General features: G+C 39.9%; 2 protein-coding genes across 5 annotated transcripts; both read left to right on the forward strand.

Annotated features, from left to right (window-relative positions):
* Positions 1 to 3775: 3775 nt before the first annotated feature.
* On the forward strand, positions 3776 to 32269 carry LOC131222760 (protein ROOT HAIR DEFECTIVE 3-like). Its single transcript, XM_058217946.1, has 23 exons — positions 3776 to 3910; positions 5240 to 5386; positions 10293 to 10359; positions 10468 to 10570; positions 13161 to 13231; positions 13367 to 13430; positions 13524 to 13589; positions 13707 to 13754; positions 13852 to 13914; positions 14004 to 14060; positions 14646 to 14804; positions 14916 to 14984; positions 15077 to 15168; positions 15904 to 15982; positions 25476 to 25641; positions 26500 to 26624; positions 27225 to 27487; positions 27569 to 27665; positions 28122 to 28283; positions 30169 to 30273; positions 30552 to 30646; positions 30733 to 30829; positions 31702 to 32269. The coding sequence occupies exons 1-23, from the start codon at positions 3817 to 3819 to the stop codon at positions 31954 to 31956; spliced, it is 2544 nt and encodes an 847-aa protein (XP_058073929.1). The 5' UTR covers positions 3776 to 3816; the 3' UTR covers positions 31957 to 32269.
* Positions 32270 to 34259: 1990 nt separating this feature from the next.
* On the forward strand, positions 34260 to 50525 carry LOC131222762 (transmembrane 9 superfamily member 7-like). 4 transcript variants are annotated; one of them, XM_058217947.1, is made up of 7 exons: positions 34260 to 34714; positions 38873 to 39037; positions 39214 to 39323; positions 46653 to 46761; positions 46845 to 46957; positions 48833 to 48983; positions 49059 to 50525. In XM_058217947.1, the coding sequence occupies exons 1-7, from the start codon at positions 34604 to 34606 to the stop codon at positions 50214 to 50216; spliced, it is 1917 nt and encodes a 638-aa protein (XP_058073930.1). In that variant the 5' UTR covers positions 34260 to 34603; the 3' UTR covers positions 50217 to 50525. The 4 variants fall into 4 exon arrangements, with proteins under 4 accessions (XP_058073930.1, XP_058073931.1, XP_058073933.1 ...); XM_058217950.1 differs by lacking the exon at positions 34260 to 34714 and adding an exon at positions 34924 to 36490 and having other exon boundaries at positions 38873 to 39114; XM_058217949.1 differs by lacking the exon at positions 34260 to 34714 and adding an exon at positions 34926 to 36490.
* Positions 50526 to 50744: the final 219 nt, after the last annotated feature.

Here is a 50744-nt window from a genome sequence, read left to right on the forward strand (position 1 = left end):
ACTTTCAGACCAATAGAAAATACAACACTGGCATGATGCATCTACTCTCGCCAGTCTTTTTAAATGCACTCCATTTTTCTGAACTTTTGGTGTTAGAATAATACCAAACAAAGTTAAAGAGCAAAAGGAAAGGGTGCTGGCATAAACAGTAGGGGTGTAAATATCAGTTACCTGGGAAAAAAGGAATTCTAAGTATATTCGCTCGCGTGATATGTAGCAGGACTCATGTGCCAATGTCTTACATGTACGAAAGATCGGGACCGTTCATTAGGTAGGAGGTATTGCGAGCATTCACTAGATTGAACTAAAAGGGTCTGTTCATTAGACATTCGATAATCCCATCAGAAGAATGGATGGTTAGAAAATGACCAAGGGTCTTTTATATACTCAGCATAAACTTGCGGCCTACGCATGAATGGTTTGATCTTGGATGCTTACCAAGTGTTACCAACTGGATGAACGGCCTGGATACAAAACATCCAATTTGGAAGATCGTTTTAGTAGTCTGCGAGACACACCACTATTGCTATCCCCACTTCTATCGTGGCCGTATTATAGATGGTCAGCAGTGCAAAACTTTCGTCAATCGGATCATCCTGAGCGTCCAATGGAATATAGTTATCCGTTTCTTATCATGGTTCCTCGTTATAACAAATCCGTAGGTTGTCGCACGTAGGCTATCCATGGCAAGTGTTAGATGGATGGACGGTCGTGATAAACTTGGTTTTGCGGATTACAATTTCCAATATGCATTTGAGTCATACCAAAAAGCGAGAAGAAAGACGAAAAAAATATGGGGACAAGGGCAGATGGTCGGTTGGTGGGTCCCGCTAGTCGGTTCAGTGTGGGCACGTCTCTCAAAGAGGCTTTATTGCTCTGGCGGAGTATGACAATCCATGTACACGCAGGTACACAGCCATTCTGGCAGGAGTCCGATCGTTGGATTGCACCTGAGGATCTTTGTAACTGCTCGACTGGGGTCCACAAATGACGGTTAAGATGGGAAATTTAAAATCCAAGTTCAAGAAAAGAATGTACGAGATTTGTAGAGCTGACACGCGCGTACGAGTACCATCGACACTACACCACACGTGCCAGTTCTGCGATAAATGCTGTATCCGCTGTCCTCAGGTGGGCCAGCCATATAGATGTTCTCAGTCAAAAATAGGCCGGTGTAGTCGTTGGATGAGAAACATACGACGCAGATGTACGGCTTACAAACTTTCCTACTCGGATTCGGAGGGACCCCTTCGGTACCCTGTCGCTGTCGGTGTGGTCCGTGCTGTAAAAGCTTCGAGGGCCCTAAGAATGCATGTGTTTTATCTACGCCGTTCATTTTAGGGCATGAGCATACAAATAAGGAAGATCGAAATCTTAAATGGACCACACCATAAGGAAAGAATGGTAATTGAACGCTCACCATGAAAACCTTATTGAGCCACGTGAAGTTAATATTGTGTTTTAATGGTTCACGTTTAATCAATTCTGTTTCTTATTATGTGGTCCACCTGAGAATTGAATCTGACTAATTTTTTAGGTTCACGCTCTAAAATAAGCTGAAAAAATGGATGGACGGTGTGGATAAAACAAATACATAATAGTGAGGCCTAAAAAGTTTTTTCAACACCAACGTGGTACCGGAGTGATTACTACCGAATTCAAGTACCAAAATTTCTGCCTAGATACTTCCGTCGCACTTCACTTTGTTAACCAGCGCCCACCTGATTTGGGACGCGGTTTGGCCGGTGACGCTGCCTCCAGTCAGGTGGACAGCAGTCAATGTTCTGTGAGCCCCACCATGATGTATGTGTTTCATCCACGCTGTTCATCTATTTTTTTAATTTATTTTAAGCTAATTATAGAAAAATAAGGCAAATCTAAATCTCAAGTGAACCACACCATTGGAAAACAGTGGGACTTGAATGTCCACCGTCAAAATCTTCCTAAGGCCCACTGTAATGTTAATTTGACATCTAACCTGTTGATTAGGTTATACAGAAATGCATGAAGGGAAAAAATCAGCTTGATTCAAAACTTATGTGACCCCTAAAAAGTTTCTAACGGTGAACCTTCAATCCATACTATTTCCTGTGATGTGGTCCACTTGAGACTTGTATCTACATCATCTTTGGGTTTATATTATAAAATGATATGAAAAAAATGGACAGACAGCAGGGATAAAACCCATACATCATGGTAGGCTCACAGAACACCGACGGCTAGCGGGGTTCACTAGCCAATCCTCGTCCCCTGATTTGCCAAGCGATCTGATATTGGGCGAGAAAATGAAAGTAGTGGGACCCACCTGATGGAATGCCTTAGATCTCGTACCTGTATGTGGCGGCGTGTACATTGCCTGCTTTATACACGCGTGTGGACATAGCAAAGCTCACAGCATACGGAAGGTAAGATACTACCGGTCAAACGCATGAGGCCCACCTAAGTGGACCCCAGCATCGGATGTTCTTGGCCGTGGGATACGTGTGCCACTCGAAACGAGGCAGTATGCATCTGTGCACATGGAAGCTCATACTCTGCCAGAGTATCAAATCTCCTCATCTCTTTGTTCTTTTTATGAATTCATCCGAGGAATGTAAAGTGCACTCGCTCGCGTGGGATGTACGGGGCTGGCCGATGTGGAACAAGCGTCCAATATCTGAGCCATTCATCAGGTAGGATGTACTTCATGCAATCGCTGGCTTACGTCCACATCACAGGCAGTCGCCATGCACGTACACGAAAACCTTAACCGACGGAATAAAATATGACCAACGGTCAATATTCAGCATACTATATGGACGGCGGTCATGATTCAATCAGCGGCCTCTTGCGAGCGATATCATTTATATCAGAGAGTTGTAAGAGATCAGGGCCGTTGCCCAGGTAGTGCGCGCTACGAACATTCCAGTATTAAGAAAAAAAGGTTGAATTCTACCTTCTTCGGACCTTTTTCTCTCCAGCCGCCCATTTTTCTCATAAAAGTTTGACCCACCCTTTCGGCGGACCAGTATTAAATTTGGGCCATGGTATACTCGCAGAATAATCTACGTGGTGAATGGTCGGGATATATGACACGTGTGCCATTTCCTGGATATCTAACGCAGGTTCTACCCCCTTCTAATAAAAGGACCCCTAGCGCCGAATCATGACCCTCCGAATCCGACGGGTGGAAGACTTTTTCTTTTTTCCCGTTCCAGCCTATAATACCATGAACCCTTTACATGATAAATGGATCAGATCTCTCACATGTGTTCAATGTTATGACGTGTACCGTGATTCTCCCGTCCATTTCACTCGAGCGAATACACTCATTGCCCATCAAGTTCACCCAATCATCCACAACCCCGGCCGTAGAAGTATTCTCCAGAGAGGTTCGCTCGAATACATCCAATGTCTTAAAATACAACACATCGGGATTTTATCTTTTGAATCTGGGTTAACTTCCATTGATCCGAACCGTTTATATGATGAGTCTCACTGTATACGGTGGAAAGTTAAAATAAATTAAAGGTTCCAATTAAATTATTTTAAGCCCTTCATGACAAGAACAATCACCATAATCTTTTCATCATCAAAGATGAAACAACCCATCCCCAGATATCTTCTGATAATGGCCTATCCTTGCGGATCCCTATCAAATAAACGGTTTGGATGATCGAAAAAGGTCCATATTCTACGGCTAGATTTGTGACGTATCTTATGGTAATACGTCGGGATGCATTCGATTTCAGATATACGGAATTGCCTTTGAATACCGTATTTTTTCTTTCGACAGCGGAGTTTACTTTTTAAAAAGTTGAGAGAGAGAAATAGCAGATGGCAATGTTAGATCGACCGCGTTCTTCTCTCCTGCAATTCGATTCTCGCTGTCTTTCTCAATCTCACCTTCCAATCGGATCTTCTTTCATGGGTATTCTTCGATTTCCCTTTCCTTGATTCCGTTTCCTCTTCTTCTCTGTTCATTTTCTTCTTCTTGGTCTTGGAATTTACTGGTTTTGAGTTTGATTTGCTTTCTTTTGGGTGATTTTATGTTATGAGTTTTGATTATTGTTACTGATTGTATTGGGTTTTGGATTTTTTTTTTTACGTGGTGATTGAGATTTCGAATTTGAGTGTGATTTAGGTTTTCTTGGGAGCTTTTTTTGACTGGAAGAAGCAAGATTTTAGGTGGTGATGTGCTTGAAATCTGCTCTGCGTTTTGATGTTTTGGTCTAAGATTCTGATTTTTAGTTGTTGGGTTTGAGTGTAATCTGCCTTTTGTTATATGGGTTTTGATTGTTCTTACTTTTATATGGGTTTTTGTTCCTTTTCTTTCAGTTTCTGGGTGTTGATAGAACATATTCCTGAATTGGAATCTGCTTTGCTATGTTTTTTTTTTCCCCAATTTCTTTTCACCAAAATGATTTGTCAGATTCATTTAGTGTCGAGAAACCAGAATACTTTCATCCGTGGATGTCTTGCATGCTTGAGAAGCCTGCATATGTGATTGATTTGGCCGATCTTGATTGCAGTGGGCTCTTTGCTCGCATTTGACTATCTGGCTCTAGGATTTTGAACGCCGTAGGAATTTAGACAGTCCATTTAGGTTAATTTCATGCTTATGATTCTTAAAGCATCAGATTGTACACATCGTGTTGTATTGGGTGATAGGTATCTGTATTTCGGAGAAACGAATATGCTCAGTATCATATGCATTGCCAAAATGTGGCTAGTCAGAATTCTTACTGATATGGCTCGTATAAAGTGTGTAATGGTCGGTGCATACCCATTCATATCAGTTTTGGAATTGGCTGGTACATGTGATCCTTGATGCTCACCCATGACACAACCGCATTTGGTCTTTTGAATCATGATGTATGATATGTTTTCACCTTAACTCGTGTTTTTTGTTGTCATCATCATCAAGACCTTATCCCAACTAAATGGGGATGGCTACATGAATCCTGTTCCACTATTCAACTCGACTTGTGCCTTTCACGACTCTGAAAATTCGGTTGCTATGCCATCTGCCTTCGTGTTCCTTTGAACATCATATTGAAGTCCCTTCCAAACAAATCATCTGAAGAACTTCTTACTAGGACCTGACACAGACGATGGTGTGATGATGATGATAAGTTGCAAAATTTCTTACTTAGAAACATATCATTTGAAATTCCACTACCTATCTTAGAAACATATCGTTCAAAATTATGAAGCCTTGTCACTATTTATTAACACAATTGTTTATTTCTTTTCCTAGGAATGGACGAAAGCTGCTCTACCAACCTCATTGATGGAGATGGTGCTTTTAATGTCTCTGGCATTGAAAATTTTGTGAAGGCTGTGAAGCTTGGGGAATGTGGACTTTCCTATGCTGTGGTTTCTATCATGGGCCCACAAAGTAGTGGTATGAATGGCTAGCTCCCTCAATTTGTTGCCTTGTTATCTTATCTTGGTTAAGCATCTCTACTAGTTTAAGGTGATTTGGTACTTTTCCATGAGGAGCAGAATACTACTGAGAAGATTTTGCTATATTTTCTGGTATTTTGACAATATTCTGAGTTACTTGGAATAATTATATTGTTGTTTGCCACTAATTCTGAAAATCTTCCATCAGTTCCTTATAAGTTATCAAGGAATTGGTCAAAGCAATTGTTTCTTCTTCTGTTTTTTTTTTTTTTTTTTTTTCCTTTCAGTATTGTTTGCTTTGTGGTGTGGATGGATGTTATGGATGGGCATGACTACTTTCTGTGTTTTTGGGTAGTTTTTATTTTTTATTTTTTTATTTTAATATTGGTCACTTATCCACCATAGACGTGGCATAAATGCAAATGAATCTAGGCCATTTGAAATCATGGGCCCCAATGTTTTTTTGAAAGATGAACGAAAATTTCATTAAACGAAAGGAAACAGGAACAAAGAAGAACAAAAAACAGAAAAACAAGAAAAAACAGAGCCACTAAAAAAAATAATAAAAAAAACAGAAACAAAAACTGAGGATGAAAGATCCGCTGAGATAGCAGATCAGAACAAACTCAGATCACATCCCTAAAAACCGCAAATCTGCGTTCTTCAGCACATCAACCTGCGTGGCCCACTCTATCAGGGCCTTCTTTGACTTGGAGGCCACGAACTGAGCGGAATGGGCAACATCCCTGAAACGTCTATTGTTGCACTCCTCCCAGACGAACTACCAGATGGCAAGCACCGCCATTCTCCAGATCTTGGTTTTCTCTTTGCTGATATACACCCCGTGCCACGCTTGCAAAAGAGAATACACCTTCTCAGGGAAACAAAAGCTAATATTGAAACATCGTAAGAAATTGGCCCAGATCTGAGAGAGAAAAGAACAATGTTCTAGCAAGTGATCCACATATTCCTCCTGACGCATACAACACAAGCACATATTAGGAAGGGTCATCCCTCTTTTCTGGAGATTGTCGATGGTCAGGATCTTCCTATTCCCCGCCAACCAGCCAAAAACTGCAATTCCGGGCGGGACAACATATTTCCATAAAAATCCCTCCCCTCTGGCCTGATTTTGAGATCTGATAGAAGAGATGAGAGAGTAGAAAGAGGATACCGAGAAACAGCCCGACTTGCACAGCTTCCAAACCAGCTTGTCTGGGGTCGAAATGGAAGGAATGCAAACAGAGATGCACTCCAACAACTCGGCGTATTCCAAAACCTCCCAATCTTGTAAATTGTGCCTGCAAGCGATGCTCCACACGGTGTTGCTGCCAGCTATCTCATAGCAATCCATCACGGAAACTGATTTGGCTGGGGCGAGAGCGAAAATATGCGGGAATCTGTCTTTGAGAAGGCTGTCCCCCACCCAGTTATCTTCTCAAAACCGGATGTTCGCCCCATTACCTTGCTTAAAGCTAATGCGGCTGAGCACCTCCCTTTTGGATTTTAGAATATCCTTCCATATAGCAGACGCCCTATAATTGGAGGAGTCTTTAGTCCACCAACCCCCAATCGCCATCCCATATTTATGCTTAATGACTTCATTCCAAAAACTGCCCCTTTCCGCCCCCAATCTCTAGATCCATTTGCCTAATAAAGCCTAATTCATGGTCTTGAGGTCCCTTAATCCGGCCCCTCCATCTGCTGTACGCCTACATACATCCTTCCATTTCATCAAGTGAAATTTTTTGCTGATATCACCTAGCCCAATGTTGATGGAGCATATTTAAAAACCACATCAATTGGCCAATCCTAGCCGTCCAGTTGGTTGTCATCCAATGGATGGTTGAAGAGAAACTGTCACTGTCTAAATGGGTAGCTGTTATAAGATGGTTAAGATCATCTGATCAGTGTATTTTTGGGCTATGCGACATCCACATTGGGCCCCCTGATTTGGGGTGTCTGCATTGATGTATGTGTATGTGATGTAGAGCGGGTTGCGGACACTTTCATGTCTAAGATGGACCAGAGAAGGCCCGATCGGAGGTGGAAGTCATCACGACCGTCAAAACCTTAAAACATGCATATCTCGCAAATCGGAATGAGTTTCACGATGTACCATATATGATTTTGGGGTAGGAGAAGCTACTTTAGCCAACCAATCCGGCTATGCCGGGTTGCCCACACTGAATTTGCGAGATTCCATCAGATCGACGGTCGAAAATCCATTTTATTTCCGTTTTTACTATTTATAGTAAGTTTTAGTTTGATTATAACTCTTCATCCAATGAGCTTTAAGAGTTGTGCCCAACATGAAAAGTGTTTAGAAAAGTTAGGAGAATAACGTGGTTAAGCCACATAGGACACTTACTATAAACAGTAAATTTGCAATTTATAGTAAGTTACGAATTATATGGAGTTTTAGTTGTAGTTTAATTCCGAAACTTCTTCTAAGGCTTGGTATCCCTATTTAAAGGGTGTAGACTCGTTTATTTCAATCAATCAATCAATTTATAAATTTTCTAGAATATTATTTCTATTTTCTTGCTTTTTTCCTCGTGGATTCGAGAATTCTCTATGAGGAGTCCAGAGAAGCTTCATGGATTCGAAGTAGTTATTCTTGAGGAAGACGGTGATCGACCACCTCACGTCCTTCCCTGTGTCAATTGGTATTAAGGTGATGACTCCCCTCGGGACGATGTCAAACAACGAAGGTATGGACCAAAATCCTGTGGACGGTGATCCAGGGATTCGTTATCTTTTGGAAAGAATGGAAGCTTTCCATTGGGAGAGTCAGTTGACTATACAAGGGCTACAGGCAACCCTCGACCGTATTGCCATGCGCTAATTCTGCCCCAAGCCTAAGGTGATGCTTAATCGCCTGTGGTTGTTGTACAAAACAACCCTAATTTCTGCAGAGCACCAACCGATAATGGTGAATCGCACGCCACCACTGTGAACATGAGGAAGCCATTGTTCATGCCAAAGGTAAAGATAAAATTACAACGGCACAACATCTTTCGAACAAGGTGCACTGTATACCAAAAAGTCTGCCATGCGATCATCGATGTTAGGAGCGATGATAATTTCGTGTCGAAAAGAATGGTGGAAAAACTACAACTGAAAATAGAAAGGCACCCATCTCCGTACACGATTGGATGGATTAAGGAGGTCAACAAAACAGAGGTAATTGAACGATGTCGTATATCATTTTCCATTGGTAAATATTGTAAGGACGAAGTAATGTGACATAGTCGACATGGAAGTTTACCTCATGTTACTTGGTTGACCATAGCAATATAATATCGATGCTACGCATAGAGGTCGGGATACCATTTTTATATTTATTAAAGATGGTAAAAAGATTATCCTTGTCCCTACGAGAACGGAGAACCAACCTTAGACTTCTAAAGTGGAGGGACAATCTCTCATAAGCAAATATGATTTCGTTAAACAATATGAGGAGATGGGAGATGTAAATGCATTAGTTGAAAAGGAAAAATATATAGAGCTTGTGAACATTCCAGAGGATTTGAAACCAGTGTTGCAGAAGTTCAAGGCGATTGTGCTCAATGAACTTCCTAATAAATTGCCTCCCATATGAGATATATAAAACCACATTGATCTTGTCTCAGGGGCAAGTCTGCTTAATTGCCCACATTATCAGGAAGAACATGAGATTCTGCATTGGCAAGTGAAGAAACTGATCCATATTTGTTAGCTCAAGAGTCTAATGCCAAGTACAAGATAAGGGCTAATAAACATCGGCATCAGAAGTTATTTTAGAATCATGAGCCAAGTCCCTTGAGTAACTCGAGGACGAGTTCTTTTGAAGTGAAGGGGGTTGATATAGAGCGTGCTACGGACACTTTCATGTCTAAGATGGACTAGAGAAGGTCCGATCGGAGGTGGAAGTCATCAAGACCGTCAGAACCTTAAAAGTTAAAACATGCATATCTCGCAAACTGGAATGAGATACTCGAAGTACCATATATAATTTTGTGGTAGGAGAAGCTACTTTAGCCAACCAACCCGGCTGGGTTGCCCACCTCGAATTTGCGAGATTCCATCAGATTGATGGTCGAAAATCCATTTTATTTCCGTTTTTACTATTTATAATAAGTTTTAGTTTGATTATAACTCTTCATCCTTTGAGCTTTAGGAGTTGTGCCCAACATGAAAAGTGTTTAGAAAAATTAGGAGAATAACGTGGTTAAGCCACATTAGACACATACTATAAATAGTAAATTTACAATTTATAGTAAGTTACGAATTTTAGGGAGTTTTAGTGGTAGTTTAATTCCGAAACTTCTTCCAAGGCTTGGTATCCTTATTTAGAGGGTTGCAGACTCATTTATTTCAATCAATCAATCAATGTACGAATTTTCTAGAATATTATTTCTATTTTCTTGCTTTTTCCTCGTTGATTCGAGAAGTCTCTGTGAGGAGTCTAGAGAAGCATTTGAAGTAGTTATCCTTGAGGAAGACGGTGATCGACCTCATCATGTTCATCCATGCGTCAGTATGCCATGTGCGAAGTCGATGAATGGCTGGTATTAAGAAAGGTTGAAATTATACGTGGTAGCCTCACTAATCATTGGATTGTTAAAAAGATGTTGCTTTCCAGTGCTAAGTTGCTCTTTACCTATCCATTTTGTGCTCGGTGGAAGGAGATGTCATTGAAATGTTTGTGATGTCCATTCACCAAGTTAGTATTATGTCTGCTTTATGAGTAACCATAACTATGTTTGAAGTTCTTTATTACAGTTAGACTCTTTCTCAAAGCACCAAACTAGGGTGTCTTTCTTCATGCATAAATAAAAAAGCTGCAGTTTATTTTATAAATCAATCAGTGGTTGGTTACTGTAAAAGAGTTTCATGACATCTGTTATCATTTTGAGCAGGAAAGAGCACTCTCTTGAACCATCTATTTCGCACCAACTTCAGGGAGATGGATGCTTTTAAGGGGAGGTAAGTTTCATATTGCTTCCAAGTTTCTCTGTTCTTTGCTTTCTCTAGTTATGCTTGATTTGACCTTTCTGAATGTTCGAAAATGATGATATGCACCTTTATTTTCAGGTCTCAAACTACAAAAGGCATTTGGTTGGCAAAGTGTGTTGATATTGAACCATGTACGCTCGTCATGGATCTGGAGGGTACAGATGGGAGGGAGCGAGGAGAGGTGCTTTTCCAAAATTTTATACAACTGGACTTGATTCTCCTTTTTTATTATAAATGTCCTCGTGCTTTATTAATATTTCTAGATGGCTTTATGAAATCGCATTGTCACTTCTTAAGGCATTAGTGTTACATGTTGCCTGTTTTGCCTGAAATATATAGGGATTTACTAAATCTAAAGATCTCCTCAAAGCATGCTGACCTTGTAGAAGAACATGTAATGGATTTGATATGCATGATAAATCCTTGTATTCTTTTTGATAGTGTCAGACTGAAAACCACTCCGCATAAAGGATTAATGAAGAGTGATGCTATGATATGTGAAGTGCTGCTAGAGAAAAGCACAATGTTCAAAGCTACACGGATATTGCAATTTGGAAAGAGCTACATAATCATATTTTTGAGCAGCAGACAACATCTATGAGTGGAAATTGTTAACTGCATATTAATTTATTTTAGATTTTTTTTTTAAAGAGTAACATAATTTTATTAAAGGCCCACCGGCAAAAACCGGAGGGGAAAGAACACAAAGGGAAAAGCGGAAACAAAGAAAAAGACATGGGCGTTAACCCCGACTCTTAATAAGAGAGATCTAGTTAGAAATAAGTGCCGAGACGTTGTCTATCATTGTCTCAATTAAAGGGCTATGTTTTGGAAACATCGTCTATTCCTTTTTGCCCAAGTCGCCCATCAAATTGCTGGAAGAGAAATGTGCCAACAAGCTCCTTTGCATTGAAGCCTCCCTATGCCAAGCCTAAAGAAGATCCCTAACATCGTTTGGGATAATCCAAGATGGGTTGAGGGATGAGAGGACATGCAACCAAATCTTGGCTGTGAAGGGGCAGGAAATAAAAAGGTGGTCGATAGTCTCCTCATCTTGTTTGCGTAGGTAACGTTTGTTTGGATTAACCATCACCCGCTTTTGAAGATTGTCTATCATGAGGACTTTTTTCCTTCCCACAAGCCAAGTGAACACCACAACTTTAGGGGGAATGGGGACATCGGGTAGTGCCAAAAGTGAAAGGCATGCCCACTGCCCACCATCCCCTCCCACTATCTGGGGTCGAATCATGTTATAAAAGTATTTCACTGAAAACCGCCCGGAGCTATTCACAATCCAAATCATCTCGTCCTTATCACCTGTTGGCAAGACAAGGTGGAGCATGTCGAGAAGACCAAGGAATTCCTCCTTCTTGTGGTCTGGCAAATCCCTTTGACACGGGGGAGTCCAAATAACATTTGACCCATTCATGGAGAAACATTCCGCCACAGTAATGTTTGGTGAAGAAGCAATACGAGCCAAATTGGGGAAGAGTTGTTCTAGAGGAGCATCACCGCACCACATGTTGTTCCAAAATCTTACTCGAGTCCCGTATAGGGAGGATTCCTATAGGGGCATCCATATAGGGAGGATTCCTTGATTTTCCTCCCTATATAGATGCCTTATATGGGAGCATCACCGCACCATATAGGGCATCTAACACTTGAGAGACAAGATTGACCTCCAAGTGTTAGATGCCCTATATAGGGAGGATTCCTTGATTTTCCCATGCTCCCAATTGAAGCCCATATTTGGAAGCGATCACTTCTCTCCAAAAATGCCCTTCCTCTGTGCCGAATCTCCAAAGCCATTTACCAAGAAGCGCGTTGTTCATGCTACAGATATCCTTCAAACCAGCCCCTCTCTCATTCAACGGTTTGCACACTTCCTCCCACCTCAAGAGATGGAATTTGTTTGTCTTCGACGCATTTCCAAAGAAAATCTCTCCTAAGCTCGTCCAGTCTTATCCAAACTTGGGATGGGCATTTGAATAGGGACATGAAGTAAAGCGGCGTGTTAGAGAAAGCCGATTTGATGAGAGTTAACCTCCTTCCAAGGGAGAGGTGGCGATTCCTCCATTTAGATAGAATCCCTTTGATTCTCTCAATTGTGTGTGGAGGTAGTAAGAAAAGACTTGATGAGTGATGACCTATGGTCTAGCTGAAGTTATGGTCCTTGATAGGGTGGAATGGCGGAACAAGATTCATGTACCTGACCCCAATTAATTGGGATAAGGCTTAGATGATGATGTTGATGGTTGATGTTTGTAGTCCAAGTGGCAGGTTATTTTTTGAATGCATTCTCATTTGTTCAAAACCTCCAATAATAATCAGTTCACAATCTTTATCTTGCTCCTGTACTTCTCATTTTAGAATAAACCTATTTACAATGTATAGACAGTATGTGTTAGTGCTTACTATTAATTTTTGCTGAATTTAGAAGGATGGCAGTCTTTTCGAACATTGTGATCAACATTGCAGAGAAAACACGTTCATTATCATCATCATAATCATCTTAGTCTTTGCCAAGCATATTGGGGTTGACTTTTAAATCATTAGATTGGTGGAAGGTTGAAGTTTTATGATCGGCTGCCCACCAGACATCAACCATTCTTTTACCTTAACTCTTGGAATTGGCCATGGCTGTTGTCTTCCTATTTTCGCCCAAAAAATTACAAAGGATTTGATCTTTTTTTAGCACAGTTGCACTATTTTTTCTGAGAGTCGAACTAATGCTGCATTGACTGCTTTGATTTCTTTATCTTAATTTTCAGGATGATACTGCCTTCGAGAAACAGAGTGCTCTTTTTGCTCTTGCAGTTTCAGATATAGTGCTTATAAATATGTAAGCTTATTCATCTAACGATTCTTTCTTAGATTCTCACAAGTTAACCTTTATTTATTTATTTATTTATTTTTAAAATCAAGACGTTTCCAGTTTTTACATGTAATTTCTCTACAATGCACCTTTTCATTTTAGGTGGTGCCATGATATTGGCCGGGAACAGGCTGCAAACAAGCCTCTTCTTAAGACCGTTTTCCAGGTAATTTTCCGCGTATATTTGTGTAAGCTGTTATTACATTTGGAAATTCAAACATTCACATTTATGTGATTTTTTTCTTTCTTTTCACAACAGGTCATGTTGCGGTTGTTTAGTCCTCGTAAAACAACTTTGCTTTTTGTCATACGTGATAAATCCAAGGTGCAGTCCAACTCCTACACTTATTGAGAGGTGTAGTGGAGCTTTTTTTTTTCCCCCCCTTTATCAACAAATTCTGTTGTAATTCGTGCTTTTTTGTGTTTTCTTTTGTTTGCACAGACCCCATTAGAAAATTTGGAACCTATTCTGAGGGAAGATATCCAGAAGGTACTTGATGTAATTAATTAAATTTTTAAAAAAAATTTGTATCAATGGTCGCAGTGAGTTTCTAATGGTGTTTCTTTTTGTAATATTTATGTTTTAGATATGGAACAGTGTTCTCAAACCACAAGCTCACAAGGAAACTCCCCTCAGTGAATTTTTCAATGTAAGATATCAGCTGTCTTTTGCTTTTTGCGCAGAAATGCTACTGCAAGTACCATTTCTTAATTTTGTTATTACTGTTTAAATGTTCAGGTGGAAGTTGTGGCTCTTTCCAGCTATGAGGAGAAGGAAGAGCAATTTAAAGAGCAGGTAAGATATACAAGTAGGATATCGTCATTGCAAAGAAATCGAAGGCCACTTGTGATAGTAGCACCTTGAATCCTATTCTTCACAATTCACACATGCCAATGTGTGTGATATCTTGGCATTCTTTGGGTGAATCAGGTAGGCCACAAATGCATGGGGAAATGGACTAGAAAAAATGACCAACCGCATTTGACGTGCAAGTGTGCCCACAAGCGTGTGAGAAAATGGACTAGAAAAAAATGTTTTGCAGTCCACATTAGACACGCCAAATTTGCCTCACCTGCTGACAGGACCTAGCTGGTATTCAGGAGACAGCATGTACATGGTGGAGCCCACCTGATGGATGGACTGGATCCTGTATGCCTGTGAGGAGAGTAGGATTTGAAATCCAACTCTTGGCTGGCCTTAGTGTCTGTATATTTTCTCCGAACTTTTATTAGGCTTTGTTTTTCACCTTGGGAGATAATATCGCAGCCCCCCGTATTCATCATAGAAATAGTCTTCTATCAATTATTATTGTTTGTTGTCTAAATTACCTCTTTCGAGATGGACTCATCAGTTTCAACTCTACTTTGATAATCAATGAAGGTAGCAAGTTTAAGGCAGCGATTTTTTCATTCCATTGCTCCTGGTGGTCTTGCTGGAGATCGGCGAGCTGTTGTTCCTGCTTCAGGATTTTCTTTTAGTGCGCAACAAATCTGGAAGACAATCAAGGAAAACAAAGACCTTGACCTTCCTGCCCACAAGGTGACAATATAATCAATATCCCTGTTGGAAGCCACCATTAAAAGATGTGGGTTGTCTTGGTGTACTGACTTCAAAATTTATTTATTTATTTTCCATGCATTCTGTTTGTAGGTTATGGTTGCTACTGTACGTTGTGAAGAAATTGCTAATGAAAGGCATGCTAGTTTAACTTTGAATGAGGTACTCCACGTTCATCAACTATGGTTTATAACTTGTGATTATTTCACAACAAAATAGTTATTAACCATGAAATATGTTTGAGAATATTGCAGGAATGGCTTCAGGTGGAAGAAGCTGTACAATCTGGCCCAGTTCCAGGCTTTGGGAAGAAGCTCAGTGCAATCCTAACAACTTGTCTATCAGAGTGAGCATCTTCTTCTGTTGATAAAATAGAAATAAATATTCAGTTTCTATGATGCAGGTCTCGGTAGGAACTTTTGTTTACTGCGGCATGTCATAGCATGTAGTCTCTGCTTGCCAATTCATCATAACTTGTATAAGTTTGAATGAAATTCTTATTCCTTAAGTCAAATTCATGAGGGTCTAATAGACAATAAAAGAGCTTTTCTTGTTGCTTCAGGTTCATGAATGCCTACATCTGCATGTTCACTAGTTTTTCTTTTGTAAATCTGTTTATTTGGATTCCATCTCTGATCAGTCCTGGGTCTAATATCTTAGCCAGCCAAGAGCCTGTCTAGATGTACTCCAGAATGAGAATTGAAGAGACTGAGGCATGACCCATGTGGATTTTGTTGAGAGGAAGTTGTTTGGGGCATCTTACCAAATGAAGATAGCTGGATGCTCCAAATGCTCATATTGGCAAAGTCCTCCCCAAGATGAGAATGTAATAATAATGGGCTGGACTCAGTATCATTGCATTCGCATTCTTAGGATGGAAGCATGGGTCTGCCATCAGTTATAGGTACGCTCAAACTGGCTCTAGTGGTTTGTTTTAGATTACACTAGTCTCATACTATCTAAAGCTTCATTAAATTAATGGTCTCATTTTTAAGAAACTTTCTTACAGCGTAATTTTTTCCTTTGAATCTTGAATCAGTTGTTTTTCGATAACAAGTTGATTTTATTCTTCCTTTTGCAGGTATGACACAGAAGCTATCTATTTTGATGAAGGTGTTAGAACTGTGAAGCGGAAGCAGTTGGAATCAAGAATTCTACAGGTAGGAGTATATGCTTATAGAAATTTAGAATTTCGTCCTGTTGATTTTTATCATTACAAGAAACACATTACTGATTCTTGAAGGATTTACATCAATGTATTCAAAATCGGTTACGTATTGGCTGTAATGGCCGATATGTAATGGTAACGGTTGATATTGTCACCTGATACGGCCCTGAAACGGGACACCTCTATTTTTTGGGTTTGTAATGGCCGTTACGGTACCGTAATAAGTGTTACGGGCTATAACCCTAAAGAAAATGGAAAAAAACGAAAAACAAAAACATAGCTTTCTTCTTCTTCTTCTTTTTGGGCTGCGGTGTTGCTGCGGTTGCGGTGGCAGCAGCTGCTGCCCTTCTTCTTCTTTCTTTCCGTCTCTCTCTCTCTCTCTCTCTCTCTCTCTCTCTCTCTTTTCGGTCCCCTCTCTTCTTTCCCTCATTTCTTTTCAGTTTCCCTCTCTCTTGTCTATTCATTTTCCCTTTAGAAAAAATGAAATAGCCACGCACTTATTTTTTTATACTTTACAGTGCACGCAGCACAGTGCACACGCACTGTTTTGTTACGTGGGACCCACCTTGATTTATGTGTAGTGTATCCATGCCGTCCACAAATTTTCAGGTTCATTTTAAGGCACGATCCTTGAAATGACGGGATCCAAATCTCAATTGGACCACGCAGTTGGGATTGAATGCCCATTGTTGAAATCTTCTTAGGTCCCACTATAATGTTTATTTTCCATCGAACCTGTTGATGAGGTCACATAGACCTTGACCTTGATGAAGGGAAAACACAAATAACAGCTTGATCCCCCCAAAAAAAAAAAGTCTAAAGAAATTTTTAATGGTGGGAATTAAATCCTTATTTTGTGGTCCACCTAAGATTTGGATTAGCCTCATTTTTTGGACCATGCCCTGAAATAAGTTGGCAAAATGGATGGACCACATGGATATACAACAAATGCATTGAGGTGGGCCCCACTTTTAAAGGCATACTCACTAATGGTCCACCGAAGATTTAGATCTACCTTAATTTTTGGACCATGCCTTAAAAGGCAAAACGAGTTGACAGCATGGATATACCAATACATCGAGGTGGCCCACTTGGCCCACTAGTGGTCCACCTGAGATCTGGATTTACCTCATTTTTTTCCAATACCCTTAAATGAATTGTCAAAACGGATGGATGACATGTATATATAATACATACTTGAGTGGACCCCACGTACATGGCCCTAAAAATTTATACACGAGGAATATATCAACTCAAAATTAACCAATTAAATTTTGGGACCATTGTTGCTAAGTCACAATCCCAAAATTAAATTGTTTGAACAATTTTCACCATTAGTTTGCGGACACTTGTTTTTTGAAATAGGACCATTTGATATTTTTCATTTTTCACTGTCCAATATATGTCCACCAATCCATTAGTGGGATAAGTGCCAATAGATTGCATTAATTTGAGGCTAGTTTAGGGCATCAAATGGTCCCCTAATCAGCCCTGAGTTGACAACACGATTTACCCCAATTTAATTTTAATTTTTTAAAAGATCTATGGGGGAAAATGATATCAAATTGTTAAGTATATGAATTACCTAATAGGGTACAAAAGTTCCTAAACTCTATATATTGAAATGAAATGTATGTGATTCACGAAGTATGCAATGCACTAGCATTATAAATAAAAGGAAAACTTGAAAATATAAGATGTTTTGGTATTACATTCATTATAGTAAATTTATATAAATATTATATAGTTAGAAAACAAAATATAAAAGGTTTGCAGTTAATTCCAGGTTGTTAGGTTCATAAATCCATTAGACAGCCCGATATAACATTCTCACCAGAGATTGGACCGCTACACCACCATAAACATGTTCAAAATTATAAATGAATGTATATTTGGAATATTTAGAATATTCCGGATTTAATGGATATTTTTCAAGAATTTTTGAACAAAATTTTTTTTTTACAAATTTTTTTTTTTCTCGACCGTTATGACCTTGTATCATATCGGCCGTTACGGCCTAGTATTGGCCGATACGGGGCGTATCCGTATCGGTAACGGTGGAGACCGTTACGCCCACTATTACCGCAAGGGAACACCTGATTTACATATCACTTAAATATGTGCTTCCATTGTTAATAAACTTGTGTCCAGAAAATACAAATATCTTGATGAGCAAGAATACTCGTGTATGGAGATGAAAATGATCTAATGAACAAAAATAATGGTCGACATGGAGTGTTTCAATATTGAGGTCTTGGGTTTGAGCCCATATACATATAAAATCCTCCCCATTCATTGTACCTTATGTGATTAAAATGAATTCATCGGAAGTTGAAGCTGCCAATGCCTTTTTTGGCATACATGATAAGTGAAGAAATTTTTTTTGCCCACTTTCCGGCTCCTGGTTGTGGTGAAAAGTAAGCAAGGGTTCTTGCATCATTTTAGACGAGTGCGGGTAAAGAAGCTTGTCCAAGAGCATATGAATTCGTCTTACCATATGCAATATTGAAACTTTGATAGGTAAGAGTATGGAGTTGGTGGATACAATGAAACGAGCGAGATTAACATCTCTTGCCTACAAGAGACCAAGTTGAAAGGGGCAAAACTAAAGAAATTAATGGATATAAAATGATGCATATAGGAAAGGACAAAAATGGAAATGGGTTAGGGATAGAAAAGTGTCGCCAACGATGCGTTCTTTCTCAAGCTAGATTGATGATCAGGAACTCGTTGATCTTCCTCTCCTTGGCTCTAAATTTACTTGAACCAACTGTAGAATGAATCCCTCCCACTCTAGATTGGACAAATTTCTTGTTTCTTCGAATTGGCTGGAATGGCTCCCCTTCGTCTCTCAAACTGTTCTTCTGAGAACAACTTCAGATCACAACCCGGTAATGTTGTCGACTGATGAGTATAATTGGGGTCCGAAACCTTTCAGATTTGAATCTTCTTGGTTAAATATTGATGGAGTTTTTTAGTTGGTATCAGATTGGCGGGGTGGTTTTCATGTTGCAGGATTCGCAGGTTATAGCCTAAGTAGCAAATTCAGAATGCTAAAGGATAAGCTAAGGCAGTGGAAATCGGAAGCCCTCTCCAAAAGAGAATCGGAAATGGAATCGATTATGGCATAATTGCAAGCGATAGATGTTGGAGTTGAAGATGGCCTCATGTCGACTGAGATCCTATCCAAAAGAATTCAACTTATCCAGTCTTTGTCTGCCAGGGTGCTTGATAACGAAATTGCCTAGAAACAAAGATCTCGTGCCAAGTGGCTTAAGGAGGGGGATAAAAACACTAGATATTTCCATAGTATGGCTAGTATGCATGCCAAAAAAAATAAAATCAGCAGCATCATTGTGACCATCGTATTGAAGATAAAGATGAAATTGCAGAGGAAGCTATTGCGCATTTTAGAACCTTGCTTATGGAAGATTGATGGGATAGACCGCAGCTGGACCACCTTCGGATGGATAGCCTAACAGCTAAAGATGCCAAAGCCTTAGAAGCCCCATTTACTGTGGAAGAAGTGAGACTGGCTGTGGACTCCTTAGGTAGCGACAAGGCTCCAGGCCCCGACGGATTCCCCATTTGCTTCTATATTTCTTTCTGGGAGGTGATCAAAGAAGATGTTATGCTCTTCTTTAACGAGTTTCATGATAAGGGAAGATTGTCTAAAGGCTTGGGGGCCTCCTTCATCGCGCTAATCCCTAAAGTCTCGGGTGCAAGTTCTTTCAAAGATTTTAGACCTATCAGTCTATTAGGGGGCCCATATAAAATTTTGGCGAAAGTCATGGCTTCCCGTCTGAAGAAGGTTATCGTGAATATTATATCAGGTCACCAGAGTGCGTTTATTTTGGGGAGACAGATTATCAACTGTGCGATTGTTGCTAATGAATGTTTGGATTCTAGCCACAAAGATGGTTCAAAGTCAATTTTTTGTAAACTGGACATTGAAAAGGCTTACGACCATGTGGACTGGAATTTTTTACAATACATGATGAGGCGTATGAGCTTTGGAGGGAAATGTTGTGGGTGGATTGGAGAGTGTCTAGGGTCGGCCTACTTCTCCTTCCTCCTTAATGGGACCCCAAAAGGCTTCCTTAGGAGCTCTAGAGGCATCCGCCAGGGCGACCTACTGTCCCCCTTCCTCTTTCTCATAGTGGGAGAAGCTTTTTCCAGAATGATTCAGTTAGGTCAGGAGGCATGTATTTTAGGCGGCATCAGAGTGAAAGGAATGACTACCCTGATATTTCATATCCAGTACGCAGAGGACACCCTGATTTTCAGCGAAGCAGATCTAGTCAAGGTTGATAACTTACGCTCCACGATTCGTTGCTTTGAGGCCGTGTCGGGGTTAAGGATCAATTTGGCAAAATCTAAGATGTTTGAGGTTAATTTGAAGGAAGAGGAGGCTAGCGATTTTGCTAAATCTTTTGGGTGTTCTTCGGTTTCGCTTCCGGTCTCCTTTGTTAGTCTTCCTTTATGTTTGGGCTCGCCCCCTAAATCCCTATGGGATAAGGTTATCAATAGGTTCGAAAGTTACCTGGCGAGATGGAAATGTAGATACCTTTCTTTGGGAAGCCGCCTCACTCTTATTAAGGCAGCTCTTTCAAACCCGCCTTTATATTACATGTCCCTTTTCAGATGCCCAGCCTCAGTTTTGGCTAATCTTGAAAGATTAAGACAGGACTTCCTTTGGCATGGCAAGGAAGAGAAAAAGAAGTTCCATCTAGTTCAATGGCATCAGGTTTGCAAGCACTTCAAAGAAGGTGGAGCAGGGATTAAAGATCTCAAGAGGATGAATAGGGCTTTCCTAGGGAAATAGATTTAGAGACTTGGAATCGAGGGCGATAGTCTTTGGAATAAGATTATTAAAGGGAAATATGATAGGTCTATCGGTGGTTGGTGGACCAAGGATTCGTCTCGCTATAGGGCCTTGACTCTTTGGAAGTGGATCTTATCTTTGAAGAAGGATGTTCTCAAAGGCATCGGTTTCGTCCTAGGTAAAGGAGACTATCTATTTTTGGGAAGACATTTGGGTGGGAGATGTGCCTTTGAAAGATGATTTCTCGAATATTTTCCGTCTCACCTCCAATCCTACTATGCTTGTTGCAAGCTGTTTCTCTATCTCGGCCAAGAAAATTGAGTGGAATGTGACCTGTAGGAGGAATCTCCATGATTGGGAGGTTGAAGAGTATGCAGGTCTCCTTGAGCGAATTTACAGAGGCATAGTAGACATCCATATCCCAAACAAATTATACTGGAAGGCGGACAAATCTAGTATATTCTCTGTTAAATCCTTCTCCGCCTTGCTTGGTCACGAGCTGGCCTCATACGATGATCATCCGTCCTACCATTTTTGGAAATATTCGGTCCCTCCAAAACATGTTGCCTTTGGGTGGTTGGTGGGGATCAAGAGGATTCTCACGGTGGACAACTTGAGAAAAATGGGGATGCCCATTGTTAATGTCTGTCTTTGTTCTATGGAGAACGAAGAATCTATCGATCATCTGCTTCTTTTCTGTCCTTTTATCACTCGGATTTGGTCAGAATTTCTCAATTGCTTCAATATAAAATGGTGTTTTCCCGGTTTGGTTAGTCATCTCCTTAAAGCCTGGCATGGGGTTAGATTGGGCAAGCAAAAGACGCGCTTATGGAGAATGGCTATTATTGCGATATAGTGGTCGGTATGGGAAGAAAGAAACGGTAGATGCTTCAGGGACATTTTAAACTCGGAAGTTGTTATAGCTAGTAAGGCTAAGCGGTTAATGATTGAATGGGTTGTTTATGTAGAATGTGATTTTCTTTTTCTTGGAGTCTAGTAGAGATTGTTCCTTCGGCGATTTCTCTCCTCTCATCCGCATTGTATTCCCTTTTCTTCCCTAATATAGATCGTGACTTTTCAAAAAAAAAAAAAAACAAATATTTAACGGGTAACATTATAGATGTTAAGAGAGTAGGCAATATCCTTTTATTAATAAAACTTGTGTTTGGAGGGGAGATAGTCAATGTCATTAATGCACAAGTGCCATAAACAATGTTGGAGGATAGAATAAACAAATAATTCTGGGAGGACATAGATGGACTAATACAAGGAATTCCAAATCGAGAGAGGATGATTTTAGGACATAAATGGTCATGTGGGAAAATTGGTAGAGGATATGAAAGGACACATGGAGATTTGGTTTTACTAATAGAAATGAGATGGGGATGCTATCCTTGATTTTGCCATTGGCATACAATTTTGCAAGCAGTAAACACTTTAAAAAGAGCGATGAACATTTGATAACCTTTGAAAAAGAGAAATGAGCATTTAATAACCTTCTAAAGTAGGTCATATACAATCCATACGGACTTCTCTCTACTTAGGCAGCAAAATGATCACTATGATGCTAGGAGAGAGTTTGACCATGAAACATAGACTGGTAGTTACATCAAGAGATGGAAGATGGAGTGAAATTAATGGGTTTCCGGGAACAAGGTGTTAGAATTTTATAGGAAAGAAAGCAGTGTTATTTAGAAATTAAATTAATGAAAGAATGGAAGTGGGATGTTGAGGAAGAAGTTAATGTTATCTGGTATAGATGGTTGACTTCATTAAGAAAGTGGCGAAAGTTTTAAGTATCTAAGGACCTGTTAGATTGATGGAATTCAAAAAGTAACCATGGAAAAGAAAACATTTTTCTTAGCTCTGACGTTTTCCGCTGATTGCATTAACTTGCCTGTTTGGATTGATGGAATTCAAAAAGTAACCATGGAGAAGTAAACATTTTTCTGAGCTCTTATGTTTTCCGTTGATTGCATTAACTTGCGGAAAACTGTTTTACTTTCCATGATTTTCTTAAAAATAAAAGGGGGCTTCCCCTTCCTTCAAAAAACTTAATAATCCTCATTTCCACACCACTTTTTGACCATTGTCCATTCCTCATTTCCTGAAAATCACAAAAACGAACAACCTTTTAGATTTTTTCCAAGGTTTTTCTCAAATGTGATTTTTTTTTTTTTTCCTTTTCCAAATCTACTTTTTTGGATTCGACCAATCTAAACAAGCTCTAAAGGGAAAAGCCACTCATACAAGGAAACTTGGTGTTGGGATGATAAGGTCCAAAAGGCTATTAACGAGAAACAATCATGTTACAAGGTTTGGCAAGGGACTAGAACAAGGAAAATTTAGAAGAACATGGACATGCTTAAAAAGTAGTCCGTGGGGCTAAATTTGATGACAACCTATAAAATAGATTGGGGACAAAAGAGGGTGAGAAAAAAGTCTTTAAACCTGCAAAATTGAGGGGAAGTGTAGGACTCAGATCCTTTAGGTGCATTAAAGGGATTACCAAAGCATATAGAACAAGAAAAGGTGAAGTTATTTCCATAACTTGCTAAATGACGACCACCTTGAGAGCTTAGGGATAGAAGGAATCATAAGGCCAAATAAGGCTGGAGATCATAGATACTTTCCTTTTTTATGCATTGATCACTGCATGCCACTCAAACTAAAAGGGAAATTTTGTAAGACAAGTATGAGCCAGCCATCCTTTATGGATAGAATGTCGGGCAATGACATACTCTTTAAAAAAAAAGAAAGGAAGAAAGAAACAAAGAAAGAAATGTTGGGCAACAACACGTTCATGGAATGAATGTAGCTGAATTGAGGGTGTTGAGGAGAATGGGCAAGACACGGACGGATATAATTAGGAATGGATGCATTTGAGGGAAAAGGAGTAGCCCCAATAGGTAATAAGATGAGGGAAAGTAGACTTAGTATGGCCATTCACATTGAAGACTAAGAACTGCACTAGTTAGAAGGAGTGATTTAGTTCAAGTTGAAGGATATAAAGGGCAAGGGGAAAAGACCCAAATGAACGTGGGTGGAGGTTGGTGACTTACAATTTAACTGAGGATATGGTTCTTAAGGGCTTGTTTGATGTTCCAAATCCTATGTAAATGCCCTGTGCATAAGTAATTATTATTACTCCACCCTGTTTGAAAATGCACTTGTATTTTTGTTTCAAAAACCATTCCAAAAGGACCGGTTTAAATTTATGGGCCCCACCGTGATATATATGATGCATCTGTGCCATCCATCCATTTTAGCATAACTTTTTGAGGCATGAACCGAAAAAAAGAGGCAGATCCAACATTCTTAAGTGGTCCTGAGAAGTTTTTAATGGTAGGTGTTTGATTCCCTAAATCATGTGGTGTGGTCCACTTGAGCTTTGGATCAGCATCATTTTTTTGGTCAAGCCCTAAATTCAGTTGGCATAACGGATGGACGGTGTGGATTAGCCACAAACATTGCAATGGGCCCCGCATATATTTGGCAGTCCTTGGTTTTAGCGCTAAAAAAAGTAAGCGTCAAATCAAGCATTGGTAACAATGCCGTAATTACTGAAGGAAATAATTATTGCCCATTTGCAATGTATTTACTGAGGGTTTCGAAAATCAAACACGCCTGATAGAGTGGAGCAATGGAATAGGATTTGTGTAGCTGACCCTGTTAGTTGGGATAAAACTCAGATGATGGGGATAATGATGAAGCTTTTCTTTTTTCTTGATGCTAACAAGATGTTCATAAATATGAAATGTTAGCAAAGATTTTTTATTATTATTGTGCATAAAGTTCAAGAAAATTAAGGATAGCAAGCTTAAGAGCTGTATTAGATTCAAGGTGTGCTGTTATGGCTGTTACGTAATGGTAATGGTGGCAACTGTTATGCGTTACGGCGACGTAACAGCCATAATGGTCATTACGGAAAAATGTCCTCTAATGGCCTGTTATGGGTCGATACAGTTTGTTTTTTTTTTTTTTTAAAATTATTTAAAAAAAAAAAAACAGTAATGGCTGTTATAGGCCCATATCATAACGGTAACAGTGGTGGCCGTTACGGCCACTGTTACCTTTAGGGAATACCATAATTAGATTATACTGGATTCTTCATCTTTGGTCTGTGGCTCTGTGGAGTGACCTTCCAGAGAATCAGTCGTTGAACATAGAAGGTCCTTCCACCCTAACAAACCTTAGAAAGTCAATATACCAGATTGAGACACTTATTCAGATGCTTCTTTTCTACAAATAAATTGGTAGGCATCTCACATGGCAAGTTTTTCAATTTGGTTGTCCTGGTATCATAGGTCCATAAGCATGTATGAACACCTAGTGTCCTCACTATGAAAAGATACCCATTCATGTTTTACTTATTCAAAACTTTCTTGTCTGTATATTCTTATCTGAAACTTATTGCATTGCCTAAATTCTATTTATTGGATTGAGAGGATCATGTAAAAACTTGCTGATCAATTCAGAACTTGATGGACTCTGTTTACTCAAGCTTTGAGTACTGATTCCAAGCTCCTATTTTGTAAACAACATATTCCGAAGATCTGTTGAGAATGTTCTAGATTCACTAGTTTCCTTGACAAAATGTTTGGACTATTGACTCTGTTTCCTTGCTTATTTATTTATTTATTTTTTCTGAACTTTTTAGCTTGTCCATCCTGCCTATCAATCCATGTTGGGACACCTACGATCCAGAACTCTTGATAGTTTTAAGGAAGCGTTTGATAAGGCTCTTAATAGAGGGGAAGGATTTGCTGTGGCTGCTCGTGATTGCACCCAGGCTTTTATGTCTGCATTCGATGAAGGATGTGCAGGTATCTAACTAGAAATTTTCATTATTGCCACCTTAACAGAGCATGCCTTTCTGTTCATTGTTTCTTCTTCTTCTTCTTTTTCTTTCTTCATATGGTTTTCCTTTGTTTCTTTTTGGGTAGGTTAGCTGGGTTGATAATAGTTTTGTTTTGTTGGTTTACTTCTCTTTTTATTTAACTGTTTAGTACAATATAAGAATGAGAAATTCTGTAGTGCTATACTGCTTTTATAATTGTTCCATTGTGAATTTGTGTTCCTAAGTCTTATTATCACACAAAATCAGCTTCACTCAAATAGCACTCTTTTCCTTTTGTCAACTCTTCCTATCTAGACGTAAATCAGCCATCACCTGCCCATCAGTGAGCCTGTGAGCTTCTCAGTGCTCCTGGATGTAAATTTTTTTGGAGTTCAATAGAGCGGTACTAATTTTAAAGGCTACACTGCTATGCACATTTTTCATAATTTCTTAAATGGTGGTGACTCATACACCGTATCCATGGTCTGTATGGTCATTAATCCAGTCTTCCTAAACGGTATGCTCTATGTGGATGGATCACATCCTGAAAAATCACATTTATGCTACCATCTTAACCAGCCAATTGGTGGCCATCAAATGGATGATTTAAAAGAAAATGGTCGATGGTCCAAATTCAACGGCTGAACTAAGATGCTTAGGATTATCTGACTAATTGACATGCATCTCCTGGTCTTGAACTGATTCCCAGTTCTAATTTCTGAAAATCTTTGGTGCACTTGGCTCTTTATAATCTTAGTTAATATGTCAAAGAATTCATTTCTTAATCACTATTATAGAGACTTGCAACTTGCAAGCTAATGGAGTTACTAAAATATGTCTACAGATGTATCTATTGAGCAAGCAAACTGGGAGCCTTCCAAAGTTCGGGACAAGCTTCGGCGTGACATTGATGCTCATGTAGCTTCTGTCTGTGCTGCCAAATTGTCTGAACTTAACGCCCAATACGAGGTACGATAGCCTGGAATTCAGTGTCCTATGATGGGTCATATTTTCTTAGTGAAAGATGTTCCTATGATGCTAGTGCTTCATGGATCTCCATGAAGTGAGTGTCAAAACGTATCTTCTATAATCTTCTATACAAGTGGCATTTTTGAAATTATGTTCAAGACTGTTGTTTTGGGCCACCAGATGGGTGGTAGTTTTCCAAAAAGGAAGTTGATCTGAATCCTCTGATGTAGTAGGCATCCAATCAGTTGCCTGGAAGAAGGTTTGTAACTTTTAAAAAAGTATCAATTGTCCACATTCAAATGCAGAACCCGCAACATTGTGATGGTCGGAGTTTGTATACCAGGTGGTGGCCCAGCTGGTCAATAGTCTTGATCACCATGCATGGTTCCACATTTTTGGTGAGGACAGCACTTCATGTAACTAATGTGAAGCGTTCGCCATTATATCATTTTCCTTTCTGAGAATAGATGTTTTCAGCATTGCATATTTATGATTCTTGGATTTGCATCTGGATGCGCTATTGTTTTGTGTTGTTAGTTGTTTAAATTTCATTATAGATGCTACATCAAAGGTGGTTAACGATGTTTTGATTTCTTGCAGGAGCAACTCGATGCAGCACTTGCAGCGCCCGTGGAAGCTCTTCTAGATGCAGCTGGCAATGATACCTGGCCATCGATAAAAATCCTTCTGAAACGCGAGACCGAGTCAGCGGTCTCTGGACTTTCATCTTCCCTATCTGGCTTCGACATTGACCAAGCAACCATGGATAAAATGCTCACAAACCTGGCAGATTATGCAAAAAATGTGGTTGAAACAAAGGCAAGAGAAGAAGCTGGAAGGGTCCTGATTCGTATGAAGGACAGGTAGTGGGTCATTTCATGGTTTATAGATTGAGTTGATTGTAGTCATATACAATGAGAGTAACCATTTAAAGCTGTTTACAGGTTTGCAACATTGTTTAGCCGTGATGACGAATCGATGCCTAGAGTTTGGACTGGGAAAGAAGACATCCGTGCAATCACAAAAACTGCCCGCTCTGCGGTATATCACAGCTTAGTACTTTGATATAAAACGTCTGAAGTTGAACCTTTGCCCAGTGATGATGAACCCATGTGCATAATGTTAGTCAGTGATCCAGATCTTTGGTGTGATGGACTCCCCCTTGGATAGGGGATGCCCCAAAAATTTCCTGGTTGAATGACTCTAACAGTTCAATCAGTAGTCTACAAATGGATGGTTCTAAAAAAAAACCCGTCAGTCCGGAGAAGTCTAAGGATTGGATGATAATGATCATCCAATCTGGAAGACTTTTGGGCATCTCCCAGTGGTGTGTCTCGGATCAATTTTCTGGATTACCAATCGAGATACATCAGGTCCCTATAATGCCTCTCTACTACCTATAAATGATAACAGTTTGGAGTTGCAGCATGTTATTGTTTGAATTCACTCAGTGTTTTCTCAGATGGATCTCTAAATACTGTATCTTTTTGTTTGCAGTCCTTGAAACTGCTCTCTGTCATGGCTGCAATCCGTTTGGATGAGAATGCCGATAATATCGAGAATACTCTCTCACTTGCTCTTGGGGATTCTGGTAACACTGGTGCTACTAATAAGAGCATCACATCATTTGATCCACTTGCTTCAAGCACTTGGGAAGAGGTGAAATTTATAGCTTCTCAAACTCTCTCTTGATGTGTTAAGGCCATGATCATTTGATTGAACAATGATATTGTCTCTTTGATGCTAATAGTATAATAGAAATATTTCTTCTCTACTTCTCTCTTTTCTGCAAGACGAATACAAACATACTTCAACATTTTCTAATTGGTATCAGAGATTCAGAGTAGGTCAGTAGGGATGTTCCTTAGTTGCACGATCCTTATAACTAGGTCCCGTTCCCACTTCGAATTGTGCTCCCTCTCCCACTTCTTACCAGTTTATGCGTGAAAACATTTTGAAACAGATGTTTCCCCTCTCCTGTGCCCGAATCTGTGGGTGCTTCACTTCATGATTCATGCAACTATAGTAAGTTCCCTGCGATATTTTATTTTTCAGACATGGCTGCCTGCAGCTATATGTATTGGGCAAACCATACTATATCTCAACAACGTAATTTTCTGTTTCAGTTTGGATTTTTTTTTGGAAAGATACCACTTTATTAAGGGCCAAACAGCCAAACAAAATGAAAGAAACACGAGCGGGAAGACTGAAAGGAAAAAAAAGGAAAAGTTTATTACAACTGAACAGCCTAACAGCCCCCGGACCGAGGAAATCAAGAAACCCAATCTCTAACTAAGGCAATAACCCTATGGCTAACCCCCAAGATGAGCTGCTCCTATTATTGAAGCAACGATCGTTCCATTCCAGCCAAATGCTCCAGATAGTGGCAAGCAGCAGAGGTTCCACTTTGACTTTGATTCTTTGTTCCCCTTCCCTCCCACCAATATCCACTCCACGCACGTAAAAGGTCTTCAATAGAGGCTGGCATAACCCATTTGATATTGAAAGCTTGGAAGCTTATGCTCCAAACTTCTGTGGCAAAGGAGCAATGCAAGAACAAATGGTTTACCGATTCTGCATCCTTTTAACATAGGAGACAAAACATTAGTGTGCGTCATTGATCTTTTACACAGATTGTTGATAGTCAGAATATGATTTTTCCCTGCTAGTCAAACGAATGCAGCCACTTTTGGTTGGCTAATCTGGAGCAAAGATACTTCACAGAGAATATTCCAGAAGGGTGGAACTTCCAAGCCAGAGAGTCCGCCACCCCTGGTGCTGGCTGAAACTCCTGCAGGCAAAGTAAAAGAGAAGCCAACTGAACAATCTCCTTGTCCCTCAGATTTCGCCTACAAGGAGGAATCCCCCCCACCCACCCAACACACACACACACACACACACACACACACACACATCAGATGACTGACAAAAACAATATGCTACGGAAACCTCTGGGACCAAGCAATGGCCGCAATCGACAGGAAGTTGTTTCTTGGATCTTTGTGGTCTGGGAGATTATCTTTCAATTGCTTGAGGTTCCTGTCACTGGAAATTGCAATGGATTCTTGTAGAGTTGTGTTAAAGATTAGGAAATCACACAATTCATGCACATTCAGCTGTAAATATATTTCTCTGTTCTGTATGAATTTGGGAACTTGGTGTTTTTATGCTATACAAAGTTTCGAAACAGTTGACATTCTGCCATCTGACACTTTGGTTTTAAGTGTAAATGTTGAAGCCTTGATGTACTTGTGCGGTATGCTTGCCATAGCTGGGTAACCTTGTAGATCCAATCTTTTGCGATACTGGTAGTGATTTTACTAGTATATGCATACAAAATGTGTGAAGTGGAAGCTTGCAGCGCTTGTATGCACTGTGAATTTCTTTCTTGTTTATAATTTAGATAATGTCCTTGTATTATATGATTCATTTTCAAAACTGAAAAAAAAAGAATGCATCATTTACTTATATAGATTCCGTATAGTGCATGTTTTATAATATATTTTGGTGTAGCAATTATAGATTTCTTGGCATGTGTTTCCAGGTTCCCTCTACGAAAACCTTGATTACACCTGTCCAATGTAAATCTCTGTGGAGGCAATTCAAGGCAGAGACAGAGTACAGTGTCACTCAAGCAATGGCTGCTCAGGTATACTCATACATATTGTGATTTTGTATGGTGTCATCAAGATTCAAGTTTGTACAAGTTGAGCCTGTGTTTCTGTGATCAAGGCCATTGTTCTGATGGTCCATTGTGGATTGTGATACCTCAAAAATCTGCTCAATTGGTCAATGTTAACCCTTTTGTCTATGGCCTGCAAGTATCATCAGTTGTGTTCATCGCATCAACGGTCTTGTTCATCAGGTACCAAAGATTGTATTGACAAAGCCCTAACCCATCAAGCGTGTCTGGTTGATTATTTTCAGGAAGCCAATAGGCGAAATAACAACTGGTTACCACCTCCATGGGCAATTCTGGCCATGGTTGTTCTTGGATTCAATGAATTTATGACACTCCTAAGGTAAGGTCCATGTACTAATGGAATTGGAATGGGTCCCACATCTTTTAATGCTTCCTTCTCGTAAACTAATCCATCTTCTTTGACAGGAATCCGTTGTATCTCGGTGTTATATTTGTTGTTTATCTCCTAGGCAAAGCCCTTTGGGTCCAGCTCGACATCTCTGGTGAATTTCGCAATGGTGCGGTGAGTAGAAAATCATCATTATGTCATTTTATTGAATTTTTAATAAATGACCTTATTATGCTTGATTATGGTAATGTGATCTCCCTCTCCCTTTGTTAATCTAAGCCTTATATCAGCTGGACCTATCATTGGATGGAACATGTCCCAGTACTTCCCTATAAATGATCCTAGCCATCTAGTTTGTGGGGTGCAAGTGGACAATTACATCCAAATGTTCCTCATTTGGTAATGGCCCTTTGGTATGGTTACAATCATCTGATGGGGAAGATTCAGTCTTCCATACATGGGGCCTATCATGATTAGTGTTTTTAATCACCTGCATTTGGAGCCCATGCATGAGCAAATTGCTTTATCAAATGCTGCCGATTTTCCTCCGATGGGGATCTAACAGTCTGTGTACAGTTTGTTTGGGCTGAGCAAATTGCTTGATCGAACGCTGCATATTTTCCTCCGAGAGGGTCAAACATTTGCTTGATCGAATGCTGCCCATTAGGACGGTTGGGATCATCTGATAGGGATGATTCTTGGGTATCTTCTTTGCATGATGGGTCCAATCATTTTTATTTTTATTTTTTGAAAAAATGAAGCCATTCATTAAACCCAAATAAATAGCAAACAGAGAACAAACCAAAACAACCAAAACATGACAACAGACAAACATACAGAAGGAAAAAGAAAAAAATAAAAATACAACAAACCCAGACCCATATCTGGGGTAGGCCAATCATAATGATGGGTCCAGTCATAATGAGTGGTTTGAATTGCTTGCATGTGGACCCCATGCCTGCAATTTGTTTGAATCCGGCAAATTACTTGATCAAACACTGTATTTTCCTTGTTACTAATTCAGATTGCATGGCTTCTGCATGCAGCTTCCGGGGCTTCTCTCATTGTCTACCAAGTTTCTTCCGACTGTCATGAACCTTCTCAAGAAACTAGCAGAGGAGGGCCAAATGGCGCAGCAGCCTACTGATCATCGGAGAAACCCCGCACTAGATTCGAGGAGCTTCAAGAATGGAACACAGAGCAATTCAACATCAGATGCATCATCGAATATAACTTCGGCGGAGAATGGGGCCGAGTACTCGAGCCCACCTCTGAGGCAAAGACACCAGGAAAGTGAATAGGTGGGTTTGTGTGACTGGTCGAGCAAGAGCAATGCTTGTGTTGAGCTTGATTATGGTGGGTCCCAGATGAATATACACATACATGTGTTGTATTGGCATTTGATATTCTTCATTAACTGTAACTGATGAGGGGTAGAGATTTCGTTTCTTTGGGAGAAGGCGGTGTTTTTGTTTTGTTTTGTTTTGTTTTTTTTTGGTTTTTGTAATTTTTTTTTTCTTTTTTGGAGAGTTCTATAATTTCCATAAGAAGGGGGGTGGTCTGATAGGAAATGTCTTGGCCCCTGCAATAGTTCTATTATATTCTGTTGGTAGATGTTTTATTCCATGATTTTAATGCTTGCAGCTCGAACAAATGTACCCAAGTGTGGCCTCTGGTTCGTGGGCCCCAATTGTACTTCGGGTTCATTGCAACAGCCACTGTACATGTGTTGAAATCCGGTTGTTGATTTCTGGTGGGCCCCATCATGGATGGACCATGTAGAAACAGCACTGGAGGGGCACTTCCTTTCTCTACTGGATCCATGGCAGTACAAAACCTGTGGCCTTCCAGCTGATTATGGATCCACGTCTAAGGTGGGAAATATTTGCTTATTAGATGGAGCTACAGATAGGTCTGTATTGTGTGCAATCGACAGTGCGCTGGACGGATGAACGGTCCAGATTCACTGTGTAACCTATGTGTGGATGAGAAGTGATCGGAGCTATTGATTTGGCAGGCTATCAGGCATCGTGATTACAGACCTACAATAAGGTAAGCTGTCTGATGAATGACCCCAAACTGGACGGTTGCAGAGATGCCAAGCAACAACTTAGTGGCAGTCCACGTTTAATTGGTAAACACACAAAAAAATAGTATCAGCAAGGATGTCTAATTGGTAAACACACAAAAAAATAGTATCAGTACGGATGTCTATGCATCATGATTTCTGGCGGAGTGGGAGCAGAATAGGTGCCGCCTTGACCTCAACCAAGACGGGCCTATACCATGGGGTCCACCTTGATGTATTTATTTTACATGCGTTTTGCTGGATCATTTTAGGGCATGAGCCCAAAAATGAAGCAGATCTAATTCTCACGGATGGAGGCGAGGTGAGCTTCTTATGACCTAGCTTGTTTTGAAAATGAGTTTCACTCGACTCAACTTAAATATATATATATATATATATATATATATATATATATATATATATATATATATTAAAAAAAGGTTAAAACTTACACTGTACCTACTCGTCTGTCCATTTTTTCTCTCTTACCCAACTCAACCTGCCACGCCCGAGCTACTCTCTCTCTCTCTCTCTCTCTCTCACAGCATGGATAACAAGGTACATCTATGGATTCATCTAATATTAAATATATTATTAATTGAATATTTGATTTGAGAATTGAGTCAGGTGCGGGCTGTTGGGTTGAGCCAGGTGTGAGTTAAGAATAGGCTCGACTTGAGTCAAAGTAACCTAGCCTTGACTTGATTCAATAGCTTGCCTCGAATTCAACTCGAAAGGTTTGGCAAACAAGTTAAGCTCCAATGTTAACATTGAGGCCGAGCTCGAACTCGAGGAGAGCAAGGACGAGTCAAACCGAACTTGGCCCACTTCAACTCGACTCGGCTCGATATACAACCCATATGTTAGGAAATAGTATTTGTGTGTGTGTTCCATTCATCCCAGCTTACGTGACTTTACCAATGGCAAATAAACATCACGGAAGAAGTTTTGAGTGGTAGGGCATTCAATCACTAGTGTTTCGGTAGTATGGTGCACCTGAGATTAGTATCTTTTTCATTTTTGGGTTCATGCCCTAAAATGATAGGGCAAAACGGATGGTCGACATGAATATAGAATACATATCAAGGTAGACCCCATGGTAAGGGCCGCACCCTCTTGGGTGAGGCCGGGGCAATCCGCTACGGATTCCTGGCTATCCATCTATGTAACGATCCATCAGATTGATGGTTGCCAACATGGCAAGCGTGTGGAGATCAAGGCCGCTTATCTGCCGTGTTCCATCATGTAAGTGCTCGGTCCTAAATATCAGGCTGGTCCCCTCATCAAGTGCGTAGACGCTGTGGCCCGTTCATCAAGTGGACCGCACAATCCCCACAGCATAGATGCAGCTGGTCCGTTCGTTAGTTGGGCCTTGCTCCGCAAAAGAAATGAACAGTAAAAAGAAACTGACGAAGGGGGGATATTTAATTTACACGTGTGGCCATGAGACAGATTGTCTGACTTTTGACTTGGGAAACGACACCGTGGGTCCCGCTGACGAAGAGCTGGGACGTCGCAGACGTGGAAATTTTCTAAGTCCCATGAAACTGCCTGACACCATAGCTTCTCGCTTCTCCCTCGTCTCTCTTCATCTCCCTTGAGAACAGAAAGGAAAACGATTCTCCTCTCCTCTCCTCTCCTCAGGTAGCAATCTCGACCTTGTGCGAAATTCGAGTATAGATTGGACGGTGGTAATGTGTGGTCCCACTTGAGTCCTACAACTACCTAAGAGGCAAAACCGGTGGGCCCAACCCCACTTCTCGTAGCGGAATGCTGATTTCTCATATCCTTTGAGCTTTCTCAGTCTCTCTGCATTGGCTGATTTCCTTCATAGATTTCATCTCCTTCTACTCGTTCTCTGTTCCTCGGGCTATTGAGAGATGGGTAGAGCTGCTCCGATCGCGACTCTCTTCTTCTTATTCGCTCTTCTCGTCTTTCCTTCCACCCATTCCTTCTACCTTCCGGGCGTTACCCCTCAAGACTTCCAAAGGGTACTCTCTCTCTCTCTCTCTCTCTCTCTCTCTCAGTGATTGATGAAAATCGATAGGATGGTTGGGTTTTATCAGATCTTGATCGAGATGGACACAGGACTATGGCTCAGGTTTTGTCAGATCTTCATCGAGATGGACACGATCTAGAGTTTTGACGGTTGGATCCGTCTCTCCGTCCCTTCATTGCTAGATCTGGTCTCAGAAGAAGACATCGGTTTTTCAAACATTTTCACTGCATTTTGAATCCTGCTGTTGATTTGAATGCAATCTGCAATTGGAGATGGGGAATTGTGATTGGGGTTGGTTAGAATGTTATGCTTTGGAGATGATTTTGTTGAGATGAATGATTCCTTGTTTGGTTGAGAACAGGCGGTGAATGATCCATACCACTTATCTGCAATTCAACAGTGTATTTTGGACACGGATAAAAAATACCACCTTTTAGATGATCCTAACCACTTAATCGGATGGTGTTCACTTTTTAATCTACTAATAGAGCACTTAGGATTGTGCGACCACCCTGATTATTGTTCTGGCCTTGACATGTGCATGTGTTTGGTTGTGTTCTCGTGGATCTCGTTCGCAATGATAATTTGTATAATTGGCATTCATGTAAGAAGCTTCTTAGATTTAATTGAGCTGTGGCATTCTTGTAACACTGGTTACAATCAATCAATTCGTCAAAGGGGAGATTGGGTTTCTTATTATTTATTTAGGGTAGTTTAGGTAGGTGTGTTGGAGATTTTAGGGTGTTGGCTTTGGAATTTTGTGTTTCAGACATGGTTTATACATGCTTGTATACCTTTATTGGCAGATTAGTACATTCTAAAGAGATGGACGCGGCATGCGAAAGTGGGTTATGGTCACGCCAATAACGGCATAGAAAATAAGCAACATTGTGATAATTCTCTCACTACGTCATAGTGATTTATCTCAGATTTGTAGTTTAGTTATCAATGAAGGGGCTTCCTCGAGACAGGGGTATCACTTGGTTAGAGAATTGTTATATAAGTTTTGAAAGAGGCATGGGCCCTAAAGTTAGAACCATGTACTGACATTACGAGAAAATCTAAGAAGAATGTGACTACAAGCCTCAAAGTAATTATTAAATATCCCAAGTGTGCTAAGACATAGGGGAGCGGAAAGAGAATAACCTAGAAAGGGAGAAGGGAAGAAAAAGAATGAGATAGAAAATGCAATGGTTGTGGCAAGCTTGGTGCTAAGCATGACAAATGTAATTGTCTAGCATTTTATGATGATCATTCTTTTGATCATGCAGTACATGACTACACAGTATACCTTAAAACTCAAATTTCAGGCAACCATATACCACAAGTTTCGCACTCTCCTTGTATTTAACTACTCCGTCATGGTTGGTTTCTTCTAAGCTTCCAACTTTATAAATTTTATAACTGTAAATATCTCTATCTTATCTTTCGCTTTCCGCGACATAATACAATCCTCCATACAACTTTTCTTGAAATTGTAAATACTCTCATTGTGTATGTTTCGCACATTACTTTCTCCACTTCTCATGGCATTTTCAACTTGGCTTTCTTGCTTATTGTTTCATAATCTACAACGAGGTCATAATACCTTTGACGCGCAACTCCCCCATCAAACCAAATGATGAAGTCCATCAGTGAATTATGCTTCAAGATGTACTTATGAAAGAAGGCATTCATGCTTTCACTACACTGACTCCTAAACATACCTGTTATGAAAATGCATTTTAAGAATGCAGGTATCCATTTATGACGGGTATCAAATATCGAGGTTAGTGATATATTGTCTTCTAAACCATTTTCTTTGATCACATTCTCTTAAGATTCTTCAAACTCTTTTGGCGTATGAGAATTCCACATGTAGTCATTGAACGACCAATAAATTTTACCCGATGTACGATGATGCATAGTTTTTCGACTGCATTTTGCATTATGTACTATATACAATAGTGATGTAATGTATTTGGGAATGCAATTGATTTCTCTTTGGTCATAGTTGGATCCTTATCTGTTATGCTTGCTTTTGGTGGCTCCCTTGGAATAACATGACGATCGACTCAAATAAGTAAATAAAAGACATGAAACCGCACCTTAGTGTAATGGATTGACCTTGGTAATTTGCTCCTATAAAGAGTGCAAAATATCAACTCATATCGATTGGTGTTATACGTAATGTCAAATGTGATAACATCACCGAAGTGATTGTATGATTTATGTGCAATTTGATCAGCCCAAAAAACAATGCGTTAATTTGTTGTTTTCGTCGACCTTGATTATGCAAACATAGGTTGCAATTCTTTCATTTCTTTAAAATATTCATACAACAATTGTGCATCATGACCATTGGATTCTTGCCTCGTCTCTTTCATAATTTCTCATATCTTGTTCAGTGTATTTAACATTTTTATATATGCTTGATTCTATTTCAAGCATGACCATTGTTTTGTTGTCATTATGTTGGTAGCATCAAAGGTATCTCTTAAACTTTTATTCACTTTTGCCATCCCACAATATGACTTCAATAAATGCTTTTTATGCGGGGTTGCTAGGTCACAACTATACTAGTCAATGAACTTTTGAGCTACGTAACTCGATTTTAATTTCTGTATCGCGATGGTCATGAGAGCAAGACAATTATCTTGTGTTTGTTTAACTTCACCATATTTCTCTTGTATCTTCTCATCTTGCCCTCTTTCGCATAGACGAACCTTTTCTAAACCATATTGCTATTCATCTTGCAATCCATTTTGCCATCCACATGATGTTTCTTTTTGTACTTACATGAGCTACTGTGAATACTAAACCTTATGCATTTTGCGTATTCATTATAGAAATCATAGGCTTCCTTCAATGAAGAGAAAGTGCTTTTCCCTACAATTGGCCTTCGGCTTTCTTCTACATTTGGAATCCATTCCCTGATGGCAATACATGTACTTGTTTTATGTGCATATCTATGATTATCTCCATCTGCGCTCATCATTGAATGAGTAATGACATCTGATTTATAGCAACAGAAAAAAAAAAAAAAAGCATTCTTAAATAATTGGACAACTTAGAAATGAATTAAATTGAACCAAGATGGTGGGCCATATAAAAATCAATATAGGTCACATCTTCAAACCCTATGGTTATTTTTTTATTTTTTTTTTTGTATTTACCCAATCCAATGGGGCCCATTAGATCCATAGTTCGGATCACCACAATTCCCAATTTCTTTTTCAATATTTTTTTTTCGAAAAAAATATAAAGTAAAAAATCAGCTCATGAAAAATGAATATTTCTGTTGCTTGATGCATGAATCGGCTTCTACAGAAGCTCTCCCTGTTGTTTGGATGGAAGAAGAACAGAGGTTGAAGGAGAGCAGAGAGAAGAAGGGAGATTTGCCAGTCGAGAGGTGAAGGGGGGGAGAGCAAAAGAGGTGGAGAGGGGCCCGAAGAGGTGCCCGTTTTGGGGTTTGCGAGAAAAGAAGGGAGAGGTGGGAGTATTGGGTTTTGCTCGAAAAGACTTTTGAGAAAGCGGTTGTGCTGCACGAGGGTGTGGGTTTAATCTTGATCAGATGGCTGTGCCATGTGTTCGCACGAGCCTCATTGTGAACTGGTGCACAGGAGAAAATTCTTCCATGTATATATAAGTTACTGGGCGGTTTCTATTCTCATCATAGAAACAACTATCAAAGTCTACTTCTAATTCTGTTGAAATATCATGACAGGGCCTTGATTCCATGAGGAAAGATTTTAGAGAACTGGAAAACAAAATAAGAAAAGTTATTTCCTACTGGAGATTTAATGTCATATGAAATTGGATGAGTGTATAACTTGAAGCATATCGTTACTTTTCTTGTTAAGCTGCTTCCTGTTACAGTAGTTGATCGGATCTTTAAACTTTTGTTGTGTACTGTAAGATGGCCCAGTTCCATGTGAGCTGATTTTTCACTAGGGTAGTTTCTTTTAATTGAAAGTGATTACTACTGCCTATTCAATTGGTTTCGCACATGTGCACGGCTGCTGCCTATGCAATTATGTGTGTGTGAACACTATGCTTAACGTCCATTTGCTTTGTTGATGCCCAGGTAATAAAATATGGTATTTTAGACTTCTGTGGCAGCAATTAATTGTTTGTTTTGATCTAATGGCAATTGTCATTTCTTCCACAGGGTGACCCCCTTCCAGTGAAAGTGAACAAGCTTTCCTCCACAAAGACACAACTTCCATATCATTACTATTTTCTGAATTATTGCAAACCCCCCAAAGTCGTGAACAGTGCCGAGAATTTAGGAGAGGTTCTTCGAGGTGACCGCATAGAGAACTCAGTTTATAAAGTGAGTTCCCTGCCCCGTCTAATCTGCCCACCAGCTTCCGCAGTTTTTCATTCTACTAAGTTGGTTCTGCTCTCTTGGTAATAAAGCAAAAAAGTTTGTCTTAGCTACCATTTTCTTTTCGTAGTACCCTCATCATAACATATTTCCATGTCTCTAAATGTATGAACTGCGACCAGTTCCAAATGAGAGAAGAACAGTCATGCAAGGTAGCTTGTCGAATAAAGCTTGACCCCAAAACGGTGAAGAATTTCAAGGAGAAAATCGATGATGAATATCGAGTGAACATGTAAGTATCTAAGATTATGTGATGTCCCTTCATTAAAATTAGAAGTGGAATATTTGGTTGTATGGTTGTTATCTCTTCATTAAAATTAGAAGTCAACCGTTTGATTGTATGCTTGTAACCATTGACTCTCAAGTTGTACACTTGTAACCAAAACTTTTATCATTGGAGTGTAACTCTATTACAGGCTTGTTCATTTTTGATGTGATAATGTATAGAGTTATAAAACACCCACATTACACCCAACATCTCACGGATTTTTCTGCCCCTCATCTTGTTATGTGCAACCCCATTATCAAATCAATGAGATATCGATACCGAATCGCAAAGAAGTATACAAGAATTACACTCAAGAATATTTGAGAAGAGAGGGAGAAATAACTTTATTGATATTGAACTTTTTCTTATAATACTAAAGAACTCACACTAAGATTTTTTTTGGATTGCCTAACTCCTACACCACCTCCCTTTTATAGTGCCTAAAATGGATCTTTAATGAAAATCCTTCCAACTAAGAGATTAATTTCAAATCAATCACAATTTATTTCAAACCAATCTAATCTACCTACAATGGTTAAAGCCTAATAATGGTAAAAGCAAACGTAGAAAGTTATCCTAATTACATCTCTAAATCAGCCTCATATCTTCAATCACATCAATCACATCCCCCTTCATATATTCAATCACATCAATCACATCTTCAAATCACCTCCCATATCTCCAAAAATAGTAAATTGCAATCCTTGATTTAGGCCTCCAAACCTGTAAATAAACTATAAAAACCAGCACATGTTGGGCCCTATGGTGGGCTATGGGTCTACGTCTTGTTGGGCCCTATAATGGGCCTAAGTGGGCCGTGGTCCTACATCATTGCCTCCAGGTTGGAAAGAACTCAACTCCGATGAGTTGGACGCTTCATACAAGTAGTAGAGGTTTGGATCCAATCTTTTCAATTCGTCGCTCGTGATCCATGTGTATTCCGAATAGGGATTGTTATTCCATTTTACCAAGTATTGCCTGTATTGACCCCGTTGAGTGTTAGTAGTCTTCATTCGCAAAACTTGTTCAACTTCTTCCTCTTTTTTTTTTTTTTCCTTTCCTTTCCTTTCCTTTAAGAGTTGTTTATCCATATCGATAATGGATTCATCTTGCACGTTAGATGCCTCGCCATGGTATTCGAATAAATCCACCATATTGAACGTCGATGAGATATCTAAGTCATTTGGCAACTTAATTTCATAGGCATTGTTACCCAATTTCCTCTTGACTAGACATGGACTAATCTTCTTAGATTAGAGCTTATTGTAAATTCCACTTGGAAGCCTTTCTTTGCAAAGATAGTAAGTCACCTTCTTTATATATCTTCTCACACCGATGTTCATTTGCAGCTTCTTGGTACAGGGTGTTGTTGTCTTCAATCTTCTTTTTTATTTGAGCTTGTAAGACTTGGACATGCTTGGCGAAAGCATCGTCATCTTTGCTCCCTTGATCTTGTATTGGTGATGATACTAAGTCAAATGCATGATGTGGACTTCTCCCATTTATTATCTCAAATGAAGATTTTTTGGCAGTACAATTTACTGAGTTGTTGTAGGCAAACTCTGCTTGGGATAGAGCCAAGTCCCACTAAGATACGTTGTCGCCTACGATACTCCTCAAGAGGTTACTAAGGCTCCCGTTGATTACCTTGGTTTGGCCGTTTGTTTGAGGTTGATATGCACCGGAGAATTGAAGCTTAGTCCCTAATTGCTTCCATAAATTGCTATAGGAAGTGGCCCATAAACTTCGAATTACAGTTTGAAGTTGTTGTTTTCAGTTAAAGCCGTAGACGAGCCGAGCTAGCTTAAAAAGCTCGGTTAGCTCGACTCAGTTTAACTCAGATTGCCTTGGCCTGAAAGGGGGATTCAGGACAGGTCGGCCGAGGTCGAGCAACGGGTAGCTCGGCTCGGCTCAACTTGAAGCTCAACTAAGACCTCGACTCGGCTCGCTCTGTGTGTGTGTGTGTGTGTGTGTGTGTGTGTGTGTGTGTGTGTGTGTGTAATATGTGAAATTTTCGCCCGCACATATCTTGTGCGCCATTTGCACTCGTTTTCCAAGAATCGTTGGATTGAAAGGATTAAGGATGGCTCAGATTTGGGGCGGTGACACTTTTGATGCTGAGGATGAGATCGAGAGTCTATGCGAGACTGCACCTCCATCTGTTAGAAGGAGGATAATTATTCATATTATGTTGTTATTGGTAGTGTTGAATGGATTACACTTTTTAATTACTGGTTTAGTATTTGTCATATTTTATTAAACATATGTTTCTAAAATATTGATGGTGTTGAATGGATTACACTTTTCGATTTACTGTTATTTAAATTACATGTATCGTTCATATATTGTTTTTAAGCTTTTAGTTGTTACTAAAAATAGCTTGGCTCGACTCGCCTCGACTCGATCCAGTCAGCTCGAACCATCGGACCAAGGCGAGCCAGTGTGTTGAGCTCGAGCAGGAGTTAGAGTGGGGCTGAGTTGAGCTTGGCATAGCTTGGCTCGATGTACAACTCTATTTTCAGTACCCCGTGAAGTCACACAATTTTTATGCAAAATATATCAGCGATATGTGTAATGTCCATCTCTTTTTGCATGGGATGAAGTGGGCCATCTTAAAAAACCAGTCTACCACAACGAAAATCAAATATGCTCCCCTTTTAGTCTTAGGAAGACTCAGGATGAAGTCCATGAAATATCTACCCATGGTGCGACTAGAATGGGAAGCAGCAGATAAATGCCGGTATTTTGCACATGATCTTTGGAGACTTGGCATCAACCATGTGCTACGAAACATTCAACGTCACAGTGCATACGAGGTTAGTAGTATTTTTCCTCCATCATGGTCAATGTTTTATCCCTACTAAAGTGTCCACCCAGTCCTCCATACAACTCAGATAGGATCTTTTCTCGTATTGATCCTACGAAAACTCTTAGGTGAGAATTGTTGAACAGATATCTATTATGTGAGATGAATTTACACTTTGGATCTTAGCGATCCACACAACTTATCGAGTACGTTGTCAAAAATGGAGTCCTCTTTGTATTTTTCTTTTAATGACTCAAATCCGACAACCTCCACGATGAGAGTTCCTAGTAGAAGCACCCTCCTACTCTAAGTATTTGCCACTTTATTCTGACTTCTAGCTTTGTGACGCAAAGGGAAAGTATATTCCTATAGGAAAGCCATCCACTTCATGTGACAAGCACTAACTTCTTTTGGGAGTAAAGATATCTCAACGCCTCATGGTCCGAGTATAGAATGAACTCCTGGTGGGTTAGGTAATGTCTCCAATGTCGCAGCGCCGGGACCACTACATAAAACTCAAGATCATACGTGGAGTAGTTCTTCTGTACATCATTAAGCTTCTCGCTAAAGAAAGTGATTAATTTTCCTTCTTGATTCAACACTGTGCCAATTCCATCATTTGAAGCATTTGTTTTCACTTCAAAGACTTTATTGAAGTTCAGAAATGCAAGAACTGCAGCCTCTATCATCTTCTTTTTAACGACACCGAAGTTTCGATCCGCTGCCTTAGTCCATTCAAACTTAACTCCCGGCCTGCAATCAGTGACAAGTGCAATGATGGTGCTGAAATTCCAAATAAATCTTTGGTAAAATGTTACTAAGCTGTGGAAAGAACGAACCTTCGAAAGGGTTCGTGGCACGGGCCATTCTGCAATGGCCTTGATTTTCTCCTGATCAACCTTGATCCATTCTGCAGACACAATATACCCCAAAAATACAACACTTCAACAAGGAAGGAGCACTTTTTCAAGTTAACAACTAGTGACTTCTTCCGTAGTATATCAAATATTTGCTGTAAATGATCAAGGTGAACAGATGAATCGGGACTAAAAACAAGAATACCATCAAAATAGACAATTCAGAACTTTCCCATAGAGGGGTGGAGTACCTTTATCATTAGCCTCATGAAAGTGCTCGGCGTGTTTAAAAGGCCGAATGGTAGACGAGCCATTCGTATAACCTGTCTAAAGTCTTAAATGTGGTTTTCCACTATTTCCTGAGCTGAATACTTATTTGATGATATGTGCTCCTCAAGTTGGTATTTGAAAAGACAATTAGTCCATGTAACATGTTCATCATATCGTCCAAGCGAGGAATATGAAATCGGTAATTGATAGTAATCCTGTTGATCGCACGATTGTCCATGCACATCATCCATGATATATTTTTCTTAGGGGTTAAGAATGCAGGAACAACACATGGTGACATGCTTTCTCAAATTAAACCCTTCTAAAGCTACTCAGTAACCTGTCCTTGGAGCTCGGCCTGTTCAGGTGGACTAATTTGGTAGTGTTTAAGATTGCTAGAACTTGGCACTAAATAAATGTGGTGTTGAAAGTTCCTCATTGAAGGAAGTCCAACTGGGAGTTCTTTGGGCACTAAGTCTTTATGTTCACAAAGGAGCTCTCGTATAGGAGGCAAAACATCTAATTGCTTCGTGTCTTCTTTAGCAACCAAGACATAAATGATGCTAGTCACCTTGCTTTTCTCTTCATACTTCTACACACCAAGCGATTTTTTACCCCCTTCTTTATCAAATTTGGGTGTTGGAAGGTGTTTAATTGGGTGCGATATGATATTAATACCATCATTGACAAAGGAATAGGTGTTTATTCGAGTTGAATGTACCATATCTCAATCCAACAACCACGATCTCCCTAACAAAATGTCGTTTGCATCTATGGCGACCATATCACACCACATCTCATCCTTGTACTTAGATCCAATAGAGAACAAAACTAAGCCCCCGGAGTTAACATAAACTTCTCTCCCTTTCTAGAACCAACAAATTTCATATGGTTGTGAATGCTTATATTTGTTGAGTTTTAATTTATCCACAATTTCTTGTGAGACAATGTTCTGATTGCTCCCTTGTCTACCAAAATTGTGCATATCTTTCCACCAGAAGTACAAGTGGTGCAGAAAATATTGTGTCGTAACTATCGTCCCTCATCAACCACCCAAGGCGTTGATAGCATAGTCCGTTAGATAATCAATGACTCTCCCCTATTACCATATACATCTGCTACATCTTCATCAACATGCACCCCATCCTCATATGCATGTACTTCATATTTTGTGTTCACTTCAACTTTTATTTGCATGCGGTTGGGAGTGTCTTTAACATATTCCCTTGCCTAAGCCAAATTTACCTTAATTATGGATTGATGTTTAGGACAGTGAAAAGAATGATGTCTTGGTTGTCTACACTTAAAGCACGTGAAATGAGTATTGCTTTGTCCCATCTCTAGTGCACCAACCCCTCATCCATAACAACATCCCATCGGGTTAGGGATTGGCTTCATTGTTGGATGTTGGCCCATCATCCCTTGGCCTATGGGAGGCCCTGTGGTTGCCTTACGTGGAAAGTTAGCATGCCGCCCCTCGCTGATGACGACCCTCAGTGGGGTGTCAAATCGTCTGGCAAGTCCCCAATTAATTATCTCCCCATCTTTCAATGTGAATGTATCTGCATTGGACATTTTAATACTTCTTTGAAAGCCAATCCATTTCTAATATCCAACTTAAGACTATTAAGATATCTTGAAATCATTTGGTCTTTATACTCATGAAACCTTGCCTGTGATGTCAAAGTTTGAAACTCCTCGTTGTATTCATTTACTGACTTGTTTCCTTGACGTAGATTGTGACATCTTTGTTATAGGATGGGAATAAGTTGCGGGTAGGAACTTTCTTTTTAACTTCTTCTTCTTCTTTTTTTTTTTTTAAAGAATTTATTTTCTCCTTACCTTGACAAATTCATTTGACATGAAGATCATCCCACCATGCTAACACGTGAATGAAAAAACTTCATAGCTACTGACTTCAGCTTCCAATTATCCACGATTTTCTTGTACTCGAACGCCTTTTCCACCTTGCTTAGGCAATCGATGAAGTCATCCACATGTAAGTAGCTATGGAATTCTAGAATTTCTATCTTAATTCTAAGCTCTCTATCACATTCCAACGATAAAGGATTTGATCGTTGGTGTCTTCACAAACTGGGGCTGCCCGTTGTTGGTTAGGATTTTAGTGGGAACCTACCCCTACGTATCCACATGCTCTAACTCCAGTCTTTGGATTCTATCCACACCAGAGCTTTCCCACTTGATTAGTGATATTGCCTATCATGTATGTGAGTTGATCTACTTGTTATGTGAGTGTGTAGATCAATTAGGTTACTTGTACAAACTTTTTTATTTTATTTTATTTTTTTAAAATTTTTAAATATTTTTTATGCCACCTCATTCGAAGCCACTATGAGATGATGTAGATTCGATAGTTCCCCAACGATCACCCACTCCAATACCAAGATGGTGCAACCTGGTTATTGAATCAATGAAATATTGACACCGAATCGCAAAGAATTAGACAAGAGTTACACTCATAAGAATATTTGAGTAGAGAGGGAGAAATAACTTGATTGATATTAAACCTTTTCTTACATTGCTTGAGAAAAGAACTCACACTTAGAAAATTTTTGGAATTACTAACTTCTACACCACCTCCCCTTTTATAGACCCTAAATGAATCTTTAATGAAAATCCTCACAACTAAGAGATTGATTTCAAATCAATCACAATTTATTCCAAACCAATCTAATCTACCTGAGATGGTAAAAGCCTAATAATAGTAAAAGCAAACATAAAAAGTAATCCTAATTACATCTCTAAATCAGCCTTGTATCTTCAACCACATCAATCACATACCCCTTCATATATTCAATAACATCAATTACATCTTTAAATCAGCCCTCATATCTCCAAATAAAAAAACAGTAAATTACATTCCTTAGCTTAGGCCCCCAAATCTGTAAATAAACTATAAAAAAATCAGCACATGTTGGGCCCTATGGTGGGCTATGGGCCTATGTCTTGCTAGCCCTACGGTGAGCCTAAGTGGGATGGGCCCTATACTAGGCTGTGGGCCTGCATCATGCTAAATACAAGGTGTGCGGTGGCACTGATAGAGAGTGTCAATGGGGTATTTTACACCCATACTTTCCTAATGAATATCAAACTAGCCATAAGTTTTCATTTCATTTCTTTCTTGTTTTTTGAATGGTCCCAAGCTTTTTTCCCCTTCTTCTTGTTCTTCTTCTTGTTCTTCTTGTTCTTTTTTTTTTTATAAAAAGTTTTGATTGGCAACATTTCTTTAGTGTTGCTTACTCAAGTCCATTTTTATATTGACAACATTACTTCGAGTTTTCTATGAGTGATCAATTTATGGGGTTCGCTCTCACTTCACTTGCACCTCTATGACTACAGGATTTTAGATAATCTTCCTGTCACAGTTCCTAACCAGTGGGGAGATGGAAGTCAATTGACCACTTATGAACATGGTTTCCATGTTGGGTTCAAAGGAATCTTTAGTGGTGTAAGTTGAACTATGTGCTTATTCTATGTTTAATTCTCGTGAGCCATTCCTTCGCTGTTGTTCACATGTGCTTGAATGTGCAGTCCAAAGATGAGAAGCATTTTATCAATAACCACCTGAGCTTCAGAGTCATGTATCATAAAGATCCTGAAACTGATGTTGCTCGTATTGTTGGTTTTGAGGTTATGCCATACAGGTAAATGCTTTTGTTTGGCTATTTGCTCTCAATCAACTCTGATCTTGTTAGGATAGATGTCTATGCTCATGCTGCTTTGTTTATGGTCTCATTATCTTTAGTCATTTTCTAGATCAATGATAGATAAAACCAGTGGCCAAAATGGCCTAACCTTTGTGTCTCTGTGGTTTAGGTCTTAATATGCTAGTAACTAACAGGGATGTATTTTTTTTTTTTTTTTTTTTTTCATAGGGTCTCTAGATCAGGTAAGTTTGACAAATGTGCATTTTCTTTGGCTGTGCAAGAATGCACTTCTTTTTTATTACTAGAAATTGTGATGACTTGTTTAGTTCAGGTATCACATGTTGTATAAGCATGCATCTGTAATATCAGACTGACTCTAATTCTTTCTTTTGCTTTTCCTATTTCAATGTTGTCATCTGGATTTGATACTGCAACCTGTGCCATACCTACTTTCATCTTTGTATCCTCATCCTCATCTTCATCTTCATTAATCATTATCTGAGCCTTATGCCAGCTAATTGGGGTTGGTTACATGAATCCTGATCCGCCATGCTAGTCCATCAAGGATTGTTAGGATTCATGATAAAAGTAATGGCAGAAGTTTGATGCCAGCTGCCAATCTAACTCAATCCTCCTCTTTTATCCGGGCTTTGGACTGGCATTGAGAGCACGAAACACCCATTGTTGGATTTTTGGCCCATAAGATCTTGAAATTTTATTGGGAAAATAGGAAAAACATGTAAAACACCAGAATCTATATTCTTTTGTTTAACATATAGTCAATGGTGTATCAAACCATTCTTTGATAAGTGTTATTGGTCGGTTTGATCTAGTGAAAGTCAACCTTCTCCTGTTTAACATGTATTCAATGTGTATCAAACCATTCTTTGATAGGAGTGTTGTCTATCAGTTTGATCTACTGAAAGTCAACCAAATAGGCCTTAATTAAACACAAATAAAACATGATTTGGTAGGTTTGAGGACCCATTACATTGAAATACAACAAAAGGAAGATGAAAAGGAGCAAACAAAAAGTGACGGTTTACACCATTTTCTTCTTCTTCTTCTTCTTCTTCTTCTTCTTTTTTTTTCCTTCCAAAATGGCCCATTCTGCTTTGATTTGTCGAATCCCACTCAAGTCTCGTGTTTTGATCCCCAAAGAAGGCCTAGATCAAGTCAATATTAGTTTCTAAGCTTCCTCCATGGTTAAAATGTAGAAAGAAGTGAAAAATGAGAAATTTGGAATTAAAAAAAACAAAATGGGGCATTTATGGCCTTATTGGCACTGATATGGGCTGATATAGCAACCCCCCCCCCTTTTCACGGACTGGTTCATCCTAGTATCATGCCGTGGGGGTGTCCGAACATGAGAGTGAGCTTACGCAATGTAGAGTCAGAAATTGGCAACTATCTAGAACGCATGCTCTCTCTCTCTCTCTCTCTCTCTCTCTACCTCTCTCTCTCCCTTGTTCCTCCCACAGCCCCGGTAATGGACTGGTTCATCCTCGTATCATGTCATGGGGATGTTTGACATGGTTATGATATGGCTAACACGACCCTATTGTAGACGATATTCGAAACCATGAATTCTATATGGGTAACACTAGTCACTTCATAGTTTTAGACAACAGTTCTGGTGTGGAAGCATACATTGGATGGAACATGAGAGTCCACTGCTTATGCAATGTCAACTCAGAAATTGCCAATGTCTCCGGAAATGCATGGTTTAAGGAGGGCAACGGGTTGGGCTCTCTCTCTCTCTCTCTCTCTCTCTCTCTCTCTCTCTCTATTTATCATCAATGAGTTTCAGGAATCTAAGCAGTCCCGGGTATTTGCAGCCTTCTCGTGATCTCACTCTGCTCTTTGAAACAGTATAAATCACGAGTATAAGCAACCTTGGGATGAAAAGAACCCTCAATTGCTAACATGCAATCCGAAGACCAACAATAGGATTCAAGACACTGGTCCACAGGAAGTCATTTTGGATAAAGAGGTCATATTCACATACGATGTTTCCTTCCAGGTACTGAAATCTTCACAACCTCCTCTTCATCCATTTCTCCAGATTTCAAATTCTTATTCAGCTTTGCCTTTGCAGGCCAGTGATATTAAATGGGCTTCTCGTTGGGACACATATCTCCACATGAATGATGATCAGATCCATTGGTTTTCCATCATCAATTCCCTGATGATTGTGCTATTCCTGTCTGGAATGGTGGCCATGATCATGATGAGAACTTTGTACAAAGATATAGCCAACTACAATCAGTTGGAGACCCAGGAGGAAGCCCAGGAGGAAACAGGGTGGAAACTTGTCCACGGTGATGTTTTCAGGCCTCCTGTCAAATCCAGCCTTCTCTGTGTTTATGTTGGTACAGGGGTCCAGTTCTTTGGGAGTACACTTGTCACCATGATATTTGCACTGTTGGGTTTCCTCTCGCCTTCAAACCGCGGTGGTTTAATGACTGTCATGGTCCTTTTGTGGGTTTTCATGGGCTTATTCGCAGGCTACTCCTCAGGCCGCCTAAACAAGATGTTTAGAGCCAAAGAGTGGAAGAAGATCGCCTTGAGAACTGCATTCATGTTCCCCGCCATCGTGTTCACGATCTTCTTTGTGTTGAATGCACTGATATGGGGTGAGAAGTCTTCCGGTGCAGTCCCCTTTGGGACCATGTTCGTGCTTGTGTTCCTATGGTTTGGAATATCAGTCCCACTGGTCTTCATCGGCAGCTACTTGGGTTTCAAGAAGCCGGCAATCGAGGACCCTGTGAAGACGAACAAGATCCCGAGGCAGATACCCGAGCCAGCTTGGTACATGCACCCTGTATTCTCCATACTCATCGGAGGCATACTCCCGTTCGGGGCTGTCTTCATCGAGCTCTTCTTCATCTTGACCTCCATATGGCTGAACCAATTCTACTACATCTTTGGCTTCCTCTTCCTAGTGTTTGTTATCCTTATCATCACATGTGCTGAGATAACAATCGTGCTATGCTACTTCCAGCTCTGCAATGAGGATTACCATTGGTGGTGGAGGGCATACCTTACGGCGGGCTCGTCTGCCGTGTACCTCTTCCTGTATTCAATCTTCTATTTCTTCACCAAGTTGGAGATAACGAAGGTTGTCTCTGGCATCCTTTACTTTGGGTACATGCTGATCGGGTCGTATGCTTTCTTTGTGCTGACGGGGACAATTGGCTTTTACGCATGCTTCTGGTTTGTCCGGAAGATCTACTCATCACTGAAGATCGACTGATGAAGTAGAAGACAGGAGAATGATCTTGGCGGGCCAATTGGTTTAAATTTTGCATCGGAGGATGCCCATGGAATTGGGTGACAGTTTTAAGGTATCATCACCTTTGTCTCATACAGCCATTGCAAGATGGCTGGACAGGAAGGTGGGCCTCACGCGCTATGTGGGGTGCTTAATGTAGGATGGCTTGTAATTTCATTTTTGTTTTTGAATGTTTTACGCGGTCTATACATTCCAGAAGAAGTTTATATTTGAGGAGCTATAATTACAAGCGCACGTGTTGCAGTGAAACATATCATTTGAGTCTGCTCATCTTGATGTCCCTACTTTGGATGGCAAATGTTTAAAACCATGGTTTGCTAATAAGTTTGTGTATTGAATTGTTCACCACTGACATGGGGTCGTTTCGCCCGTTTCGGGCTGATACAGGCCAATACAGTTGTATCATTGTTCATGGACTAGACTGATGTGTCGGGCAGTGTACACCATTGAATTGTTTACCACCGACATGGGGCCCACTTGATGGACAGC

Source organism: Magnolia sinica, chromosome 13 (assembly GCF_029962835.1).
Source record: "Magnolia sinica isolate HGM2019 chromosome 13, MsV1, whole genome shotgun sequence".
Taxonomy (NCBI): domain Eukaryota; kingdom Viridiplantae; phylum Streptophyta; class Magnoliopsida; order Magnoliales; family Magnoliaceae; genus Magnolia; species Magnolia sinica.

What these genes read in the sequence shown, in the direction of transcription:
- LOC131222762 (XM_058217947.1), top strand. Translation starts at nt 34,604, where the DNA reads ATGGGTAGAGCTGCTCCGATCGCGACTCTCTTCTTCTTATTCGCTCTT. An exon ending in GATGAATATCGAGTGAACAT is followed by an intron (nt 39,324 to 46,652) that starts GTAAGTATCTAA and finishes CTATGACTACAG; the next exon opens with GATTTTAGATAATCTTCCTG. An exon ending in TCAAAGGAATCTTTAGTGGT is followed by an intron (nt 46,762 to 46,844) that starts GTAAGTTGAACT and finishes TTGAATGTGCAG; the next exon opens with TCCAAAGATGAGAAGCATTT.
- LOC131222760 (XM_058217946.1), top strand. Translation starts at nt 3,817, where the DNA reads ATGGCAATGTTAGATCGACCGCGTTCTTCTCTCCTGCAATTCGATTCT. An exon ending in GATATAGTGCTTATAAATAT is followed by an intron (nt 13,232 to 13,366) that starts GTAAGCTTATTC and finishes TTTTCATTTTAG; the next exon opens with GTGGTGCCATGATATTGGCC. An exon ending in TGGAATCAAGAATTCTACAG is followed by an intron (nt 15,983 to 25,475) that starts GTAGGAGTATAT and finishes TGAACTTTTTAG; the next exon opens with CTTGTCCATCCTGCCTATCA.